The sequence below is a fragment of the Thamnophis elegans genome, chromosome 1, assembly GCF_009769535.1.
Source record: "Thamnophis elegans isolate rThaEle1 chromosome 1, rThaEle1.pri, whole genome shotgun sequence".
In the NCBI taxonomy this organism is placed as follows: Eukaryota; Metazoa; Chordata; class Lepidosauria; order Squamata; family Colubridae; genus Thamnophis; species Thamnophis elegans.
In genome coordinates, this window is record NC_045541.1 from 157,537,843 (window position 1) to 157,592,113 (window position 54,271).

The 54,271-nt window shown below is 42.7% G+C and overlaps 1 protein-coding gene across 1 annotated transcript; it reads left to right on the plus strand.

Annotated features, from left to right (window-relative positions):
* The first annotated feature begins 9,939 nt into the window (after positions 1-9,939).
* On the plus strand, positions 9,940-50,246 carry GCH1 (GTP cyclohydrolase 1). The gene is made up of 6 exons (XM_032236420.1): positions 9,940-10,754; positions 28,096-28,205; positions 39,325-39,380; positions 45,616-45,647; positions 46,765-46,849; positions 48,751-50,246. The coding sequence occupies exons 1-6, from the start codon at positions 10,403-10,405 to the stop codon at positions 48,875-48,877; spliced, it is 762 nt and encodes a 253-aa protein (XP_032092311.1). The 5' UTR covers positions 9,940-10,402; the 3' UTR covers positions 48,878-50,246.
* The last annotated feature ends 4,025 nt before the right edge of the window (positions 50,247-54,271 follow it).

Below are 54,271 nucleotides of genomic sequence, written 5' to 3' on the forward strand. Positions count from 1 at the left end.
AGAAAGAGAACATGCTTAATTTTAAAAATGAGGTAATTTAGAATCCTATACATATACTTCTCAGAGGAAATCTAGCTGCAATTCTTATTGACTTTCCCATTATTGGGCAAGTGCTGGCAAGGTTAGAAGCAGAGGACTAGAGAACAGACCAGTCCCTTACAATAACAATGCCCAGGTGACAACCCCTTCTCCCACTGACAAATGAACCTGTCAATCTCTCATGACAGGAAGACAGAAGAAAGTAATGCAAAATTTTAACTTGGGGACTGCTCTATGGAGGCCTTGAATTCCAGAAATCAATGTGGCTGCTTTTCTTCATGATTAAGGACTTCCCTAGTATCTGCATTAAAAGTTGCTTATCAGAGATGTCCCTTTGAATCTCTGGCTGAAAGCTTTGTAGTTCACATATTAATGTGGGACATCCTGACATCCCTGAGTTAGTAGAAAACTCTACTGGCATGAAAATTGTTGTCCACATTGACATTTCCTAATCTGCTTCTATTGCCTCCTATTCAGGGATGGGATCCTACCGGTATAACAACTGGTTCGCTAAGCGCGTGCAGAGAAGACTTACCTTCTGGATTGCTGCTTGGGAAGGAAAGCAGCTGAGGCGCAGCAATCCAGTCTGCCACGCGACTCAGCTAAGATAAAGGTAGGTAAAGCACAGGGGCGGGCGGGGCTGGCCCACTTACTCATGGAAGCGAACCAGTTTGCTCCCAGCTGACCTTCAGAGCTACTGGTTCACCAGAACCGGTCTGAACCAGTAGAATCCCACCCCTGCGTCCTATTTCTAATCATTTTCAGTCACTTGACTTCTCTAGATGACAAGGCTTGCCAGTCTTGAAGCTATTTTTTTAGTCATTTTAGTCATTTATTTGACATTTATAGGCCGCCCTTTTCCCTGAGGGGACTCAGGGCGGCTTACAATTAATAGGAAGGGAGTGCAAGACAAAACACAAGGAAAAAAAATGTGAATAAAAAATAAACCAGTAAAACACAACATTCATTCAGCATTCGGGTGGGGCGAGGTTAGGGTCTTATCCCCAGGCCTGACGGGATAGCCAGATCTTGAGGGCTGTGCGGAAGGTCTGGACGGTGGTGAGGGTGTGAATCTCCACGGGGAGATCGTTCCAAAGCGTCGGAGCTGCAACTGAGAAGGCTCTCCTCCGTGTAGTCGCCAGTCGGCACTGACTGGCGGATGGAATTCAGAGGAGGCCTACTCTATGCGATCTGATGGGACGAAGGGAGGTAATTGGCAGAAGGCGGTCTCTCAAATAGTCAGATCCACTACCATGGAGGGCTTTATGAATGGTGAGTAGCACCTTGAAGCGCACCCGGAGATCAACATGTAGCCAGCGCAGCTCACGGAGGATCGGTGTTATGTGGGTGAACCGTGGTGCGCCCACGATCACTCGCGCGGCCGCATTCTGGACTAGCTGAAGTCGCCAGATGCTCTTCAAGGGCAGCCCCATGTAGAGCACATTGCAGTATTCCAGCCTGGAGATCACAAGGGCTCGAGTGACTGTTGTGAGGGCCTCCTGATTCAGGTAGGGCCGCAACTGGCGTACCAGGCGAACCTGGGCAAATGCCCCCCTGGTCACAGCTGACAAATGATGGTCAAAAGTCAGCTGTGGGTCCAGGAGGACTCCCAAGTTGCGGACCCTGTCTGAGGGGTATAAATTTTGACCCCCCAGCCTGAGTGATGGAACGTTGGCCAAATTGTTGGGAGGGAAACACAACAGCCACTCGGTCTTGTCTGGGTTGAGTACCAGTTTGTTAGCTCTCATCCAGTCCTTAACGGCGTCAAGACCCCGGTTCATCACGTCCACCGCTTCATTGAGTTGGCACGGGGCGGACAGATACAACTGTCTATTGTCCGCGTATTGATGGTATTTTATCCTGTGCCTCCGAATGATCTCACCCAGCGGTTTCATGTATATGTTGAATAGTAGGGGGGATAAGACCGAGCCCTGCGGCACCCCATAAGTTAGGGGCCTCGGGGACGATCTCTGCCCCCCCACCAACACCGACTGCGACCTGTCCGAGAGGTAGGAGGAGAACCACTGCAAAACAGTGCCTCCCACTCCCACCTCCCGCAGTCGTCGCAGAAGGATACCATGGTCGATGGTATCGAAAGCCGCTGAGAGGTCAAGGAGAACTAGGATGGACGCATGGCCTCCATCTCTGGCTCTCCAGAGATCATCGGTCAATGCGACCAAAGCGGTTTCTGTGCTGTAACCGGGCCTGAAGCCGGACTGGAAGGGGTCAAGATAGCTAGCTTCCTCCAAGGTACGCTGAAGCTGGAAGGCCACCACCTTCTCAACAACCTTCCCAACAAAGGGAAGGTTGGAGACTGGACAGTAATTATTAAGAACGGCTGGATCCAAGGATGGTTTCTTCAGGAGGGGTCTCACCACCGCCGCTTTAAGTGCGGCGGGGAAGTGCCCCTCCCAAAGAGAGGTGGTAACGACCGCCTGGATCCAGCCTCGTGTCACCTCACTGCTGTTGGCAACCAGCCAGGAGGGACACGGGTCCAGTATACAGGTGGAGGCGCTCACAGCTCGCATAGCCTTGTCCACATCCCCGGAGGCAACATCCTGAAACTCAACCCAGAGATGGTCTGCCAAGTTATCCCCCTGTGTCTCGGCTGGATCTGCGGGAGTGGAGTCCAAGTCCGACCGAAACCGAGCAACTTTGTCCACCAAGAACTGGACATACTCCTCAGCCTTACCCTGTAAGGGGTCCCCTGCCTCCCTCCTATTTAGGAGGGAGCGGGTTATCCTAAACAGGGCGGCTGGGCGGGACTCGGCGGACGCAACCAAGGTGGCAATGTGTGTTCTTTTAGTTGTCCTTAGTGCCCGGATGTATTCCTTGGTGCATGCTGTCAGAAGTGCTCGGTTCGATTCGGACCTGTCGGACCTCCACAAGTGCTCTAGGCGTCTCCTCCGGCGCTTCATCTCCCAGAGCTCCTCGGTGAACCAAGGAGGCCTCCGGGATCCGCCGACCCGGAGGGGCCGTAGTGGCGCAATCCGGTCAAGAGACTCTGATGCTGCCGAGTGCCAGGCAGCAGCAAGAGTCTCCGCCGAACTGTGGGCGAGAGTGTCAGGAATAACCCCAAGCTCCGTCTGGAACCTTAAGGGGTCCATAAGTCGCCTGGGGCGGAACCACCTGGTCGGTTCCTCCTCCCTACGGTGGGGGTTTGGCCTCCGGAAGTCTAGCCTCAGTAGGCAGTGGTCTGACCACAACAGGGGTATGATCTCATTACCCCTCAGAGCAAGATCACAAATCCACTGCTCCGAGAGGAATACGAGGTCGAGTGTGTGACCCGCTGAGTGGGTTGGGCCTCGGATTACCTGGGTCAAGCCCATGGCTGTCATGGAGGCCATGAACTCCTGCGCTCCATCAGAGTGTTCACCGAGCAAAGGCAAATTGAAGTCCCCCAGAACCATGAGCCTAGGGAACTCAATTGCTAGCTCGGCTACCGACTCGAGGAGCGAGGGGAGGGCTGCTGCAATGCAGTTGGGAGGCAGGTACGTTAGCAGCAGACCCACTTGACCCTTGAGGTCCAGCTTCATCAGTAGGGACTCACACCCGACAAGCTCCGGAGCAGGGATCCTACGAGGTGCTAAAGACTCCCGGACAACAATAGCCACACCGCCACCCCTTCCCTGGGCTCTCGGCTGATGAAGCACCTGAAATCCCTCTGGGCACATCTCTACGAGGGGGACTCCTCCCTCCGTGCCCAGCCATGTCTCAGTATTTGTATTTTTTTTTGTATTTATTGCACATTTATAGGCCGCCCTTTTCCCTGAGGGGACTCAGGGCGGCTTACAATCAAAGGGGAAAGGGAGTGTAGGACAAATACAAAAAGAGATGTGAACAAAGGTAAATTAAACAGTAAAACACAACATTCACTCAGCATTCGGGAGGGGCGAAAGTAGACTTATCCCCAGGCCTGACGGGCTAGCCAGTTCTTGAGGGCTGTGCGGAAGGCCTGGACGGTGGTGAGGGTATGAATCTCCACGGGGAGATTGTTCCATAGCAGTAATACATGCCAGGTCTGCCCTCTCGTCTAAAATTAAGTCCCGGATGAGGGGAGCCTTGTGAACAACAGACCTGGCATTTAGCGACAGCAGCCTGAGACCAGGGTCCTGATTACTCGCACCATCTGACCTTGGAGTGGGACTCATAGGGCCGGAAGGAGGGATCTCTGTGATGTAGCGAGCCCTCCTTCCCCGGTAATGGCCAGCCCTAAAGTCCCCGCCATATCTGCCTCTCCCTGTTATGACCGCAATGCTCCGACCCTCTCCCGTGGACGTAGTCCCCCCAACCACCCCAATGACCCCCGCATACCCCGGCAGGTCCTCCGAATCAGTCATACCCAGGCTCTCACTCAAACAGTCCTCACAGAATAGTTAAAAACACAGATTACAGCAATAATAATAATAAAAGTGAGGTCATTCACACCATCCCAGACAATCCCATGCACTCACATACCAGATTAAAAATTAAAGATTAAAAAAATTGCGCAGGTTCACAGAGTCCGTACTAGACTTATGATAGTCCAAAGGTGTCTTCCGCCCTCTCCTAGGGGAGGGCCACACCTTGAGGGGGGCTCCTCTGAAGAGTTCAGTATAGTCCAAGGAGGGGAGGGGCTGGGAGATAGGGTGAGTTCGAGTGTCAGCTGCAGTAATGAGAACCAGGAAGTTAACCATGATGTAAAAAGCTTGATGGATAAGTTCATTCCAACAACCTATTTTAGTATAGTGTGAGACAGGGGTGGGTTCCGCCAGTTCTAACCTCTTCTATAGAAGAGGTTCCACAAATCTACAGTGCCATTTAGAACCGGTTCCAGCTTCCTCCCCCTGCCCATCTGCACATCATCAAGATGAAGAGCGAGAGGAGGAATTCTGGGAGTTGAAGTCCACAAGTCTTAAAGCTGTCAAGTTTGAACACCCCTGGAGTTTTTTTTTCTAAAGGGTTAGGGGTGCAAGGGTCTTGTAACTTCACAGCTTTAAGACTTGCGTGCTTCAAATGCCAGAGTTTCTGAGCCAACATTTTGGTTGCTAAGCAAGAGCGTTATTAAGTGAGTTTCACCACATTTTACAAGTTGGCCACGCCCACCCAGTCACATAGACCCCACCCGGTCACATGGCCGGCAAGCTTACTCCCACCTGGTCACATGGCCGGCAAGCCACTCCCACAAAGCAGGCCATACCTACAGAAGAGGTTCTAAAAATTTTTGAAACCCACCACTGGTGTGAGATTAAGGAGAAGGAGCAGTACTTTAATAGCAATACAGCTGAAGGGGATTTCAGCCTGACTTATTCATGGATTGGAGAATGAAACAGGCAATATCATGATTGATTGGTTATGTTGCGGTATCCTGGAGTCATGTGATCACCTTTTGCTACCTTCTGACCAGCAAAGTCAATGGGGAACTCAGATTCACTTAACAACCATGTTACCAGCGTAACTACTGCAGTGATTCACTTAACAACTGTGGCAAGAAAGGTAAGCGAAGGGGGCAAAACTTAATTAACAATTGGCTTGCTTAATAATGGAAATTTTGGGCCTAATTATAAGTCGAGGACTACTATCTCTGCTATCCTTGCCCTTACATCTAGAACATGCCATCTATGTTGTTGTCTTTAAAGTCCACTTTGCTTTTTTCCCCTAGGAAAAAATATGATAGCAGCAGTACTGAGTTTTAAATGGGGAGTTTGGGGGTTGGGGATGGAGGGCAGGCAGCAGATAAATATATAGTTTCTCTCTGGCTTAGAGCATTGGCAGTAGAACATCAAACAGCTTGTTACTGTGATCATTGTTATCATTATTACTTTTGTTTCTTCCCTGCATAAATAATTTAGCCAGCCAAGACCCTAACCTTGACTATGCACAGTCTGATTCCTAGCTCTTATTATTTTATTCTTTTTTCTCTCTTAGCTGTTATTCCTTTGCAGCACCATTAACTTCAGCTGCAGAATGATTACAAACTTCCCTGAATCTCAAGCTGGCCAGTTGCTGCTATTTTCTTTTTTTCTTTTTAAATTCTATTAGTGACTCATTTCCTCACCAGCCTTGGGCACTCATATGCATTTGTGACATTTCATTGACTCTGCCTTTTTGACAGCCTACAATTTCAGCTCTTCCATGTGGCAGCCCATAATGCTGACCATGATTGATGGGCAGGAGCTAGAGAGAGAAGGATCCTCTACTGTTGCTTTTCAAGGTGTCATTATTTCTTTTAGGTTTGTATGATGCTTCTGTGAAAAACAATCCAGTCATGCATCAAAAGGAAGATTCAGTTGTGATGTTCTGTTATACATAACACTGAAAAAAAGATCTCAAAATTAAGTAGTGAGAAAGTATTTAGTGGCATTTGTAGGGGAAATTTTTAAAAAGGCAAGATAGGGATTGCGGCAGTGTGATTGAAGTTCAGTATTTTTATATATGCATGTTCAAAAGTGGTGAGGCATTGATCTTCCAGCCATAATCACCAATTCAACTTTTTTGAACCTTCCCACTCACCATCCATCCCGCCCCCCAATGCCACAGAAAGTGTTCTACATTGGATTAAACTATTATCCACAGATGATCCAATGACTCCTATTTGCTACGATGGCCAATTAGACATTTATGGCAAGCCCACAAATAGGATATAAGCCCAATTGTGCGGAGTTGTTTTTGTTCCTTTGATCATAGAAGTTAGTATCATTTTGAATATTTCCCACTCATTGTCTTATGCTCTCTATGACTTTTTGCTCTTTTTACAGCTATCTGAATTGGTGATTATCGTTTCTGAGGGATATGATGATTATAATTCTGATAATGTGATCAGATACAATGTATCAGGTTCCAAGTAATGCATCCATCACAAATTGAACTCCAAGGCATTCTGTTCTCTCAAAGTAGAAATTTATTTAGATACACCATATTGGCACTAACTGGTGAAAAGCCAGTACTGAAGAATGGACAAAGAGGAGAACTAGAGGTGGCATGATTTGTGACATATTTGAGAAGCTGTCACAAAGAGGGAGACAAAGCATCTGAGGTGAAGACAAGAAGTAACAGATTGAAATTTATCAAAGAGAAATACAACCAAGAATTAAAAAGAAATTTCCTTGTCAGTGAGAATAATTAATCAGTGGAATGGCTTCCCTTCAGAAGTTGTGGGTGCTCAAACACTGGAGGATTTTAAGAAGAAATTGGACAATCATTTGTCTGGAATAATATAGGATCTCCAGCAGGGGGCTGGAGTAGATATCCAAGGTCACTTCCAACTCTGTTATTCTGTATGCAAAAAACTAAGTCATCTCAGAAGCAGAAGAAATAAAGGTCTTTAAATTCCATCAAAATTGAAATGACCAATGGAGAAGTAACTTGAGTTCCAAGAATGTCAACAGGTTGTAAACATTATTAGATTTCATTCAGATGAAGCTAACATACTTCTAAGGCAAGTTTATTATTGATGATTATGATGATAATTTGCAATGGTATTTTTCCAATGGTCCTCACAGAACATAGGATATGTACATTAGTGTTCCCAAGCACCAGCAATTTAAAGGATTTCAATTCTCAGGATTCCCCAGCCAGTCTCTTAAAGTTGCTAAAATTGAGAAATATTGATGTAAGAGATTAGGATTTAGTAGGATTTGCTTGGCTTATAATGAACTTTAGTGTGAGTAGTCACATTTCCATTCAGGTGGAATTCACATTCCATTCCATTCCAAGTTTTTAGTCAAGGCATATATACAGATCGTCCTTGACATGACCATATTTGAGCCCATAATTTTGGTTGTAAGTCATGACAGTCATAAAGCAGGTTAACAGGTGACCACGCTGATTTTATGACCTTTTTGCAGCAATTGTTAAGCAAATAAAACTGGAAGTAAATGCCAGTTTCCAGCAAAAATTTCACAAATTGCAGTCACACTGCACAAGGCTGTGCAAATTGAACCCTAAGGACCCAAAATGCAGTCATGTGATGATAGAGGGGAGAAAGGACATTGGAACATTGAATCAGGTTGTAAGTCCATTTTGGGGAGTCTGTTGTAATTTCAAATGGTTGCTAAGCATCCAGTCATAAGTCAAGGACTACCTGCATTCTCACAGAATGAAATTTGGGTGCGCATTTCAGGCCTGAAACATCAGGAAAGAGTATGTGATAAAAGTAGAATAGTAATTGACATACTATCCTTAGCTGAGAGAACTCCCCCCCCCAAATAAATTCATAAGTATTTATGTATTTACCTAGAGCCATTTTATAAATAAAATATTTTTTAAAAGTATGCTCATTATTCTAATATAGGTAAATAAGTATATCTCAGGTATACATTACACATGCATTTCTTTCTATCTGTAATTAGACTGAAGGGACACCTCAACTGAAAGTGTAAATGCAACTTCTTACAAAAAAAATGCAATTAAGTGGCAATTAAGAGCCGAGGTGGCGCAGTGGTTAAAATGCAGCACTGCAGTTCAGCAGTTTGGCTGTTCAAATCCCACCAGGCTCAAGGTTGACTCAGCCTTCCATCCTTCCGAGGTGGGTAAAATGAGGACTCTGATTGTTGTTGGGGGCAATATGCTGACTCTGTAAACCGCTTAGAGAGGGCTGAAAGCCCTATGAAGCGGTATATAAGCCTAACTATTGCTATTGCTAATTGTCAGGTTAAGGTTTGGCTAAGACACTTAAAAAAAAAAACAAATGTTGGGTCCCTCCCATTCAATTTTGACTCCTGACAACTACCTAGACAAATCCCTGCAGTTTTCGTGGTAAGATTTTGGAAGCTCTCTCTCCCTCCCTCCCTCTCTCCTCTCTCTTTGTCAACTGGGAAAACAATTGAGGGTTCTATGAAGTTCTTTTCTGTTGTAACTTATTTAAAAATTATATATACAGAGGGATCCTCATTCAATCTGTAGTTGGCTCCAAACTTGAGTAGAGAGAAGCTAAGAATTAATGGTCAGAAGGGCCCAAAAATGAATAAATAGAATGATACCAGCATATATAGTGTTTTGCAATATACATTATAGGTATACAATGTGTGACATCTTTACAGCCGCATAGGAGAAAAACGATAAGATAGGATGAAGGAATCCTCAAGCGTCCTGTGGCAGCAACCAAAAGAGTAAAGACAAAATTATGCCAGTGTATGAGGTGGCATAACTAATGCTTCCATTTACCCACCCTGCTAAACCACAACCACAATTACAGATTAACAGAGTTGGAAGGGACCTTGTAGGTCATCTAGTCCAACCCCCTGCCCAAGCAGGAGACTCTACATCATTGCCGACAAATGGCAGTCCAATCTCTTCTTGAAAAGCTTCCAGTGATGAAGTTCCCACAATTTCCAAAGGCAACTTCTGTTCCATTGATTGATTGTTGTCACTGTCAGAAAAACTCTCCTTATTTCCAGGTTGAATCTCTCCTTGTTCAGTTTCCATCTATTATTCCTTGTCTGGCTTACAAGTGCTTTGGGAAATATCTTGACCCCCCTCGTCTCTGTGGCAGCCCCTCAACTATTGAAACACTGCTACCATGTCTCCCCTTGCTCTTCTCTTCACAAAATGGTCGGGGCCAGTGTTGTCACATCACAACACGGTCCCAAGGGTTGAGTAATCATTTAAGTACTTTCCCAGAAGGGAAAGTGCTCGACGGTCACGCTTTCCTATAACCCGGCCAATTTAAAGCAGCTCTGACAACCGTCTGCCACCGCCCCGCCCCTCTTCGGCAGCGGCGGCTGTGAGAACTGGGCGTCTCCTTCTCCCGGCCACCGGCGAGTTCTCGCCACAGAGAGAAGCGCTCCTCGTCCAGCTTTCCGCCGCCTGCGGCTTCCGGCGCTCGAGCCTCTGAGAGGCTGCCGGGCGGGGTGACGCACGGACAGAGGTGCCCAATGGAAGAGGCGCGCCGTGCCCGGGACCGAAACCAGGCGATGTATAAAGTGAGGCGCGCCGCCTGCAAAGAAGGAGCCAGAGCGCATCGCGAGGGTCTCGGTGCGGCGCCGGCGGCCTTTCCCTCCCCATTTCCCTGCTTGTCAGAGGGGGCAAGAAGCCTTTTGGCCGCGGACAGCGCGGCAGACACGGAGGTCGGTGCATTGAGACACGTGTTTTTTCTAAAAAAAACTTGTCTTATCGGTTCCCACTTCGGCCAGGGGACCCGCGCGAGTGAGGCCGCCAGGCGTTTCCTTTGGCTCCAGGCTGGGCGCACGTGCTGCCAGGAAACGCCCCTTCCCACACCAACCTCTCTCACGCCTCCCTATTGCTCGAATAGTTTCTTGGGAGTGAGTGACCGACCCCCCCTTTCAACTCCTGTCCGCATCTGGCCTCTGCTCCCTTTCCAGCTTAGCCCGGGAATCTCTCGAGCAGCACCGGCTCTCCAGGGCTGGGCGCACGCCTTGACCAGATGGAGAAAAGGAAGCCGCCGGCCGCGCTGGATCAGCCCCTGCGAACCGCCAGCTGCAATGGGTACGCGCTGGCCGAGAAGCAGCCGGCCCTTCAGCGGAGTCGCTCGGGAGAAGCGCCGTCCCGTAGCTGGAAGAGCGCGGCTGGCGGGCATCCCTTAGAGAGCTGGAAGGAAGAGCGGACCCGCAGCGAAGAGGACAACGAAATGAACTTGCCCGGCCTGGCCGCCGCTTACACCACCATCCTGCGGGCCTTGGGCGAGGACCCGCAGCGCCAGGGGCTGCTCAAGACGCCCTGGAGGGCGGCCACGGCCATGCAGTACTTCACCAAAGGCTATCAGGAGACCATTACAGGTGGGACGCGATCCGTGGTTTTATAAGGCAGTGAAATAGGGAATCTTCACAACAGTCCTGTGGGGTAGGCCAGTTATTGCAGATACTCGGGATGAGCTGGTGGTTACAGTGGGGTTCAAATCAATGATCACAGTTTCTGGAGCCCTGCTTACATTTAAGGTATACAGAGTGTTAAGAAGTTTAACAACTTTACTTGCAAGGCAGCTAGCTAATGCCTACACTTTGTCCATGGGACATAATGGATGTGAGAGAAGTGAGAATCAAAGTTTGGGGTAGACAAAGGCTTGTTGGAGGCTGGTGCACCCAGCTTCCTGCCAGTGAAATCACCTGACTTAAAAGAAAAAGTATTCCCTTCAATCTAGATGTTAACTTTTTTGTAGTCTTTTTTCAAAGCTGAAAGAGGTGGGGCCATGCCAGCAGAATGCTTTCGCCCAATTGCTTCATAAACGATAGTCAAAGGTGGTGGATTAAGAGCTGGCAGACAAGCTAGAGTTCTCATCTTCTGAGAAGCCAGCTGAGTGATTTTGGGCTGGTTATTTGCTCTGAGCCCTAGACTGGGAAATTAAGAAATATCGGGACTTTCGCATGGCAAATCCTTTCTGAAAATCTTGCCAAGAAAACTGCATGGACCTGCCCATGTAGTCACTAGATGTTAATATTAACTCTTACCAACAACAAGGGTGGAGTACCAGCAGGATCCTTTCCCCCAGTTGCATCATAAATAATACGGCTGCCTCTGCTTTTCATAATCCTGACCAATACAGCAGTACTGAAGGGCTGGATTGCACCTTTGCCTTAGTCCGAAGTGTGATTTGCTTGTTTATGGCTTAGTACTGAATGATCTGAGTCCCTGTGATGTGCAAAGCATTATTCAGTGGTTAGCATGTTGCATAGGGGGAAGCAATATTATATGTTTGCCACCTTGAGTTACTTATGAAGCAATAAAGGTGGGATAAAAATCTAATAAATAAACTAGGTAAAGATAAACGGTAAATGTTTCCCTTGCACATATGTGCTAGTTGTTCCCGACTCTAGGGGGCGGTGCTCATCTCTGTTTCAAAGCCAAAGAGCCACCGATGTCCAAAGACGTCTCCGTGGTCATGTGGCCGGCATGACTAAATGCCGAAGGTGCACGGAACGCTGTTATCTTCCCACCAAAAGTGGTTCCTATTTTTCTACTTGCATTCTTTATGTGCTTTCGAACTGCTAGGTTGACAGACACTGGGACAAATAACGGGAGCTTCATCTGTTGCGCAGCACTAGGGTTTCAAACTGCCCATCTTTCTGATTGACAAGTTCAGCGTCTTAGTCACTGAGCCACCGCGTTCCTATAAATAAACAATGCTTTGCCTAATAAACATTAAACATGTTTAAACAAAAAACATAGCTTACTGCCTAGTACGAACATAGCCAAAGCATTCATAATACTGGATACTTTACAAAAATAGCATTAATGCTTTCAAATATAGTGAGATGATAGAAGTCATAATCCAGTACAACAGAAGGAATGTCAGCTGTAGAAAAGCATTCATTAGCATCTCCAATTACCAGTACTCTAATTATTTCCCTTTCTCTCACATCACTTAGATTTAAATTTCTGTCTAGATTTAGATGCTGTCTTTCCTGTAGGGATGTCAATGTCTGATGTATTCCTATTTTTTCTGCACAAAAGAAACCTGATTAAGGTAGGTTGGGCCAATTCTTACTCAACTCAGCCAGCCAGTGAGTTTCCATGAGTGGGGGTCAACCTGAATCTGCATCACTTTGGTCTTAGGCTAATAGTTTAATCACTCCACCAAACTGCCTTCTTGAGAATGAAACAATAGTCCTCCTACTTTAGCAAATAAGACTTTACATATTTAATGAACAGACACTAGGTCTCAAACTCTTTTCTATGTGACCAGAGGCAAGACATTTATGTTCTGAGCTAAAATTTCCATCAGTCTAATAGTTACAATATATCCAGGCCTAGGAAAAGGAATCTACTTGTCATCTATTCTAGTTTTTCTCAGCTTTAGCAACTTTATGATGTGTAGACTTCAACTCTCAGAATTCCCTAGCCAGTATGCTGGGGAATTCTGGGAGTTGAAGTCTACACATCTTAAAGTTGATTTAACATTGATTTATTCTATTAGGTTGACAAGATCAGGCTCCCTCTCACTTAACCAACAGTTTTGAGGCAGAAACGCTAAAGGAAATTTCTCAACCTGCAGTATTTCACCACTGATTAATTGCAGTGCATAGTGATAAGAAGGGCTGGAAAATCACAAAGTCAAAGACTTTTCCTTGGCTTTATCTCTGTCTTAGTCATGTTCACAATCTTTGTGGGAAATAACATAACATTAACTCTACATAAAAGATTGCAATCGATGTATCCATTTCAAGATTGATTGTCCTAGATTAAACATGGACTTTATGCCACTGATTATTATTGGTGTATGGTGTTTTTCCATAGAAAAGCATGTCTGAATATTTTTAACTCCCATGTAATTGGCATCTCAATAAAACAAGAATGGGGTGGCCAGTTTCTGTCCAGCAGTTCCTGTGATCAGAAGCTGTTGCAGACATAAAATGAGCAAGATGTTTATGCAAAGTTGTGCAGGTTTACTAGGTTAAAATCATTTAGATGAAACTTTCCCAATTGCATCTTTATGTAGCCGACTTCTAGCTTTGCTTTGTAGGAACAATGTGAAGATAGCTTTTCCCTTTCTGCAGTCCAGGGTCACTGGACTACAGCCTCCATCACATTCAGCCATTGAGATTTGTTTCACAGGAATTGTGGGAGTTGCAGTTCAACAGGCCTGGAAGGATGGTCTCCATTCCATTTTCTTTAAAGTTCATATGCAGTAGCTGCTACAGTAGCGTGTCTTATGTAGCACTGCATTTTTCCCCAGCATTTAGGATGTCTTAAGATTTTATTCAAGCACTATAGCTGGGGTACCAAACGTAACGGGGGGAGGTGAATCTGGTGCTTAAATCTAGCTTGCAGGGCCATTCTGGAAACAGCAAAGGACTGACCTGTGGTGTCTCAGCCCAGCCCATGCTGACCAGGTGCTTGGGTTACAACCAAGTGGCAGCTGTTTTCGTTGGAAGAGTACTGCAGGAGGCTGTTGAAACCGAAAACAGAGCTCATGAGGGGCAATTTCCAATTTCCTCCCAAGCTCCATTTTCGCTGGCAGAGTACTAGCAAAACAAACTTGCTTGCCCTCTACTTTCTAGGGCAGTGGGTAACTGTCCAGGGGTCACCGTGTGGCCTGAGAGGGATGGTGAAGCTCCTCTGGAGGACAAGAGTTTGGTGCTCTCCCTGGTTTCGCCTTCCTCCGCTGGAGACAATGGATTCCCCCAGCCCTCCCTGGGCCACCACAGGCACCGCCAACATGAGTGATGTGAATTTGGCCATGCCCACATGGCTCCCCAAGGTCAACCCTGATGTGGCCCTCAATGAAATCGAGTTTGACACCCCAGCACTATAGCAATAATATGAAGATAAATATGGGAATCTATTGGAGTGGCTGACCATCATAAATTTAATAAAATAAATAAATAAATTGGCGATCCTGAGGCAGAATGAAGTGACAATGGGCATCACTTCCTTACAGCCAATATTCCCATGTGATACCTTCATGTGTGTTTAATAAACTGTCATCCCAGCCGGAATAAAGAAAATAGGAATTACAATCTGGTGGATACCAACTTGGGAAAGATTTGCTAAAGTCAGGAAAATTTTAAGAAACCAGGTGAAGAATTCCATGATTTTGGGTTGAAGGTAAAGCCACTTTTTGAGTGACAGTCCATATACAATAAAGCCAGAGTTCTTTATACATAATTACATCCCACATTTTTGATAATATATGTTAACATGACATTAACATCTTTCATCCTTATTTCTTTTTCCAATGTCATATTAACTTATTTCCATGTATTACTCCAAAACAGGACAACTATTTCCAAAATATGTATCAATATCTCCTCCACCATTTACATTTCCAACATACTGAAGTTGTCAGTCAGTCTTTAAAAATCCTTTGAGGTGTTCAACAGAATTTTAAAAACCCAATATTTTGTTGTGTTAAATGAATTTTAAGACCAGAGACACATATCTAACATTTTAAAAACCTTTCTACATTGTTTTGCTAAAATAGGATATTCCAGCTCTTTGCATACTTCTAATTCATTGCATAAAAAATATATGATCAAAATATACTTGAACTGTATACATACATTATTCAGTTATTTTGGGAAGAATGTGTTACATACTTGCATTTCATAAATGTATGTGCGTGTATGTTATGTGTATGTATTTCTCTCGTCCCCTCCAAAATGATAGAACTAGGAAAAAAAAATTATTTGAACTGAATGAATGCAGTTATAATTGTTTCATAATAATTACTTGTATAATAAAGTATCTCATTCATAGAAGTAATTCAGCTCCTCTCTATTAATACACCAAGCATTTTTTAAAAACACACACGCACATTTTCCATTGAGAAAAAATCTTAGGATATGGAGAAAGAGTAGATGTCCTCTGGTAGAGATGATGAAGTATTTAATGAACCTGGATGGAGATGAGGTTTAGGGAAAAGGCAGCTGGACAGAGCTTGCTGGCTGAGTTCACATAACATACTACACAAGTTAACATAGTGAACAATAAGTTCACATTAGCTGAGTCTAGTGGTGTGAATCTAGCAGCTAAACAGCTTCAGGCAAGTCTCCTTCCTGGCATGCTATTTCAATCTCAGTCGGTATCAATTGTATTAACTTACCTTGTAGTGTTATTGCAATATTATAACTGCCCAACAAGGGAAATACTTTGAACATGGAAAAGCACTATACAACGGTTAAGCTTTATTAACTCCAAATCTTTTCTGAACATATAAAATCAACCTCAGTACAAACCTTTGTGTTATCCTTTCACTTAACTTCATCAGTTGTGACAACAACCTTCTTCCCTGGGTCCCATGTCTATTTGTGACGAGACAATTATTAAATCCAAAGTGGGCCTTGTAGCAGTACAAGAGTGTAAAGGGATCATATTTGTTCTTGAAACTCAAGAGAAGAGCAAGAGAGATGCATTTGCAAGGATTGTCCATCTTCAGATTGCAAATTCAGAGAAGTGGAGACGAGGGCTTACCAGTTTACCGTGCTCTGGTCTAGAAGGAACCTTTTCTTTTAAGTTTTTTTTTAAGTTCATGTTGAGAGTTGGTTTATTATATTAAATTTGCATCTTATCCAGCAATTTTCTCCCATGAGCATCCAACTAATCTCTTATAATGGGGACTTTTCAAAGCTCTGCCTATCTCCTCCATTGAGCTGTTGTCTCTTCAGAAAAATTACTAGTGACCTATTAAGCTGAGCAACTCTGCCTGGCCTCCCACTCATTCTTTGATATGTCATTGATCTTTGCCCTCTGTATCTCCTACCTTCAGAACTTTCTAAATCTAAAGCAGGGATGTTAAACTCAAGGCCCATGCGGCACATCTGGCCCTTGTGGTACTTAGATCTGGCCCATGGGGCCACCCTGGAAACAGTGACGGACCTGCCCGCGGTTCCTCTACCAGTGAAAATGGAGCACGTGAGGGCCATGTACATCCCTCTCCCCCGAGCTCCGTTTTTGCTGGTAGAGAGTTGCAGGAGGCTGTTGTAACCAAAAACGAAGCTTGGGAGCCTGTTTTCGCTGGCAGAGCGCTCGGGCCACCATAGACACCCCCAACACGAGTAACTTCGAGCTGGCCATGCCCACCCTGCCACACACACCCTGCCACCCCCAAGGTCAAACACAACCCTGATGTGACCCTTAATGAAATTGAGTTTGACGCCTCTGATCTAAAGAATCTACGGGCTGCAGTCATTATATGAGGGGCAGGCTGTTTTCAGTACAGTACATTGTTTATAAACTTTGCAAGGCTGCCATTCTCTCTTGTTTAATGGCTGTTCTTGTGTTAAATGTTTTGCATAGTTTTAAAACTGCTTGGTCTGAATCCATTTTAAAAGTGGAAAAATTAAGCTAAGGTTCCACCCCTCCCCTGCTTTCAGTCTGAATTTTCCTCGGTAACATAGTATGCGTTAAATTATACCCTTTTTTTTCATTGCTGTTGGTGACGAAATTACTAGATATTTTCCAAACAATTGATTCCACTTGGGCGAGAAGAGACAATATGCCTTTGCAGACCTTGTTAGTGTTGGAAAATTACTGTGGGTAATTTCCTATTTAGTTTCCACCCAGCACATTCCCATTCATACCATGCATCCGGATTAGAGCAAAGAAGCAGAGCCATTCCATTCAATCAGCAAATATATTGGTTGGTTTGTATTTATTAAAGAGCAATAAACATTTAAAAAATCCCCAGTTAATTGGCAAAATGGGATGAAAAGCAGGCAAAGGCAGACAGACATGAAAAATGGACAATAATGTACATTACATTTTCACCTCTACCAAAATGCACAGAACTTTCTAGTAAGACTGTAATTAGCAGGAAAAATTCAAAGGGAGTGGCTTTAGTTTTTTCCAGCCTTAACCATTTTATGTACATATCAATAACACAATAGAGATGGAAAGTAGGATACAAGGTGATCCTTCTTCCATTCTGCATCATTAAGAATGGCAGAGATGTATCTGACAATTAGAGATTGTGATTACAGAGCCAAATTTTGTTGCTCTTTATTTGTCACTCTTAGAAATACTGTTTTCACAGGTGCGGCAACTTGGACTTGTTGTCACATAGTATTTTGTTTTATTTAGTTTCCATGTTTATTCAATTGCAATGAAGAAATAATTTTGATACCAAGTCACTTATGGATCCTATGTTATCTCTGAAAATTTTGTATTTCAAAAATTGCTTCTTTTTGAAACCGCATTCCTTATTTTTGATATAAATAGTAAGCACTCTTCTGGATGTTAGAATACTGTGGAAAATGCAAGATGTTTGTTGAATATTTGTTAAGTCCTCGACTTACGACCTAGCGGTTAGCAACAGCCAAGCCACGTCCTGATTGGTTAAGACGCGGCTTGGCTAAGCGTGGGCCGCTAGGGGCGCGCCTATTGCTTTCCCTGCTTGACAGCTCCGTATAAATAGCTGTCAAGCAGGGAAGGTGCTGAACTGCCTATGTACATAGTTTTACCGAGCTGTTACCTAGAATAAAGAGCTGTTGTTACCTCAGACTGCCTCCTGCCTCGTCCTTCGTCTGGACTTCTAAACTGGCGACAAGGATGGGATTTCGGCGGTCTAGCTGAACAGCCATCTAGGTTAAAGCGAGAGACTGTTTAGCCGAGGAGATCGCAGAAAAACGAATATTTTTTTTCCTCCCTTCTCGCTGCCTCTCTTGCCTCACAAAACAGCACTATGGCATCTCTGCCTCCCTTTGCTCCATTTGAAACCTCCGGCGAATCATGGGCCGGATTCCTGGAATGGTTCAAATGTTACCTTATTGCCTCCAAGAATCACAACTTGCCGCCTGAAGAGAAATGCAGTTTTTTCTTGAGCTGTTGCAGCCCGACGATGTTCGCCTCAGCCAGAGCCCTGGCCTCTCCATTGCCGGTGTACCAGCTCAATTGGGGGACCTTGATGACCAAGCTTCGCAACCACTACGCTCCAACGCCCTCATGGATCGCTCGCCGATACACATTCAGATAATGCGTTCAAAAAGAATCTGAGACTGTGAGTCAATTCCTCCAGTCTCTTTGTACGGCGGCGATCCAGTGTGACACACTGGTGGAGCAATTTGTCTGTGGCATAAAAGACCCTCGCCTGAAGCGCCGTTTGCTAGCACTGGCAGAGATTACCTTGCAGAAAGCCGTGGACGAGGCCAGAGCCGCAGAGCTCTCCGAACAGTCCACGGCTGACATGCAGCAGCTCCAAATGCCTCCTCCTCCTGCCCGTGCCTGCCTCATAGACGAACTTGTCCCTTTGGACGAGCCAGAGGATGACCACGTTGACCTTTTGAGGGCCCAGCCCAGGCGCCTGCCACCTCTGCCAGCCAGCTCTGCCACCTCTATCTTCCTGGGCTGTGGGGGCAAACATGCCCGGTCCGTTTGCCCATTCAAGGCTTCGGTCTGCTGCAGATGCGGGAAAAACGGCCACCTGGTGCAGGTCTGCCGTGCCACCTTGCCAGCACCCTTCCAGCAGCCACCTGCCCAGTACCCACTGGTGGGCTCACCGGCGCAGCCATGCCGCCAGCAGGACCGCCGACCACAGCGGCGGGGCAAAGATTGCTTCACTTTGTCCCTTCCAGAGGGCCCCTCAGAATCAGTCAGCAAAGTGACGGCTGATTCCAGGAAGATTTCCGTGTCCCTGCTCTTAGAAGGAAAGCCCTGCCTGATAGAGGTCAACTCTGGATCGTCCCACTCCCTGCTGTTGTGGTCCTCCTTCGCAAAGCTGTGCCCAGCCAGGGGACTCTAATTCCCACCCTGGGCTGCTATTCCATCTGGGTGGACTATGGGACCTTTCATGGGCCCCTCCCTGTTCTGATTGTTGAAAAGCCTCTGCCTGCTTTATTGGGGTTGGACTGGTTCCCTGCCCTGGGGTTATCTGTCGAGGGGGTGCATCTAGTGTCTAATGCATTGGAGACGTCATCACCGAATATGCAGACGTCTTCAATGGTAAGCTGGGGGAATACAAGGGAACCCTCATTTCCCTTAATCTAGACCCCCAGGTTGCTTAAGGCTCGCAGGGTGCCTTTTGCCTTGAGGCCGAAGGTAGATGCAGAGCTGGATAAATTGTTGGCGCAGGGCATCCTGGAGCCCGTCGACCACTCTAGATGGAAGACCCCCATAGTGGTCCCCGTCAAGGCCGATGGGTCCATTAGGATTGCGCCAACTACAAATCCACCATCAACCTTGGCCACCAGGCAAACCCCTATCCAGTCCCTGTGGTGCAGCATCTGCTCCATTCTTTGGGGCGGGGCTGCATCTTTGCCAAACTGGATATGGCGCAGGCCTACCAGCAGCTCCCGGTGGATGACAATGCGGTGGCGGCCCAGACTATTGTCACCCACCGTGGGGCTTTTCGTTGTCGCTGCCTCCAATTCAGCGTCTCCGTTGCCCCAGGGATCTTCCAGAGCCTCATGGAGCGCTTGCTCAATGGGCTCCCTGGCGTTGTCCCCTACTTCGATGACATTCTGATCGCTGCAAACAGCCGCTCAGAACTCATCGAAGTTTTACGGAAGAATTCAGACTGACAGGCACTTGGCCATAAGGTCAACACACCTGACATAACAATAGTTGAAAAGAAAAACGTATGGTTCATTGACATTGCAATACTTGGAGATACATGAATTGAAGATAAACAGCAAGAAAAAATCACAAAATACCTGAACTTGCAAATTGAGGTTGAGCGACTGTGGAAAAAGAAATCGTGTGTTGTCCCAATTGTAATTGGAGCCCTTGGAGCAATACCTAAAGTGCTACCTCGCTATTTGGAAATTTTAAATTTATCAGACTTGAACATTCTGATTCTACAAAAAACCACCGTACTTGGAACAACTTATATCCTTTGACGTTACCTTAACAGTTCCTAGGTCCTAACCCTAACCCTAACCCAAAGGCTGTAAATCTCACCAAAGATTAATCATGCAGTAGTAGTAGTAGTAGTAGAAGTAGTAATAATAAATAATATATAATGGATAATATTAGATAATAATAGAACATCTATTAATCGAAGTAAAGAACAAAAAACTACTGAAGGCCCAACAGACGAAACAAGAATACAGAAAACATGTGATAAAATCAGGAATGGAGAGTTGGCAGAACAAAACACTGCATGGCCAATTTCTGGAAAAAATAAAAGATAAAGTGGACAGTGAACAAACTTGGTTATGGTTAACAACAGGTACATTAAAGAAAGAAACAGAGTCACTAATCCTGGCTGCGCAAGAACAAGCTATCCGCACAAATGCCATTAAGGCCAAAATCGAAAAATCCTCTGATGATGCCAAATGCAGACTTTGCAAAGAAGCTGATGAAACTGTTGATCACATACTCAGCTGCTGTAAAAAGATCACGCAGACTGATTATAAATTGCAGCACATTGGAATTTGTGCAAAAATTATAATATTAAAACAGCAACAAACTGGTGGGAACATCAGCCTGAAAAAGTCACCGAAAATCAGATGGTCAAGATCTTGTGGGATTTTCGCATACAAACAGACAAAATACTGGCACATAATACACCAGACATCATATTGGTTGAGAAAAATAAGGTCACAATCATAGACATCGCAATACCAGGTGATAGCAGGGTCGCTGAGAAACATGAAAAAATTGCAAAATACCAGGACTTAAAAATTGAAATTCAACGACTATGGCACAAACCAGCAGTGGTAATTCCAGTGGTAATTGGCACACTGGGTGCTATTCCAAAAGCACTGGAATTACATTTAAAACAGTTAAAAATTGACAAAATCACCATCAGTCAAATGCAAAAAGCTGCACTGCTTGGATCTGCACGCATATTACGAAAATACGTTACAACATCCTAGGCCCCTGGGTGGGGCCCGACTAGTAACCAATGCCAAATCCGGCGAAACAACTGGCCGCTGTGATACAATTGAATAATAATAATAATAATAATAATAATAATAATAATAATAATAATAATAATGCATTGTTAAGCAGTATAGCCCTCTTAAAAAGATGTACTAATGGTGACAACAAAGCAGGTACAAGTGAATGGCTATTATAGCTTTAACCTTGGACCCTATGTATATATCACAGACAGAAATAAAGACAAAAGATGGACAGTAGGATATCAGGCAATCCTTCCTCTGTTCTCCTCCAGTAAAAAGTATTGGTAGCTACAGATGATGCCTTATCCAATGATAAGAAAGAAAGACTTGAGCTGTTGTCAACTGCCCAGCATTTGGTGCCTAAAGTGATCATCTTAGCCTGTTAATTGTGTGGCTGATTCTGACAGTCAAGAGTTTTGTGCCACTTTAATGCTTTAGTTCCTGAGCATTGAAATAAATTTGTTAGCCTTTAATATACTGCAGGCCTCTCTGTGCTTTAAAAGGCTCATGATTCTGTTTATTCTAGGAATGAAGTAAATTCTCAGTTGCTCAGAGATCATTAAATATGTCTTCTGTATTTTGTTGACCTGCCTTTTGAGTATCAAATTGGCGGTGCTTTTGAGAGGTTGCCCAAGTGACATTAAAGCCATGCAAATAGTTTCTATAGCAACAGGCTCCCTTATCTCTGACGCAGTCTGTGTTTCCCTTCATTTAGGTTTTATCTTTTCTCTCTTTCTTGCTTGCTGTACTTCTTGCTTTTATCCAGCATCACTTCCCTTGACTACAAGCAACCATGTTCCACCACCAGCATCTTCAGAACCTTTCAACTCAAAAGGACAGACACCTGATATGATTATTGGGTGTGGAGATTCCACATCCCTTTAGTTATGGGTTAGAAGAGATTGTGTCCCTACAAAGATTTAAATGTGGATTAAACACTCAGGCAAGGACTTGCGACTCTTGAAAAAAGTTTTTTTGTGTGGTTTGGGAGTAACCCATTGGCCTAGATGTGACGCCTATTTTGTCAGATAGGCAAATTCTTCTCCTTATCTATCAGACTTAGACATAGGCATAAGTAAATCTCCTGCGAAATAAATTATAAATTTGGATTGTAAAATAAATTGTAAATGTAGCAATTAAAGGCAAAAGACTGAATCTGTGATAATTTGGTCAATCTTAAATTTATGTAAGATGAAGCCAAATTTCTTTAATGATAGTAGCAACAATATACAAAATGGCCATCTTCTGGTGTAAAATGTGTTTTTATTTTCCATTTTTCATTTTCATACAGTCACATATATACTGTGCATAACCGGGGCCATACAACATTAAACAATAAACACAGCAATTCCTCTTGTCAACAATACCCCCCAAAATATGGCCATCTTCTTAGACCATTTTCTTAGACCAACATTTGTTCATATGGAGGTGAACCACTGGAGGTGGGGGTGGGAGGCACTGTTTTGCGGTGGTTCTCCTCTTACCTCTCAGACAGGTCGCAGTCGGTGTTAGTTGGAGGGCAGAGATCGACCCCTAGGCCCCTAACATATGGGGTGCCGCAGGGTTCGGTCTTGTCCCCCCTACTTTTCAACATCTACATGAAACCGCTGGGCGAGATCATTCGGCGGCACGGGATAAAATACCACCAGTATGCGGACGATACTCAGTTGTATCTGTCCGCCCTGTGCCAACTCAATGAAGCGGTGGACGTGATGAACCAGGGCCTTGAAGCTGTTAGGGACTGGATGAGGGCTAACAAACTCGTGATCAACCCAGATAAGACCGAGTGGCTGTTGTGTTTCCCTCCCACTAATTCGGCAAGTATTCCATCTCTCAGGCTGGGGGGTCAAACACTACGCCCCTCAGACAGGGTCCGCAACTTGGGAGTCCTCCTGGAGCCACAGCTGACTTTTGAACACCATTTGTCAGCTGTGACCAGGGGGGCATTTGCCCAGGTTTGCCTGGTGCACCAGTTGCGCCCCTACCTGAACCGGGAGGCTCTCACAACAGTCACTCGTGCCCTTGTGACCTCTAGGCTGGAGTACTGCAATGTGCTCTACATGGGGCTGCCCTTGAAGAGTATTCGGCGACTTCAGCTTGTCCAGAATGCGGCCGCGCGAGCGATTGTGGGTGCACCTCGCTTCACCCACATAACACCTATCCTCCGCGAGCTGCACTGGCTACCTGTCGATCTCCGGGTACGCTTCAAGGTGCTACTTGTCACCCATAAAGCCCTTCATGGTAGTGGATCTGGGTACTTGAGAGACCGCCTACTGCCAATCACCTCCACTCGACCTATTAGATCCCATAGATTAGGCCTCCTCCGAGTCCTATCTGCCGGTCAATGTCGACTGGCAACCACGCGGAGGAGAGCCTTCTCGGTGGCAGCTCCGACCCTATGGAACGATCTCCCCATGGATATTCGTACCCTCACCACCCTCCAGACCTTCCGCACAGCCCTCAAAATCTGGCTATCCCGTCAGGCCTGGGGCTAAAGACTGTAACCCACCCGAATGGTATGAATGTTGTGTTTTTTAATGACGTACTGTCCTACGTGTTAAATGTTTGTTTCCCCCCCCTTTTCGAGTTGTAAGCCGCCCTGAGTCCCCCCAGGGAAAAGGGCGGCATATAAATAAACTTCTCTCATATAATATTGGTAGAAACGGCAAACAAAAATTAAGTAATCATATAGAGACACAAATCTTGCTGAAAGAAAGTCAGCTTGATTCTGTGAAATAAATTCCTTTTTTTTTGGAGAGAGAGAGTGTCAGCTGGCATCTGGATGGAGGAGATCCCATTGATCATATAAACTTGGATTTTCTGTTCATTAAGTTCTTCCTCAAGGATCTTGAGTATATATAATAGTTGTGGGGTGAGAGAGTATTTGTCTTTCTGTGGATTGCAATCTCGTTAAAATAGAAAGCAATGCATAAATGGGCAATTTTATGGGAAATATGTAGTGAATTGCCTGAAAGCTGTGTGCTTGAACCAGTGCTTTTTAATTTGTTCATACATGATCTTGATTTAGGGATAAGCAGTAAGCTAGGAATTATTGTTCATAATACTAGGAAGGTGATGATGTAGTTACAACAGTTGTGAAAGGGCATTTTTGTGCTGAGGATTATTAGGAAAGGAATTGAAAATAAAAATGCCAACACTGTAATGCCCTTTTATAAGTTTGAGAAGGTGCATTTGGAGTGCCACGTACAGTTCTGTTTACAGATTTGAAAAAGAATATGGAACAAGTGAAGAAGAGCATCTCAAAGGATTGAAACACCTTGTAAAAAAAGGTGGAATGTCTGTAATTCTTTAGCTTGGAAAATGACAATGGAGAGAAATTTTTCTTCTTCCCTTAAATCAAAGGACCAAGGGTTCTTTGAGGCTCTCTAACTCTCAAACTCATTACTATGGAATTTATTACCAAAAGATGTGGAGATGGTTGCTAGTTTGGAGGGCTTTGAAATGAGGATAGATAAATTCATGGAAATCTGATTCATCTGGAGTTTTAATTCTTTGATTCAATGTTGTTTTGAGGTTGAAGATAGAATGACTAGCTCAAAGATAGAGAAGTTTGCAAGTAAGTAGTGAGTTGATATGGATCTCCTTAAAACAGGTTTGTCAAACTCATGGCTCACAGGCCAGATGTGTCACTTGCTGGCCATGCCCACGCACGGTTTAGTGAAGGGGAAAAAGTCATTATATGTTATGTGACACCACCGTGACACTGCGAGTTTGAAAAAGCTGCCTTAGAAAAAGCTCATTATGAATATCTTAACTACCTATGCCACACAAGCAGGATCCGATATCATTTTTTGAAGTGGCAAATGCTGACATTTAGATCAACAGATCAAATATTCTGGGTGATTTGAAATATTTTTACTGCCTTTTTTTTACAATATACAGTAGATGAATGTCAGTTCCTTTTAAAATTTCATATAGAGACTCATAGCAATGGTTAGTGGAACTGGTTCTGTTGACTTCTACTCAGAAGTGTAAAGCTAATTGAATTCAGTGGGATTAACGCTCAGGAAAGTGTTGTATAGTTGTAATATATGTGATCCTCTATATCAGCCTTCCCCCTACCTGCATATGTGGTGAACGTCAGTTTCCATAATCATCCAGCCAGCATAGACAAGAAAACTGCCTGGATGTAATCAACCAGGAGTCAAACCTGAAGTTTCATACGTGTTAGGTAATAAAACATTTTGCCCCTAAATATTTAGGGGCAAAATGTTTTATTACCTAAAACCTATGAAACTGTTCCATAGCAGCCTCATTCTTGAAACAAAGCCTTTGGCATGCCTAAAGAGTCCATTGCATTGACAATGTTGTCCTTTCCTCATAGTTGAAAAAGGCATTTACAAAAACCTAGAAACAAGCCATTGCAATGGAAATAAATAGGTGAATACAGATTGCATTATTCTGGGAAGCAAATCTAAAAATTAGTAGAGCTGCTTGGGGGGTGGGTGTTGAGTGAGCTAATCTAGATAATTCCTCCATGCACGTGCTCTTGGAATAATAGATGCATATCCTGAACTAGATTATTTTTTATCCCGAAAACCAGATTATTGCTGGATTGCATGCAACCCATGACTTGGACTGGCATCTCTCCTGAGATTAGTGGTTGCCTCACAATCTGTTGCCTGGGCTGAACTTTGGAGGAGAACTTGTTAATACACAGAGGTTTTACTGGAGGCAAATTACTTATGGGAAGGGAAGTGCTGAAAAGCCAACTGAGTCACAGTTTTGAGCCTCTTTGTTGGAACAATATTTTATCTTTCCTCTCCCCCCTGCCCTCATCCCCTGTTTACATGCCTGGCTTCCTTAAGACCTTGCCAATGATGGACAATACGTAACAAAACAGTTGTGTGCCTCTAAACTCTGGTTGTCAGGGATACCTGCGTCTGTCTGGCAGCACACAGGAAATTAAAACCACCCCTGATAGCATATCTCGCCTGGCCTAAAGGGCAGTTCATTGGTATATGTGTTTGTGTTCATAACTGGAAGGGATATATCTCAGCAGAAGCCAGAAAAGGAAAAGTGGCTGGCATGGATGTTGATTTTGTTTATATATTAGCTTTTTGGTCACCTGAAGATGAGAAGGAAACTTTTCATGGCATCAAATCCCTTGTCTTTATTCAGATCAATTCTTAAAAATATCGAGAAGTGTGAAAAAAAAGGCAACATGAGATCAAGTTACACTTTTATTTATAGCCTTCCTTTCTATTCCTTTTTCTTTTTTATCCCAACTGCTTTGGATAAATAAACTGGTAATATAACAAATTATAGGAAACATTTTATGTTATGACTACCATATTAACTAGGTTTCCAGATTGCTATTGTTTCAGTTTCCATAATATACTTGTGAGATAGGCTATGATTGTTCAAATTTTTAATAGAGAAGAATGGATACAGAGAAATCTTTACATTATAGTCAACAAGATCCTTGCAAAGTTGAGTTCCAAACTTGACAATCCATGTCTTAAGTCTGGGTTCACATACTAAGCCATGAAGTTATTAGTTTGGACCAGTGATGGATTCCTACCAGTTTGGACCGGTTCAGCTGAGCTGGTAGTAGTTTGGCGGCCTGGGCCGCTGGAACTGGCAGCGCCCCAGGCCTGCCATGCCTCCGAACTGGTTCTCCGGGCAGCACCCTAGGTGTCATCATCTTACTTTTCACTTCTGCGCATGCACAGAACAATTTTTATTGCACTGTGCATGTGCATGAAACGCACCCACGAGCGAACCAGCAGTAGTGCCTGCTGGAACCCACCTCTGGTTTGGATGAATTTCATATGAACGCCTTCGTTATAACTTAACCTTAAATTATGGTTAATTGGTTTTCTTTGCACATGGTTTGACTAACTCCAGGGCCAGTTTGGCTACTATAAATTAAGTCTAGACATTTCAGAATTTGGGAACAAAAGCTGCAAGTTCAAAGAGTAAATCCTGTGGCAGTTTGAGAAATATTTCTGCTACAGAATTCATAGGATATGTATCATCATAAAGTTTTGCCCTTAAAAACAAATGTAAATATAAAATGGGAAATTTATTCTATTGGATACATACGGTGTTTCTTAAACATTCGTGCCTTTTCAATTTCCAGTGTTTCTTTATACCTATGAGCTGTTCTCCACAAAAGTCTTGAAACTGGATAAAGAGAACCATGTAAGCCAATGAGTCATTAAACATAACATTTGTTCATTTATTTATTAAGGAAAAAGATCCAAAGCTACATATTTGTGGTCATATTGATGCAGAAATGTTGAATATTCAAAAAGGTTTACAAATTTAAGCAAGACTGTAAAACTGTGTATATTTGTGTATGTCCTATCACAATTTGGAGGTGGTAAAATTTTAAAGAATGGTCCAAGGAAGTGGAAATGAATGAAACATAGTTAAATTTGCGGTTAAGACAATGTCTAGGTATTCTATGTGTAAAAGAACAAACCATCTTGTATCACTGGTATTAGGTTTTTTAATAACAAAAAGAAAACAATGGAAGAACAATTAAACAGTGCAAGATATTGTGTCACTGTTGTTCAAGTGTCACTGTGAAGGAAGGAGCTTCAAAGCAGCTTTAAATTATTGTTGGGGGTAAGAATGTTTAAGTAACACTTCAAAACTGCCCTGAGAATGTTGGTTCTCAGTAATGTAACATTGTAATTTGGATGATGAATTTGCACTTTTTTGTTTTTAATTTTGTTCATTTCCCATGTTTAATGTACACCTCTTTGAAATCCATGTTTAGATAATGGTATAGCCTACACATTCAAATATAATGATATAGAAGGAAAATGACAAGTAATAGTTGCATTGCATATGCCTGTCTTGATTTCAGATGTACTCAATGATGCCATATTTGATGAAGACCATGATGAGATGGTGATTGTGAAGGATATTGATATGTTTTCAATGTGTGAACATCACCTGGTTCCATTTATCGGAAAGGTAAACTTTTAATTTCCTTCTCCCTGCTATAAAGTACCAGTAGAATCAATAAGCCAATCATTGTTAAATGCTTGATTTGCAAAACTATGTGGGACAAACTTTTGAAAATCATCAAAAATGTGTTTAAAGGAAATACATGTTGCATACGTGGGCAAAAGAAGCCCAACTGTTAACATCACAAGATAGTGTTTCAAAGTGCAGCTTTTGAGGAGTTGTGAATAGGCAACCCAGTCCATAATTTATTTGTTGCTCTTCAATTTTTAAATATGTTTCATTTATACTTATCTGAAATAAATAACCTTATTTCATAAAGGAGCAGGTGTTCTTGGCATTTAGTGCATCATCTCTCCAAATACCCTAATCAGTTGTCAAAGCTCTGTACCTTGACTGAGGTGACGTCAAAGGATTATTTACTACTCCATTCAGGCAGCAAAATGTTTTAAGCATATATGCTACCCAGTTTAATAAATAGAGAGTCCGCTTACAGCCACGAATGGATATGTAATAGATATGTCCATTTATTGTGTCTGGGTTTTTGTGTCATAAGTGCAGATTGAGTGTTTTGGTTATTTTGATTGTATCCTGTGACTCAAAGAAGTGGGAGGCACAGCTGTTGAGAACAAAGGCTGAATGAATTAGTTAAAAAAATTGATGTCACTTTGTTTGCTCCTCTGGAACAGTCATTTTATAGATCATTACTCAGTGCTAATAGCTACACTCATCTTTGCTTTATCTCAATATCTGCTCTTCTCATTCAACTTCTCACTTAACTGTCTGCCTGTCTATTCAGTGGAAGTGGGAAGATTTACAATGCTGGGTTTCTTGTGTTCTTTCAACAAGTAAAAATAAAATAAAGTAGAATTGAATCTGGAAGAATCACATTGTGTTGTGGCACTAAAATAGTGCCAATTCTAATCATATTTATTTTCTTAATAAAGAAAAGTACGTTGGCCATAAAAAATAATTCCAAACTGATAGAGCATTACTTTTATTGAGCTGATTAAAATGGGAATGGGAGCTGCATATGGCAGGAATAACTTAAAATGGATGAATGGATTTTTTATTTTTTCAAATTTTGGCTTGCATGTAACTAGCAAAACGAGCCTATAATCATTTACAATTTCAATTTGCCTGTAATACTTTTAGTTAAAATAAGCAAACATATGAATCATGTAGCAAAATAAATGTTACAGTAAAACTTTACATCATGATATTAAAGCAGCTTTTAGTACATGGTGTAATGTGTGCTTAAGCAAGTAAATACCAGCTTATGAAAGTGAGTTTTCAGGTTGTATTTCACAGACATCAGAGGTTATGAAAGACTAAACAACGGGGCGAGAATTCATTGGGCATTGGATCAGGTACAACTCAGGTCTTGGTGTTAGATGATTCCAGCTCACCCTTAGTGGATGAGTACAACTTCCAGTTAGTGACATGGGAAATGTTAGAAGAAGTATTTTGAAATTGAGCCAGGATGATTTTATTTTCTTCCAGGGAGAGACACTCCATAGAAACCAGGCCACCAGGCATGCTGCTGCTGCTGCTAAAATGTGTTCAATGATGCCATTGTGCAAATGCTGACCTGATATATTTGTGACCATTATTTATTTGATTACATAAGCGGGGTCCTTGGTGCTCTCTGAACTTGGTTGGGTTTTTTTTTTGCAGATGTTTCATTACCAAACTAGGTAGCATCATCAGTGCTAGTAGAGAGTGTGATTTGCTCTTATTTTATATACTAGTAGCTGCTCTAGTACAGTGGTCACTGGTGGTCCGTGAGAAAATTTTGGTAGTCCACAGAAAAATCTTTGCATTTTTTCATTTTTTATATTGCACTAAATCAGGGATCCTCAAATTACGGTCCCTGGACTGGATACAGCCCGCCTGAGCAATTAATCCTGCTCGCTGACAGGATGGGGTCCTTCAGGCATTTAGCTTGGCTTCCTGTTTAATAGCTCCAGTCCTTCCCTCCCTCCCTGGGAGTCCAGGCACTTCAGTGAGCAGCCCACCAAACTTCAGCCAGGCTCCTCGAAAGACAGAGTTTGCAGGGGGCCAATCTAGCGCGCAGGCTGTCTACAAGACAAATGTTCATTCTTGGCTGTATTTGAGATTCCTAGCTGTAATGGACAGCAAAGCTTGGGTTGACCCTAGGTGCTTCTCTCTGCTAACAGGCGGCCAAGCTAAGTGCTTGAAGGACCCCATCCCGTCACTAATTCATATTAGTGGTCTGCGGGATTTAAAATTATGAATTTAGTGGTCCCTGAAGTCCGAAAGGTTGGTGACCTCTGCTCTAGTATATAAAATGAGAGCAAAGCAAACCCCCGCTTCCTTCTAACACTGATTGCCTAGTATGGTAATAAAGCACCTGCATGAAAACAGCCAATCTCAGAGAGGACCAAGGACCCTACAGTTCAAAGCTGAGCTACAAATATTCTCTTTTGTTGATTAGATAATTTGCAGCATTTCCTTGGAATCATTATGCATCTATTGTCATTTGCTCCTTCTTCCTACCCATCTTGATACTTATGGTGGCTCCGCCTAACTTCCAAGTATCCTTCTGAAGTATATTTCCCACAAAGGTGCATTATGGTAATGTAAACTATTCAGGAGGTAACCAGCTTGGATTATAGAGGCCTATTAAAGCGGAGGCAAAAGCTGCTAAATTAAATGCCTCTCACCACCACACTTACCTGAGCACTCAGAGGAAATATAGGGTTGAGAAGCAGCCCAATTGTGTGCCTGGACTTTCAGGGGGAGTGCAACCCTATCCAGAGCAGGCAAAAATTCTTGTGATCAGCCACCATCAACACTGGCCAGCAATTCTTGAAAAGTAAGTTCAGTGACATGGGAGAGACTTAGTTAACAGGTGTGTTTGTATAACAAAATAAGAAATGATAGTGCCATAAATGAATGGCTGCTGAATGAACATGGATTGAATACAAAAGGAGTGACAAATACAAAAACATATTGAATGAATTTGATCACAAAACAGAGGTGTGTGTGTGTGTGTGTGTGTGTGTGAATTTGCTGAGAGGATAGAAAAGAGTGTAGTTGGATGGAGCTGATGAGAACCTGACTAAGAGCAAAGTGAGAATTTTAAAGAACGAAAGGAAATATGGATAGTCCTTGCTTAACAATAGTAATTAGGACCAGCAACTCCACACTAAGTGACAAGGTTGTTAAGAGCATTGTCATGTCTCCACACTGACTTACAACTGCAGTTATGCTTTGGGTAAATTCGGGGGTTAGGTGAATCCCATGCAGTCACTGAGTTTACATGATCACAATTTGTACCTTCTGTTGTCTTCCCTGTTGATTTTGCTTGTTAAGCCTGCAGTGAAGGTCACAGAAAACGATCAGATGACTTGGGACCATCATAATTGTGAGTTGGTTGTCAAGTGCCTGAATCATAAGCACATGAACCCAGGGATGTTACAATAGCCACAACAGATTCAGATTCAGATTCAGAAGTTTATTTGTATGTCGCCCTTTTCCCTGGGGGGACTCAGGGCGGCTCACATCCGAAAGGGAAGAGGGAAACAGACTTTTACATATACGACAACACATAATTAAAAGAAAACACAACATTCATACCATTCGGGGGGGGTGCAATCTTAGCCCCAGGCCTGGTGGGATAGCCAGATTCTAATGGCTGTGCGGAAGGTCTGGAGAGTGGTGAGGGTGCGAATCTCCACGGGGAGATCGTTCCATAGGGTCGGAGCTGCCACCGAGAAGGCCCTCCTCCGCGTGGTCGCCAGTCGGCATTGACCTGCAGATGGAACCCAAAGGAGGCCCAATCGGTGAGATCTAATGGGTCGTGTGGAGGTAATTGGCAGTAGGCGGTCTCTCAAGTACCCAGATCCACTACCATGGAGGGCTTTATGAGTGACAAGTAGCACCTTGAAGCGTATCCGGAGATCGACAAGTAGCCAGTGCAGCTCGCGGAGGATAGGTGTTATGTGGGTGAAGCGAGGTGCACCCACAATCGCTCGCGCGGCTGCATTCTGGACTAGCTGAAGTCGCCGAATACTCCTCAAGGGCAGCCCCATGTACAGCACGTTGCAGTATTCCAGTCTAGAGGTCACAAGGGCACGAGTGACTGTTGTGAGAGCCTCCCGATTCAGGTAGGGGTGCAACTGGTGCACCAGGCGAACCTGGGCAAATGCCCCCCTGGTCACAGCTGATAAATGGTGTTCAAAAGTCAGCTGTGGGTCCAGGAGGACTCCCAAGTTGCAGACCCTGTCTGAGGGGTGTAATGTTTGACCCCCCAGCCTGAGAGATGGAATACCTGCCAAATTGGTGGGAGGGAAACACAACAGCCACTCGGTCTTATCTGGGTTGAGCACGAGTTTGTTGACCCTCATCCAGTCCCTAATGGCTTCTAGTCCCTGGTTCATCACATCCACCGCTTCATTGAGTTGGCACGGGGCGGACAGATACAACTGAGTATCGTCCGCATATTGATGGAGCAGTCATAAATCTCCTTGTTCAGCATTGGCGTAACTTCAAATGATTGCTGAATGAGTGGTCGCTGAATGAGGATTACCTGTCTATGGGTATGGAGTGTGATGGAAACAAGGATGTTTTGTGAGTCTGGAAATATGAGGCTAGAGGTGTGGTGAATGATCTGATATAAATTAGATTTCCTTTCCTCTTTTCTTCTTGCTTTAGCTTCTTTTTCTTACAACTTCTTGATCTTTTTTCTATATTTTGCATAATGTTGTTTACTACTAAAATTATTAGATCAGTATGTGTTAGGTAAGCTCCCCATTGGGAGAGCGAGTGTGTTCAGAGAAGCATTGTGGGAGTTGTGTTGGAGAACACACAAACCAGCATACAGAGACACTGCAGTTTAAATAGGTTTTTACTTTTGTGGAAATAGAGGTATCAGATCCAAGTTATACATGGATAAGACAGTCAGTCATCAATGTTTTTCAGTTAAGGGGTAATCCAAATAACATAATCCAGTATCATATAATCAGTTCAGTACTCAAAGTTTGCTAGCAGTTGCAAAACTTACAATAGCTCACGGCACTTTCTAACAGCCAGCTTCCAAATCAGCCCAGCATTTAAGGAACAGAGAGCTAACAGTCTTTCTGGCTCCCTCTTATGGCCGATTGAGGAAAACAGCAACCAATCACATTTTACAGCATGATTTAAAGAAACAGATATAGCATTGTTACATGATTTATATATTGCCGTTAGATTATATTCTTAACAGTATGTATTTATGTATATAGGAAATGTTGTGGAATGAAAGCTTTAGAATTAATCTTTGTCAGAGAAGCTGGAAAAAAAGGAAGGGGAAAAGAAAAATGTAATCGATGTCAGATTCAAGTCTGTACCTGAGTATATTATTAGAAGGGAGCCCTTTCAAATATGCAAACTGAATCTTATCTGGTGCAGAATAATGTTATGTGCTATATATTAAGTTATATAAGAGATGTCATGTTATTGTTTTATTATGTCATGTTATATTATGTCATGTTACATTACGTTATACTGTGCTAGGGGCTGTCCTAAAATTTCCTGAAAAGAAGAAATAACAATAAACGTATTCAGAGGTGGTATCACTTACCTTCCCTATCGGTTCACAAATGTGAGCTCATGGGCCTCGTCTGCACAAGCACACCACCTTCTGCACATGCGCAGTGCTCACACATTACGTTGGAGCAGGTGGGAGGATCCTCCTGCAGCCGCCGCTACTGGTTTGCCTGAACCGGAGAGAACCGGCTGAATACCACCTCTGAATGTATTGCTTTTATGCATTTTGGATATAATGATGTATTCATTTTAATTTAATTCAGGTTTTAAAAGGTTTACAGGTTCAGGTGTTTATGAAGACCTGAAGTTTCAGGAAGTTAACAAAAGAGAAGCAAGGATGGATTGAAGTCAGACTCCAACTTGCTTGTTGGACTCTACAGGCTTCTAGTGAATGAGCGCTGGGGTCAAGGCCATCTAACCTCCACAGAAAACCCTCCAAGCACAATGTTCACCTTTCTTTAGCAAGAGCCCCGTCAGTTTTCTTCTTGCTTCGATCACCCTGCACCAGCCAGGATTTCTCTCCTAATAGTTTTTGACATTTCATTTCAAAGCCCTTCGTGTAATATCCCTGGCGGGCACGCCTTACAGGCAGAGATCTGTGCATTAAATTTTATCATCACAGACATAAGCTTTGACTTCTTCTGGGTCACAAGAGACCCATTTGAAAATGCCCTTGGCCTAATCGTAGCACAGTAAGAACAATTTTGCTGCTTACCTTTACTTTCCCTATTTCTCCTCTCCATTCCTTTCACAGGGGAAACTTTTCATATCCACGTAGCCTAGCTATGCAGAATTCTGAATGCTGATACTGTCTGATCGAATTGACTCGGAATCCCTTCCCTACTTATTACTAAAAATACTGTTTAAAAATATGTAGCTTTAAGCCAGGAGAAGCTAGTTGTTAAATGGGCAAAGGCCACCTTGCGTGGAAGAGTGATGGGTCAGGCTTTTTGGAAGAGGGTGTTGGAGATTGTCTTCGATTTTAAAGATTATGCTTGGCTTATCTTACATCTTCCTCTATAGTTTTGATGGATTTCCAAACTTATAAATGCCAGGAAACCATGTTTCAGTTCTTTATAATTATAATCAGAAAGGATTTCAACAAAGAGTAACTCCTGTACTGACTTTGCTCCAGCAAAATGTAGTTTAGAAGCTAAACAGGGTTGGAACTGATTGATATTTGGAAGGGAGATTACTGGGGAGTTCCATGTGTCCATTTGGGTATCAGGAGTCAAGCTGAAAAGTTAAGAGTTAGAAAACTTTGAAGGCTGGTTGCAAAGGGACTTTTGAAGCCATATAGTCCTAGACCACAAGACATTCATCAATGACTTGAACTGATGTTTCCCTTTCTCTGTTGCATTGTATTTCATAAGATCTTTAGCGTATATTGCTCTCTCCCAGTTTTCCTCTGTAGAGAAAATTAAATTCTGTGAATGGCATTTTCCCCTTCTTAAATAAAAACAATGAGAAATATTTGTGAACGCATTAAATGAAGCATATAATATAGAAAGCGCAGATGAGTCATTGTATATTGTGCCATTAATAGGCAGATATTCCATAGGCTTGCCCTGAGAGAGAAAAAGTGCCAAAACACTTAAAATTCAGATTCTGAATTTAAAGATCTTCAAAACCACTAGTATCTGTGAATACTAATGTACCAGTATATTAAGGTAAAGGTTTCTTCTGTCCAGTCATGTCTGATTCTAGGGAGTGGTGCTCATCTTCATTTCTTATCCAAGGCAGCCAATGTTGTTTGAAGACGCTTCCATGGTCATGGAACACTGTTATCTTCCCACCGAAGTGGTACCTATTTATCTACTCGCATTTGCATGCTTTTGAACTGCTAGGTGGGCAGGAGCTGGGGCAAGTAATGGGAGCTCACCTTGTTACGCAACACTCATGTCTTGAATCTGAACTGTCAGCTTTCCAGCCAACAAGCCCAGCTTCTTAACTGTTGAACCATCATGCTCCTACTGTATGTGTGTGTATATATATAATTACTTTTTAATTATTTTATTGTGTGATGATTTGTTTCCTTTTCTTTCAAATGGAATAAGTTATGCTGTGTTACTCTTATTCTTCTGAGTGAGATATTGGTCTTAAAATCCTAGTCTTTTAGTGTTAGACTTTAAATTTATTGTTCACATATTATTTTCACATAGTCTGTTCTTTCCAGAAAATCAGATATTCCTGGTATTGTTCCAAATAATTCTTATGAGACAGACAATGCCAACCTTCTATGCCAACTCCTCAAGTAACTGATTTCTCAGCATCTTATTTCTCTTTTTTAGGTTCACAAAGGCAGTCTCACTGGTAGTCAACTTAAAAGAAATACACATGATTTATAGGCCAGATTTCTAATCAATGGTTTTCCTTGGGCTAGTATGACTTGGCGCAATGGCTCAACATTGTATCTTCTGGCATATTTGGGTTGAGAAGGTCATTCTCTGTGTTTGTGTTGGAACTTGCTTTCATGCTTTTCTCCTCCTTAGGAACCATTCTTAACTATACTCATTAAACAGCTGCTTCCTCTGATCTGCTAAACCAGCCAGTAAATTTTGAGGTCTGGGAAGAAAATTCTTTCCTAGCCTAAAGACCCTTTTCCAAAATTCTTTTTGATGTCCCCAAAATTTAGAGGAATTTTGAATTTGAGTTGCTCAAAGTTGCTTAGAAAAATGATTCATGGTGTCCTTGGGTTGCATGTTGGTTATCATGCGGGAAAAATTCTATAATCTATGAAAAAAAAACTTGGCTGTGTTTCTTACATTCTTTAAATTGAATGGCCACAAAACTGAACTCTGAAACATTTTCTCTTCACTTTCCCGCCCTCATTAGATGAAATGTAACAATATCTACTTTTCTACATTCTAAATACATGACATGTATGACATGTATATATATATTTGTTGTATATGTGCTGATAAATAAATAAAGAGAGACTAGTATAGATCTATTTCAAGCTATTTAGCTCTCATCAGCTAGCCATACCTTTACTGGGAATCGAACCTGTGCTGTATTGCATCTTTATTTATCAGCACAAATACAACAAATGTAACAAAAAAGGCAACAGTAAAAATATTGGGTTTCTGTCTGGATGGTCTCTTGTGACGAGCCGAAGGACAGAGAATGGAAGTAGTGATCTTCCTCCCATATTTGGGCATACCGGGGGTTGTAAATCTAAATATATATATATATTTAGAGTCACAACCCCTGGTAAGCCCCAATTATGGGAGGAAACTAACTGCTTCCATTATCTGTCTATCGGCTCGTCACAAGAGACCATCCAATAAACCCAATATTTTTACTGTATATGTATGTATGTATGTATGTATGTATGTATGTATGCATGCATGCATGCATGTACATATATGTATATATATATATGTATGTATGTATGTATGTATGTATGTATGTATGTATAATGTTGATGTTTAATTTTTAATACTTACCAGCTAATTAGAGAGCCTTTCCCCTTGTTTTTTGCTAAACCAACTAGTAATTTCTCTGGAGTCTACACAGTGATTTTATACTGGTGCTCTTTAATTGGGGCTTCAATTCCCAAATTCCTTAGTAGTTCAGACCCTGGACATGAAGAGCCATGGATTAGAGAAGTGTATCATGGTCTGAGATTAACCCTTTCAACATCATTTTTCCCAGACTCAGCCTGCAAAGAAGCTATAGAAATAAGTTTAATCAAGATTCTAGTTTTATTCTTGTGTTAAATAGATCAAAATTGTTATACTCTTCACTGGGTAGAATGGAAAACATATACCAAGCCCAAATGTCTTCAGTTTTTTAGCCCTAAGATTTCCTATTAGCCATGAGAAACATAGAAAATGGGAGTTAGTCTCTCAAACTTGCAGGGTATTAGATATGGGAAAATTGGAGCAATATGACCTTTTGCCCCTGACTTAAAACCAGCCAAAATTGCTCTGTTGCTCCCTAATTCCTGGACAGTTAATTGTAGCTGTAGATATCCATGAATCTTTATTCTTATATATGACCAGTGTTTTGAGCAAACTGAAATCCTTTGTAGCCAGATGGAGGGACTGATCAGCCTTGGCCCTAAGCTATTAGCGAGCATCATTTGTTATCCAGGGCTGCAGAATTAAAGGGCCACATCATATAGCAGATAGGGCAAAAGCAATAGTATTGTTGTGCCCCACCAGCGGCCAGCAGAGCTGGCAGCAGAGTCAGGACAGTGAGGAGGTTGGGGAAGAGCATGGACCAATCCTGGAGGTTGGGGAAAGCTCGGACAAGAGCTCTGCGCCAGATGCAGAGACGGGGCCAAGGCTGTCTGGCAGTGATCAGGTGCCTACGGAACTAGACAGCGGTGAGGCAGAGGAACAGCTAGAGCCTGTTCCCAGTGGGTGCGTGTGCAGAGTTCCCAGAAGAAAAGAACAACTCAGAAATCAGGGTAGACTTGGGAATAAAGTCACAGGTGGAAGGTGATTGCCCCCCCCCCGCAGGAAATAAAAGAGGAGCGAAAGGGGAATGGGCTTTTGCGGGAAATAATCCATTCATTTGGTTGTTAGATTCATTTCAGGAGTGTGAAGATCTGTCCGTGAATCTCAGAGACTCTGTCCCTAGTCTTTCTTTGCACAGCACCTCATTTGAAAAATATTTTCATGGCAGCTTTCCAAGATAGATAAGGTCCGTAGTCAGAAATATTTCTTTGAAAGACTGTTTGCTAGGCCTTGCTGAATGTGAATGAGAGGAATTCACATTCGTTTAATAAAAGAGGTTTTGTCGAGACCAAGACTCTGCCTCATGTTTTTTGGGGAAGCCTAGATCAGAACAAATATTAGGGCCACAACCAAAAATGGATAAGGCCACCCATTTTCCTCTTTTGGGCATACTCTTCTTTCTCTCTTATTTAAGTCATCTTTTTTCCCCTTGGTTGCTGAACAGTGGAACAGATTGTTCTTGTTAGAAGTCTAAACAGAGGCCAAAGGTTGCAGGTAGCTCTAAGGTCAGAAGCTACCCAATTCTGCCTTGAGACATCTCTTTGCTTCATTTGTTGTTTCTGAGATTGTTTGCCTTCTGCATTGCCCATCTTTGTATCCTGTCTTTATCAGATTTGCTAACATGTCCATAAATATACTGAACTACTAAAGAAAACATCTTTTCCTGGGCTACAAGCTCAGATGTGCCTCATTTGATAGGAAGTGAATAGTAATGTGTCCCACTTATTTCTGATTTAACAGATTTTCAACAAATTGATATCAAGTTAGGAAATCTTTCCATACTTTCTCAGACGTACGTAGCCATTCTTGGTTTTTTTCAATAAGCTTAATAAATACTAAACTGTAAAAGATTCCTGATTTCATCTTCTATTCTTTACAGGAAAGAAAGGAAAAAAGTGGGAAGTGAGTTCACAAGCATGTTGGATTTCTCTTTATCCTTGACCTTTTAAAACTTACGCAACTGCATGCATGTTTGCTCCACTCACTCACCAATTTTGATAAAGTCACTTTCTGGGTCATGCGTGACATGGCATGGGTGCACATGCATGAATCTCCCAGGTCAGTAAGCCCTGAACTTTGTTTAATGACTTGTTTCTCCTTCTGTCTAGGTGCATATAGGTTACCTTCCCAACAAACAAGTCCTTGGGCTCAGCAAGCTTGCAAGGTAAGAAAAACAAATGCTTAAAAAAATGTGAGTTACTTAACTGCAGGTAACCAAAGTAAAACTAGCATGGCATGGTTAAAAGCACCGGGCATGGTTGGCATGAAAAGCACTAGGCTAGAGAGCAGGAGGTGGTGAGTTCTAGTCTTGCCTTAGGCACAAAGCCAGCTGGGTGATTTTGGGAGAGTCATTTTTTTTAACCCAATGATAAAGGTAATGACAACAGCAATTCACTTCCAATGATGTTGCCAAGAAAAGGGAATGATTTTGCTCATATAGTCACCAGGAGTCTAAACTGACTTGAATGAGATAAAGATATACAGACAGAGGTAGAGATAAAGGGTAAAGATAAGGGAAATGATTCCCAGATTCAACTATATGCAAAATGTTGAGCAATTTAATTCGGTTGTTCTTTAGGTTCCAGTAAGGTGGTCTCACCAGAAGAGAGGGGGAAGGGTTATAATCTAAAAGAGAGTGAGGAGGTTTGGTGTTTTGGACCATCAATGGCTGAAGATGATTAACACAGATGTTAAAAAAAACCCAAATCAAATTGGGTTTGGGGTAAAGAGCTGTAATTGTGGGGATTTTAGATTTCAGCTCTATTAGAATTGTGAATTGAGGGCCAGTATCTTTTAAGGCCTCACGTGGGAAAACCCAAGCCTCATGTTTGGTTCCCAAGATTGGAAATAAACTGCAGGTGGGTCCATTGCTGTTTTACCCTGGAGAGGAGGAATCTCCTCACCACAGAGAGAAGCTTTAGGAGGAGAGGCAGAAAATCCTTGATTAGCACCTAGTTGAGGAAGAAGCCTGGGGGAGGTGGGAGGTGAAGAGAGGTAAATAAGAATAATTTCATTCTTAAACTCCTTGCCAAAATGGGCCTTGGTTCCATTTAATTTTACAAAATGCCTCCAATATGCTACGTGATACTGATGTGTCTTCAGGCCAATGGGAATCTATCTATATACAATATCTGTCTAGATCAGGGGTGTCAAACCTGATTTCATTGAGCACATCAGGGTTGTGTTTGACCTCAGGGGGGGGTGTTTGGTGGGGAAAGGTGGGCGTGGCAGCTCAACATCACTTGTGTCGGGGGCGCCTGTGGTGGCCCACGGACTCTGTCAGTGAAAACAGGCTCCCAAGCTCCATCTTTGGATGCAATGGCCTCCTGCAAATCTCTGCCAGGAAAAACAGAACTAGAGAAGGCCACCCGCAATCCTCCTGAGCTACATTTTCGCTGGCAGAGGCACTGCGGGCCGGCCCTTTGCTGTTTCAGGGGCGGCTCCACGGGCCAGGTCTAAGCACCCTGTGGGTCAGATCTGGCCCCTGGGCCTTGAGTTTGACACCCCTGGTCTAGATAGCCCATGCCAGTAAATAGAAATTATCTAAGTAATAACCATTAAGGAGTCAGTTTGATGCAGTGGTTGAAGACCTCAGGCTAGAAAGTTGAGGCTGTGAGTTCGCCTTATACATACAATCAACTGAGTGATTTTGGGCCAATTGCAATGATTTCATATCAGAGGGGGTTCACATTTGAGGTACCAGAGCTTTATGAAAATTCTTGGAAGAGTGACTTGTTTAAAGCCTTGGAAATGGTAGAAATAGAGCTTTAACCTGTCAATCCAAGCTCTGATGTTTAACTTTGTCTGGGGTAAATCAGCTCTAGCTTTGGCTAGTTTGGTAATGAAACATCTGCAAGGAAGCCACCAAGCTCAGAGAGCACTAAGGACCCCACAGCCCAGCTGAATTGGTCCAGATATCTAAAATGGAGCTAAACTAACCATGACTTCTTCACCTCCTTGCTAAATATGCCATGATTAACTCAAGCAGGAAAAGTTCTAATTAAAAACATTCTCCGTGGTTGTTTATCAGTTTATAAAAATAAAAAACTACTTTATGCCAATTCATACTACCTAGTCCAATGTTGATAACACTGAATTACAGAAATTCTTGGGCATTTCAGAGATGATTTTAGCTTCTCTGTTTAGACAGAGAAATTGTTTATAAAAGTAGGTGGTCAGGTTTAGCATGAGAGTAAAAATAAGATAATTCTTACAGAAGAGTACAAGATCATGTTTCTTAGCATCCAGATGATAAGCATGGAAGGCATTTTTTAAATACTAAATCCTCCATTCACAGTTTAGTCTGACGAAATTTGTTTCCTCTCTACAGTGACCTTCTGTTTTAATCATCTCAGTTAAATTTGACCATATGTGCTTCATGGTATCCTGCAGGGATCAAGAACTATACAAGCATAAGCAGTTATGATTCAGTTTTTTGGAAGTATTTATCTGTCTCATAAATATCACATACCCAGCAGCTTGGAGGCAAAAACTACATTTTAATCGGAAGAATGGCCATTTTATTGGAAAATTAACTTTCCTAATGTACTTAACTACAAGACCTATTTTCTTTCCATAACTATGATAGTTGGGTTGAGATGGAGTGATTGGTTCAAGGTCACACAGTGAGGTTTTGTGGCTGAAAGTAAACTACAATTTGGTCTCTTTGCTCGCAGTCCAACTTCTTAATCACAACTCCAACTGGTGCGTGTCTTAGAGACAAGTTGCAGATCCACCATTGTGGAGTGAGCAGTTTGTATACCTACGTAGGTGATCCAGGGATGATCCACCCATTTGCTTCCGTACAATTGCAAGAAACTTGGCAAGGGATATTGCAGTTCCTTTTTGCTGGTTGTGCATCTTCCATCTCCTCTTATAAGAAAGAAGAAAAAGCGGCAGATTTAAGGACAATCTCAGATTCCTTTTTCTCCCTGGACTCTTTTAGCCATTCTAAAAGAGGCTAATCGATCTTATTTTCCCCTATCCTTGTACACAGACACACACATTTTTCATTAATAAGAAAAACAGAGATCTCCCCATGACCATCTCATCATCCCATCTATTTTGAACCCTGATTTAATGTTCAAGACAGATTCCTTGAGGGTGACAGTTTTTGACTCTCGAATAACAAGTTCTGGACATAATAGATGCTGCAAAAAGCAAGCACTTACTGCCGCCTCACTAAATGTCTTCCCTAAATGCCTGCCTTCCCTTTTGTATTGTCCCCCTTCCCTTTGGTTTTGTTAGCCGCCCTGAGTCCCTCGGGAATAGGGCGGCATACAAGTTGAATAAAACCTAAACCTAAACCTAAATGAATATGTCCTCAACGTATGACCATGATATAGTATAGAAAGAATGAGCTACATTTATCACCATATTGTTAAGATGAACTTGGACTATATTGGCTGATCCAGCCAGGCTGCCTCATTAAGCAATAAGGTTTTAAGTGAGTGGCACCTGATTTTACAACCATTTTATTTTGCCACTGTTAAGCAAATCACACAGTTGTTAAAACAAATCCAGCTAATCCCATGGGCTTTGCTTGTTGGTAACCCTTGGGAGGGTTGGAAGTGGCGATCATGTGACCCCAGAATGTTGCAACCATTGTAAATACCTGCCTGTGGCCAACCCCCTGAATGTTGACCATGGGATCTGTTGAAGATCTGCTGCTTCTTGCATCAATGGAAACCTTCTGGCACTCTGACATTTGTGACTCGCTTGCCTCACATCTATTGACTTACACAAGGGCTGCTTGTGTAATAATTGGCGTCCTTTATCTGCCTGCGTTAGTAAATGTTGAAAATATTACATGGTGCCTCATCCATCTTAATTTGTTTTTCATCTGGGGAGATTTATTTGAAATCTGTTACCAGCCTTTTGTTTTGGATAGCTTTGGCAGGACAAATCAATGGATTAGTATTGCTAGGGTGCCCCCCAAATTACCTCTAAATTGTAGCAGCCGAGTAAGGAGTTCCATGTTGATTTGTCATTCACATCTGATGATTTTCTTTCTGTCTGTGAATCACGGCAAGCATTGTTTCCTTTCCCTGCTTACAAATCAATGCATTACTGAAGTTAATGGTAAAGCAAGTTGAATCTCTGTGAGGAGCTGCTTCTTATCTTGTATCAGTGGAGGAGGCTAGACGTTTGCATATAAAGAAAGTTTGTACTTATTCTATTGCCAAAAAAGGTAGAAACTTTATCTCTAGACAGAGAAGATAAGATTTGTGTACAATTTGCATTTAGAAACCTTTGCTTTGATTTCATTAGCAATATATCTAACCAAACTGAGAAAAACAGTATTGAAATAATTTTGCACCTTGTGCTCAGTCTTCAGGCTAGGGGTTGTGACCCATTGATAGGCATTTTTTGTTAACTTTTCTTATATATGGAGGACTGGCTTGTATAAAGTTGGACAGAGGGCCACCCCGATTTTGTCACTTTTCGGATTTCGTTAACTGTTAATAATGATTATGCATCAACAGCTTTTTGGAAGAATGTGCTTTTTCTTGGGGAGATGAAACTCAAGAATGAAATACAAGAGTTGAAGAGTATAAGTTATAGAATAAGAATAGACCAGAAAGTGACACTGCGTGTGAAGGAAGCGCACATACTGTAGGTATTGAGGTCCTGTAGTATTTCAACAGGAACAAAAGTTAAGCGCTTCATTAATCCAGGGCATAAAATAAATGGGTAGGGAATTTTATTGAGCTGACATACATGTGAAAGGCATCTGAGTAACTTCGCAGATCATAAGCATTACACCAGCTAATAGTATGACCCAGCTGCGAAAGAAGCAGAAGCAACACTAGGCTACGTCAACACAAATAATATCAAGATGAAGAGAAGTTATTATTTTTATCTATTCGGTATTGGTAAGTTTGCCTCTAGAATATTGTATTCAGTTCTGGACACTTTATTTTAGAAAGGATATTGATAAACTAATGTGTCCAGAGGACAGCAACTAAGATGCTAAGAAAAGCTTATAAGAAAAGCTTATGGGAATTTTTGGAAGCATCGAGTATAGTTAGCTCAAGAGAAGGGAAGATTGGAGAGAGCCATGATATCCATAATAGGTATCTTACTAACATCTAAAGGGCTGTAGAAAGCAGGGCAGAATTATTCTGAGAAGTTTCTACCACCAAGCAACTGAAGCCTACTGGAAACCTAGAGCAAAGCAGTTGTCTCCCCACACTTAGTTGTTAAGAACTGTTCTTTGAATAGCCTTGTTTTGCTAGATGGGCAAGTAAGCTAGAAGAGATTGCTCTGGAAGCAAACTTGGCTAACCCACTAAGGAGCACTTCTTATTATGGCTGTTGGCCAAACATAATCTCCCAGATCAAGAAAGCCAATTGCATCTACTGTATTTCACAGGTGACCTGAAGCATGACCTTAATTCTTCTATTACAAGAATCAGGCTTATGTCTGGGAGTGTCACACCCCGCGTTGAGACTTACATGGCCAGTTCTGCCATTCTATCTCAGGATACTTTATTACTAGTGCTAAAATTTCTCATGACAACGATAGTGTAGTTTGCAGGTCTTGAAAAGAAGAGTGAACATTAACATAAAACAACAGCATCTTGCCCATTCCATTTGTTTAAACTGTAACAATGAAAAGTATTGTTTATTTTCATATCCTCCTGTTTTTTTGGGTGACCCCAGGATCTTTCTGTGCCTGGTTGCCAACAGGCAAATGCAGGCTGGATTCTGGCGGATCAAAGAGGCTGAATTGGTGGCCTCTCAGAGATTTCCATTTTAAGAAGTACATTTCAAAACTACAGGGCCAGAACATCTACTGAACAGTATAATAGAGCAGAGTAGGGGGGCTCATCCTGTGTTGCTAAACCCTGCAAATCCCAGGAAGTGATACAGCGATGAAAGAAGATGCTAGAAAAGTGGAGAATTACATCTCTGTGTTAAAATGCACTGTTGAAGACCAGGCATTCGCTAACTCAAAATGTTGATAAGTTACCTAAAATTGAGTATAAATGTGTTTCTTTCCCCTTTGGGTAATGATACACAAATCCATACCCATCACAAGAGGCACTTTTAAATTGACTTAAAGATTGCTGTGAATGCTAAAATATATTCAAAAAACTTCCCAGATATTTCTATTAAGAAAATTGATGAAATTGCCAATAGTAATTTGTACAAATGACATAAAGATCACTCAGTGATACTGTTTTTATAATACAGAGTGTCATCTAATCACAACCATTCGTACGGTATCCATTTGAAGTTCCAACAGTGCTGAAAGAAAGGATATACAACTGGTCCTCAAAGTTCACTAAATGTGGTTTTGGGTAATAAAGGAAAATATTTGGAAGTACTGTCCTAAGTTTATCATTAATTTGTTTCCAGAGTAATCTTAATGGAATTTATTTTTTTTCCTTCTAGGATTGTGGAAATATACAGTAGACGATTACAAGGCAAGTGACAATCTTTTGTGCCTCACCTAATGAAATGTATGTTTTGCCATTCTAATAGAATTTGCCATGCAATATCAAAGGGCTATTAATCAACTGTGGCAATTAAAAAAAGAAAGCATTGATTTGTGCTGTCAACAATTTATTACCGGTACAGTATATCCCGCTACACAGGAAGTTCCGTAGTCATGGAATTTGTTCATTCATTAGTTCATTCATTCATTCAGCTACTCATCTCAGGAAGTTACTTTGGACAGCAAACAATACCAAAGAGAATAAAAGCCATGCAGGATATCTGCATGTTCATCAGTGAGAAGCTTTCTATCCTAGCTTCTAAATAAGCTAAATTTCTACATGGAACAATTTGTAAATATACATTATCTACAGAAATATATATTTTGACTTGATAACATGGCCAGCCAATAAATATATTCCCCTCATTTCATAATATATAATGTATAATTAATGTATAATGTATAATTATACAAGCAGAGTAAATATTGATGGAGAGACCTGAATGGATTTGACAAATCTGCTGCCCAACCTTTCACCACAAGGTGGCGTTGCATCCTCCAGGATTTTTTCTGCTTTACTTTGGGGGGGGAGGGGCTGTCTCCAGATGTAGGTAGTTGCTTAACAACTGTTTGACGTTATGACAGACCTGGAAAAGATGCTTTATGGCTCATAAAGCACTCCCTGGCTGTTGTAAGATGTGCCACCACCATCCACCCAATCACGTGACCACATTTCGGTTGCTTGGCAACTGGTTCATCTTTATAACTGGTTGCAGTGCCCCATGGTCACCTGACAACGACGGTGTATGATTGCAAATCCTGTTCCAGTTGTAAGTCGAGGACCACCTGGGCTGTGGTATTCCATATACCGAGGTCAGCACCTGCTTTTAAAAGGAGTAAGTGGGAAAGAGTTTCTTCTTCTCTGGACTCTGACAGGCTTCCTTCCATTAAGCAGACTTCCAGCACTTTCTTCACCAGTTGACTTTGTGGGCCATGAAAATATGATTAAAACTGACGATTTTTAATTTTTAATGAGTTGTGGCTTTAAGAAATTCTCTCCTGAACAGGGTATTCATTTTTCTCCCCCCCCCCACTTTTCATTGCAGTTCAGGAGCGCCTTACAAAACAAATTGCTGTTGCCATCACAGAAGCCTTGCAGCCTGCTGGAGTTGGGGTGGTGATTGAGGCAACGTAAGTTGACGCAAAATTTGTAATGTGTCCAAAGAGTGAGGGAATTGAAGGGAGGGGAGGGAGAGAAGGACTGTATGGTAAGAAACGAGCGGGAGGGGAAGAGAGAGAGGGGGGACGGAGAGAGGGAGGGGGAGAGAGGAAGGGAGAGAGAGGGGGAGGGAGGAATAGAGAGAGGGAGAGAGGGAAGGGGGAGGGAGGGGGAGAGAGGAAGGGAGAGAGGGGGGAAAGAGGGAGGGAGAGGGGGGAGGGCGGAATAGAGAGAGGGAGAGGGAGAGGGAGAAAGGGGGAGGAGGGTGAGAGAGGGAGGGTGAGAGAGGAAGGGAGAGGAGAGGAAGGGAGAGGAGGGGAGGGAGGGAGAGGGGGGAGGGAGAGTAGAGAGAGGGAGATGGGAGGGGGAGAGAGGGGGAGGAATGGAGAGAGGGAGGGGAGAGAGGGAGGGAGGGGGAGGGAGGAATAGAGAGAGGGAGAGAGGGAGGGGGAGAGAGAGGGGGAAGAAGGAATAGAGAGGGAGAGGGTGAGTTTTCTGTGTTCAGTTTCCATACAGGTGGTCCTCGACTTAGCAACCATTTGTTTAATGACTGTTGCAGCATCCCCTCCAGTCATGTGATCAAAATTTAGAAGCTTGGCAACTGGCATGGATTTTATGACAGTTGTGATGTCCTGGGGGGTCATGTGATCACCTTTTGTAAACTTCTGACAAGCAAAGTCAATGGGGAACCCGATTCACTTAACAGATGTGTCACTAACTTTACAGCTACATTGATTCAATTAACAATTATGACAAGAAAGCTTGTAAAAAGGGGCAAACCTCACAATTGTCTTGCTTAGCAACTGAAATGTTGGTCTCAATTGTTGGCATAAATGGAGAACTGCATATAATTACGTATCTATCTATCTATCCACCTGTCTACCTATTATCTATCTATCATTTATCTATCTCAGGGGTGTCAAATTCAATTTCATTGAGGGCTGCATTAGGTTTTTGACCTCAGGGGGCCAGGGTGGGCGTGGGCAAGTGGACGTGGCCAGCTTGATGTCACTCCTGTCGAGGGTGCCTGTGGTGGCCAAGTGCTGAGGCAGGACTTCCCTCAGACCTTCCCTCTCTCTCATTATAACCTTCCTTCCTTCCTTCCTTCCTTCCTTCATTCATTCATTCATTCATTCATTTCTTTTCTTCTTTTTCCTTCCCTCTTCATTCTCCTTTCTTCTTCCTTCCCTTCCTTCCTTATTTTTCCTTCCTTGCTCTCTTCCCTTCTTTGTCTTTGTCTTCCTCTTTCCCTTTCTCCTTTTCTGTCCCTTCTCGGATGCTCAAATGCAAAAGAGGAAACATTTCACCTTTCCTTTCATTTTACTTTTAGCTTGTTTTGCTGGCCTTCTGCCAATGAAAATGGAGCTCTGGGGAGGGGGGTGCATGCAGCCTCCTCCAGCCCCATTTTTGGCTGCAACAGCCTCCTGCAGCCCTCTGCAGTGAAAACAGAGCTTTGGGGTTTTTTGCTGGCAGAGGCACCGCAGGCTGGTCCTTTGCTGTTTCCAGGGCAGCCCCATGGGCCAGATCTAAGGACCCTGCAGGCTGGATCTGGCCCCTGGGCCTTGAGTTTGACACCCCCGATCTATATCATCTCCCCTAATGGAGAATATATAGTTTCATCACCTCAGTGAATGCCATGGCTTAATCATGAATAAAAGTGTACAAGAGAGTGAAAATATTGAAGATTTGATCTTTTAAAAAACTAATTCGCAAGCTATTATACTGAAATCAAGATCAGGTTGGATTTCAATTCTACAGCTAAAGCTTTCTATCCTACTTCTGCTGTTTTTTGGAGCAGAAAGAGACAGGCTGTTTTTTCCCCCAGCAAAAATATTTCCACTGGACTTTTTTTCTCTGTCTTTCCCTTCTGCAGGCACATGTGTATGGTGATGCGAGGGGTTCAGAAAATGAACAGTAAGACTGTAACCAGCACCATGCTTGGAGTATTCAGAGAAGACCCAAAGACGCGTGAAGAATTTTTGGCACTCATCCGTAGCTAAAAACATGCCATCGATTTCCTTCCTGGACTGTCTTCTCTAGCATTGATGTTGAATCTTCTGCTGTTTGTGATGCTCCTTCTCCTTTCGGAAAAGTAACAGTCACTTTAACATTTCTGAAGTTTTACTGTGTTGGTGGCAAGTTCCAACATGTAGTTTCTTTGTTCCTACGGTTCCTTGTGTCATTGGAGCATAAAGGTCCCGGAAATGTTTTCTCAATCTATGTTATGTGACTGTTTTAAGGCCAATGTCATGCAGTGGCTGTGTGTTTTTGTGTGGGCTTAAGTCAGGTTGTTCTTGTCAAAGTCATCTGAAGTGCTTGAAGGACTTATCCCCACTGAGACAGAGAAACCCTTTGCCCTAATGTCCAGCAAATTTTTCCATCCTTTTTTCCAAGGCCAAGAAAGACAGACAAAGGAATTAGAGGCTTTTTCATATTCTAGATGTTAAAGAAAGGGTGTTACTTCCTTCCCATATGATTAGGCATTCATTCATTTGTTCAGTCGTTCATTCCTGTTCCTTGTTTCAGAGCAGGGATCTCCAACCTTGGCAACTTTAAGCCTGGAGGACTTCAACTCTCAGAATTCCCCAGCCAGCTTCACTCTGAGAGTTGAAGTCCTCCAGGCTTAAAGTTGCCAAGGTTGGAGATCCCTCTTTCAGAGCAACTTGTACCACCACTTCCTCGGCCCTCCATTTTGTATTTCAGTTGCAGCTAGCCCAATTCTTCACTTTCACAATCTCTTTTCTTCTTGCAAATGAAAGTGGCCCGCATTTTCCTCAGGTGGATCAGCTCTCTCTCCAATCCCAGGCAAGTAGAAGTCAAATTCCTTCTACCAATTTCCATTGATGAAATGGAAATTATGGCCCTTCTTTGTGTTCATCATTGATCTAATACTTATATATAATAGTTATAATGCTAATATAAATTTTTTTATAACTTTTGTTCTGAAAGACGCGGGGTCTAAAATCTTGAGATACTTGTATTAATCTCATCATAATGCAGGAAACTGGATATCAACTGCTTTTCCTGGACAGGAGTTGCTTAGATTTGGCAAAAACTCTGACACTGAAGAGAAAAAATAAGTCATAGTTTGCCTGGCATTCATTTCACTAATGGGACCAGATAAAAAATGGAATTCCTTTTGAGGTGATGGGAGCTGAACAATGTACAAACCCAGCCCTCCTGCATAAACTGGGTCTGTGTTCCCAGGAATTCTGGGAATTGTAGTTTCAACTCATTTGGAAGCCATTCAACTCATTTGGAGGATGAGCTGCCCTCAGGAATCCAGGACTGATCACATTTTTATAGGATTGAAACATTGTATTTTTCCCTTATATGAAATTGATTGGGATGTTCTATTTTAGTAAACTATAGTAAACATTTGCCACATAATTTCTGTTCAATATAGGTTGAGAGTCCCAGTGGTAGGTTTCAAAAATTGTTCGAACCTACTCTATGGGTGTGGCCTCCTTTGTGGGAGTGGCTTGCCACCCATGTGACCGGATGGGAGTGGCTTGCCGCCCATGTGACCGGATATGAAGATGCCGACGACACTTGTCAGAACCACCTTAAATTACCTCACACACAGCACTGGCATGCAGAAGAATATGATGTAAACTTGTTTTTTAAAAGGCATCTTTGGTTTGCGTTAAGACAACTTCAACACACGCAATGTTCTGATTGCACCACAAATGCAGTAGTCATCCTTACCTTTCACAGAGGCACTGAGTTTTATAAATATGAGCATGATAGTGTAGAATAATCATATCCAAGGACCAGTGGGTGGGTTTCAAAACTTTTTGGAACCTCTTCTGTAGGTGTGGCCTGCTTTCCGGGTCCACTGGTGGAACCTCTTCTAACCGGTTCGGTAGATTTGACAAACTGGTTCTACCAAATAGGTGCGAACTGGTAGGAACCCACCTCTGGTTGCGACTATACTATGGACACTACTGCATATTCTATACTGCACTATTTTCAGGACTTGCATTCAAGTAAGAATGATTTAAGTTACTTCTTGGACGTCAGCCCTACATTGTTTAAAACAACTTGGCCAATTTCAGACCACCTCCACTGCCTAGGATTCTGCATCTTTGCTAAAACGGGCCTTGACAGGAACATTTTGAACAGAATCCGTTTTCAGACAAATATGGAATAAAGGATATTGGGAGGCTTTAGCAGCCAATTCCTTATTTGTCTTGAGTTTTTCTATTTGTCTTTTTGCTGTTCAGAAGTAATTTTGTAAGTCAAAATTATGTGGAGAAAAAAAAAACCCAAGGATCTCTGGAAAAACCCAGAGTTTTGCCTTCCTGATCCCCTCCTGGGTACTAGATAATATGATAAGAGTCTGTTTCCTTGGCAGAGTTAGCAACTGCTCTCTCTCATCCTGTGGCCCTTGGCAAGTTCCCATCATCGGGAGGGTAAATCAGACATTTAGATCATGAAACGGACAGTCTGCACAGCTCCGGTGGGTTCTGGTTGTTTGTGTGAAGGACTTTGAAGGGTCTGCCTCAATTCAGCCCATGAAAATGCCAAAGTGCTCAGCCGAATTCAGGCTTACGAAATCAACATCCAGAATTCCATGTTCTTAGACAATGTAATAATTTGCTCAGTCATAGTAGGAGAAAAGGAGGTGTGTATGGCACAGAGTTCCTTGTTTCCAGATGTTTTGTTCAGGCTCCCTTTGGGTTTTGGGGGGATGTCATCATCCATTGTTTAGTTTGCAAGTATTTCTTTGCTGCATTAATTCAAATGGTCCTGGAACAGACTTCAACATGCAATTCTTAAATGGGTTTCTGTTGGATCCATGGCAGGATTCCCAGATTTGCAGGCATATTTATAGCATGCAGAAACTACAGCCAATGATGCCTTTCTAACAAATGCTGCCTTCTAGGGAAGTGGGTATTATTTCATTACCACATTTCAGTTTTAGGCCTCTTCCTAAACCCAGGATCGGCAACCTACAGTTGCAGGCACCTGGTTTCTTGTTTATGACTTAGAGCTCCCTGGCCATGTTGGTTAAACATGAAGACAAAATCTCTTGCAATTTGATACAGGATACATAAAAACTGCTATACAAGCCCTAAAATAGGCATATTGCTGTAACACCACCCCCATCTCCCTACTATTCCATGATATATAACCCCACTCGTTTTTTCCTCCTAAGCCCCATCACAGTCTTAATATAATATTGGCCAGCAAAAGTTGCCCATTTCTGAAATAAATAAGTAATTCTGGTTTTGGTCATTTCCTTCCTTCACCGTAAAGTCCTCAGCAGATGAGAGCTTGGGAAAGGTTCACATGGGAGCACAGCAACCCTGGTTTCTACAAATACATTTTGTGGGGCCCAAAGTAGGTCAAGCTCCTTTTTCCCCTCTTGTGTAACTGGAATGTCACAAAAAGCTGCTTACTGGAACTGATCTCAATAATTGCCTTCTGAATGGAAAACACATTGAAGGAAGTTTTATAACCACTCTAATTAGAGAAAGATGGGATCAGGCCCACTCCTTTATGGGAGATGCTCATTTCACTTTATCCACTGGGCAAAGCTGCCTTGTTAGCAGGACCTGGTTGAAACAAGAGTGAGGCGTTGCCTGCTTCCATTTTGCTTGATGGGCTCTTTTGATTAGCAACATTGGGAAGCAAGGATGGAGGCGGTGTAGGTCAAAAACCGCACCATGGCAGATGTAGTATCACAACCCAAATATTGTCACTTTTGTATATGGATTGGTGCATTCACATACAAAATGGCAAGGATCTTGCAGATTTTGTCACCCCCCAAACTGTGGACACTGCTGAGGTCATGGACAGAATTTTGCAGCATTGGCAGAGCCAATATTTAAGGGGTTTTTGGGTGGTGGGACAGAATTGGCTGTTGGGGTTTTTTGAGGCAAATGCACAGGTTTAAGTACCTCTTGCATCCTTTCAAATTCTGCTGATCCAGCAATCTCCCTGTTTTGGAGAGATCTTTACAAGCCAAAATGGATGCTGTAAGGATTTCCTTCTTAAATTGCCAATTCCCCCAAATCATGAAAAGGAAAATCCACCACTATAGATACTGGTGAGGTCACAACACCATCAACCAACTTCCCTGTGGTCCCCAGTGACAGAAGGACACTACAGCATAATTTCCAGGCTTTTTTTTTTTTAAAAAAGGTTGCCCACCTTGGACTAGCAGATGCTTTGGATTCCTCCAACAAAGGCTCTGTTTGATTTTCTATGAATCAGTCACAGAAACTGTAGAGATTGCAAAAATGTTCTTCGTTTGCCAGATCTTGTCTTTCCTTCAAGAAGCAACATCTGGATCCCCCCAACAATTTTATTGTTGGGAGATTCAAAGCAACCTTCCTGGCTTAAGTAAAGTTTGAGCCTAAACATCTCTGATTTGTACACTACGTCCTCTAGGTTTATTTTACAAATTGCACTGTAATGTCTCAAGGTAAAATTGCACTGTGAAGTTGGGAGAAGAAGTCATTGCATCTGTGCTTAAAACAGGAAGAGGAAATAGCTACATCCAGCCTCTCTCTCTCTCCCTCGTTCTCTCTCGTTCTTACAATGCAAATCCTTCTGACATACCTTTTAACTGGTACCTGGATGCATCCTTAATAGCACTGCTTCCTCTCTCTTGCCTAGTTTGGAAGTGCATGAGGGATGCAAAGAAGTCGATTTCCATTCCTTTCCTGGAAGAAAGGAAATTCCAAGTGGCTTGTTCTCTTTGTGGCCTTAATGTAATGAGATCCTTTGGCTCAGTGAATCCTATTATAATTTTTGTGAACTCTTTCTCTCTGGTCCTTACTGCCTTTACTATTACACCTATGTATGTTCATGTAAGTACGTGTTTATCCAAATATGTATAGGTACAGTATGTAAATCATATGCAATTTGCTGTTGTCTCTCCCTCCAAATTCTGGTCTATTTATAGTATTAAAATGCAGCGTTGATCACTTTTGGAGATAGTCCCCTGTGTGATTTGTGAATGCAGTGCTCTTTTTTACTTGCTAAATACCGTGGCACATGGTTTTATGGCCAGGCTGGTGTGGTGGTGCCTGTGGTAGTGTGGGTCAGCAGAAGCAGAGAAGGCAACATGGGGAGTGAAGGGTCCTTGGCAGTGGTGGATTCATTTTTTTTACTACCTGTTCTATGGGCGTGGTTTCATGGGCGTGACATGGCTTGGTGGGCGTGGCATGGGTTGGTGGGCATGGCATGGCTTGGTGGGTGTGGCAGGGGAAGGTTACTGGAGGTTACTGCAGTGTGGAAGGTTACTGCAAAATCTCCATTCCCTCCCAATCAGCTGGGACTCGGGAGACAGAGAATAGATTGGGGTGGGGCAAGTCAGAGGTGGTATTTCTGGTTCTCCAAACTACTTAAAATTTCTGCTACCGTTCTCCAGAACTGGTCAG

Excerpts from the sequence above, each read along its gene's own strand:
- GCH1 (XM_032236420.1), top strand. The coding sequence starts at position 10,403 with ATGGAGAAAAGGAAGCCGCCGGCCGCGCTGGATCAGCCCCTGCGAACC. Across the intron at positions 28,206-39,324 it reads TGGTTCCATTTATCGGAAAG|GTGCATATAGGTTACCTTCC; the intron begins GTAAACTTTTAA and ends CCTTCTGTCTAG. Across the intron at positions 46,850-48,750 it reads GGGGTGGTGATTGAGGCAAC|GCACATGTGTATGGTGATGC; the intron begins GTAAGTTGACGC and ends TCCCTTCTGCAG.